The sequence below is a fragment of the Eriocheir sinensis genome, chromosome 25 (assembly GCF_024679095.1).
Source record: "Eriocheir sinensis breed Jianghai 21 chromosome 25, ASM2467909v1, whole genome shotgun sequence".
NCBI lineage: Eukaryota > Metazoa > Arthropoda > Malacostraca > Decapoda > Varunidae > Eriocheir > Eriocheir sinensis.
Window position 1 is genome coordinate 9990980 of NC_066533.1, and position 71637 is coordinate 10062616.

General features: G+C 41.1%; 4 protein-coding genes across 6 annotated transcripts in view; 3 read left to right on the forward strand and 1 right to left on the reverse strand.

Moving 5' to 3' along the window:
* Positions 1-18625: 18625 nt before the first annotated feature.
* LOC127003323 (set1/Ash2 histone methyltransferase complex subunit ASH2-like) lies at positions 18626-33654 on the forward strand. 3 transcript variants are annotated; one of them, XM_050869826.1, is made up of 13 exons: positions 18626-19234; positions 19471-19539; positions 20060-20149; positions 20439-20617; positions 20812-20987; positions 21137-21281; positions 28025-28211; positions 28602-28783; positions 29132-29276; positions 30328-30466; positions 31137-31243; positions 31400-31544; positions 33390-33654. In XM_050869826.1, exons 3-13 carry the CDS (start codon positions 20061-20063, stop codon positions 33489-33491), a joined length of 1596 nt encoding a protein of 531 aa, XP_050725783.1. In that variant the 5' UTR covers positions 18626-19234; positions 19471-19539; position 20060; the 3' UTR covers positions 33492-33654. The 3 variants fall into 3 exon arrangements, with proteins under 3 accessions (XP_050725783.1, XP_050725782.1, XP_050725780.1); XM_050869823.1 differs by having other exon boundaries at positions 18636-19234; positions 21137-21311; XM_050869825.1 differs by lacking the exon at positions 19471-19539 and having other exon boundaries at positions 18634-19234; positions 21137-21311.
* A 17218-nt stretch (positions 33655-50872) lies between these two features.
* LOC127003324 (TWiK family of potassium channels protein 7-like) lies at positions 50873-53386 on the reverse strand. The gene has a single exon (XM_050869827.1). It carries the CDS (start codon positions 52824-52826, stop codon positions 51684-51686), a length of 1143 nt encoding a protein of 380 aa, XP_050725784.1. The 5' UTR covers positions 52827-53386; the 3' UTR covers positions 50873-51683.
* Positions 53387-57903: 4517 nt separating this feature from the next.
* LOC127003325 (twinfilin-1-like) lies at positions 57904-70468 on the forward strand. The gene is made up of 9 exons (XM_050869828.1): positions 57904-57984; positions 59673-59750; positions 59903-60014; positions 61790-61952; positions 62101-62172; positions 62521-62686; positions 64176-64322; positions 65223-65344; positions 65625-70468. Exons 1-9 carry the CDS (start codon positions 57960-57962, stop codon positions 65775-65777), a joined length of 1038 nt encoding a protein of 345 aa, XP_050725785.1. The 5' UTR covers positions 57904-57959; the 3' UTR covers positions 65778-70468.
* A 594-nt stretch (positions 70469-71062) lies between these two features.
* LOC127003326 (DNA replication complex GINS protein SLD5-like) overlaps positions 71063-71637 on the forward strand; it is a 3402-nt gene continuing 2827 nt past the window's right edge. Inside the window, exon 1 of the mRNA XM_050869829.1 lies at positions 71063-71229. Within this exon, the coding sequence (XP_050725786.1) occupies positions 71140-71229 (90 nt within the window). The 5' untranslated portion in view covers positions 71063-71139. The remainder of the gene's footprint in view (positions 71230-71637) is intronic.

Sequence of the window (71637 nt, forward strand, 5' to 3'; positions counted from 1 at the left end):
TCTCTCTCTCTCTCTCTCTCTCTCTCTCTCTCTCTCTCTCTCTCTCTCTCCCATCACGTTAATGCTACGATCAAAGTCTTTTTTTTAGTCCATCAAAGGTCGAAAGTAAACAAAACAAAACAAAGACAACAAAACAAAAACTGACGGAGCCGAAAAAGCAATCTGAAAGTAATTATTGACCGAGCTCCGAAAACAACACCCGGAAGAAAGAAAGAAAGAAAGAAAGAAAGAAAGAAAGAGGAAGGAAGGAAGGCAGGAAGAAAGAGAAAATGAAAGGAAGGAAGGTAATGTATAGAAAGAAAGAAGGATAGAAGGAAAAAGAAAGAAAGAAAGAAAGAAAGAAAGAAAGAGAAGAAGGAAGGAAGGAAGGTAGGAAGAAAGAGAGAATGAAAGGAAGGAAGGTAATGTATAGAAAGAAAGAAGGAAGGATAGAAGGAAAAAAAGAAAGAAAGGAAGAAAAAAAGAAAGAAAGAAAGGAAGGAAGGTTGTAGGAAAAAATAAAGAAAGAAGAAAGAAAGAAAAGAAGGGAGGAAGGAAGGAAAAAAAGAAAGAAAGAAAGAAAGAAAGGAAGGAAGATAGGAAGAAAGAAAGGGGAAAGAAAAGAAGGAAGGAAGGAAGGAAGGAAGGAAGGAAATAAATAGATAAATGAATATATAAAGTAAGAAAAAACAGTACAAGAGAGAGAGAGAGAGTGTGTGTGTTTCTCTGTGTGTGTGTGTGTGTGTGTGTGTGTGTGTGTGTGTGTGTGTGTGTGTGTGTGTGTGTGATTGAAAGGAAGGACAAAGCTTCAGAAGTGATCAAAGAGAGAGAGAGAGAGAGAGAGAGAGAGAGAGAGAGAGAGAGAGAGAGAGAGAGAGAGAGAGAGAGAGAGAGAGAGAGAGAGAGAGGTAGGGGACGGGGAGAACACGTTAATCACCACCTAACACACACACACACACACACACACACACACACACACACACACACACACACACACACACACACACACACACCTGTCACCCTTCCTCATTACATCTCACCTTGTTTAATTTCACCCACTGCTCCCCTTGATCTCCCTTTGTTATGCCACTCTAACTAATCTAACCTTTACCCTTTCACTCTTATCTCCCCTCTCCCCCTTTTACCTGTCTCTCGCTCCACCCTCTTCACCTGGCAGTATCTATCTCCCTCTCCCTCTCTCTCTCTCTCTCTCTCTCTCTCTCTCTCTCTCTCTCTCACCTGGCCAATCTTTCCCTACGAGAGGTGTGCAAACGGGGCTAATCAATATCCTCGTTATTAAAGTTCACAGGTGTCGGGTTTTCCCCTTCATCTGCCCGCCGTCTCATCATGTTAATCTGTATGCGTACCTTCCTCTCCACCGCCTGTTCTGTGCTGTTATATTACCAAGACCTAACCCAGCGGTTCCCAAAGTGTGGTGCGCGCACCCCTGGATGTGCGTGAGCTGATCACTAGGGGTGCGTAAGCAGAAAAAATAATGTAATGGCGGATTTTATGTCTACTTAAAATTTCAAGCACATCATTAACTGCCAATGTTTTAAAACTAACGTATGCTGTACGCTTCAGCGGAGTTGTCTGTTCTTTGTTTGAAACTTACCCAGACTCTGAACACATCCAACCACCCCGCATGTACATTTTTGTTCAGTTTTGATAGCCATCGCTCAGAGGCTCATACTTTGCGAGAACAAAATTCGTAAAAAATGAACAAAATTTCAGGAAATCGACGGAACCTTAGTACTGCTCGAATCTTAGGGTGCGTGGACTCGATCACAGCCTGGGAGCTGGTGCGTGGCCTGAAAAGTTTGAGAACCGCTGACCTAACCTGACCTACCTTGCCTTTCCACTAACCTACCTTACTAACTAACCTCTTCTATATTATATTTTTTCTTATAGGGGCAGTGATTAGAGGGATTTTTTCCCCCTGCGCTGCTGCCTTTACTGTAGGAAAACAAAAACTACCTTACCTTTCCACTAACCTTACCTAACCTAACCTCACCTCACCTCACCTAACTTACCTGTCTACCTATTTTGTCTTATTAGCTTTACCTCTACGTGTTCCTTCCTCTCGACCTACCTGTTGTGTGGTGTTATATTACCCTAACTAACCTAACCCCAACCTTTCCTGACCTAACCTAACCTTACCCAAGCTGACCTAGCCTCACCTCACCTTTATGCCTACCTGTTATCTTATTAGCTTAGCCTCTACGTGTACCTTCCTCTCCATCTACCTGTTGTGTGCTAATATCTTTCCTCTAAACTAACCTCACCTCACCTACCTGCCTACCTATTTATCTTTACGTTATATTCATTTACTCCTTACTGTTTTGCGTCGTCTGTACATTCTAACACAAGCTCGGTTCAAGCACCGGCAATTACCTCCACCAAATGCTCACTAACGATACAGACGAGTATAGGAAAGTAAATTAATGTAACTGACTAACTCTTGCCTCCTAAGTGCCGTGTAACCTCGTCTGTTCATTCTAACGATGCAGAGAATTAAGTATAGGAAAATAATTAGTTGTAACTGACTAACTCTCACCTCCTAAGCGCCGTGTAACCTCGTCTGTTCATTCTAACGATGCAGAGAATTAAGTATAGGAAAATAATTAGTTGTAACTGACTAACTCTCACCTCCTAAGTGCCGTGTAACCTCGTCTATTCATTCTAACGATACAGACGAGTATAGGAAAGTAAATTAATGTAACTAACTCTCGCCTCCTAAGTGCCGTGTAACCTCGTCTATTCATTCTAACGATACAGACGAGTATAGGAAAGTAAATTAATGTAACTAACTCTCGCCTCCCAAGTGCCGTGTAACCTCGTCTATTCATTCTAACGATGCAGACAAGTATAGGAAAGTAAATTAATGTAACTAACTCTCGCCTCCCAAGTGCCGTGTAACCTCGTCTATTCATTCTAACGATGCAGACAAGTACTATAGGAAAGTAAATCAATATAACTAACTAACTCTCCCCTCCTAAGTGCCTCGTCTATTCATTTTAACGCAAATTCGATTCACCCACGACCACATCCTCTTACAAGACACACATTAAGATGCAAAGAGGTATAGAGAATAAATTAATGCAACACTTATATACTCTCATCTCCTAAGTAAAATGAACATCGTCTATACTCTAACTCAACACCAATTCAAGCACCAGCACTTCGCCTTATCAAGTACTCGTTAACATACAGAAAAAGGTAGAAGGTAAAATTAATGTAACTACTCACTCTCAGATCCTAAAGTCCAGTGTTACAGCGTCTACTTATTCCAGTGACAACTCGATTTCAGCTCCACCAAATACTCGTTAGCCCGGTAGCAGCGACGGGTCAAATTTGTGGCTTTACCGTGTACCAGCGACGGGTCAAATTTGTGGCTTTACCGTGTACCAGCGACGGGACAAATTTGTGGCTTTACCGTGTACCAGCGACGGGTCAAATTTGTGGCTTTACCGTGTACCAGCGACGGGACAAATTTGTGGCTTTACCGTGTACCAGCGACGGGTCAAATTTGTGGCTTTACCGTGTACCAGCGACAGGCCAAATTTGTGGCTTTACCGTGTACCAGCGACAGGTCAAATTTGTGGCTTTACCGTGTACCAGCGACAGGTCAAATTTGTGGCTTTACCGTGTACCAGCGACGGGCCAAATTTGTGGCTTTACCGTGTACCAGCGACGGGTCAAATTTGTGGCTTTACCGTGTACCAGCGACGGGTCAAATTTGTGGCTTTACCGTGTACCAGCGACGGGACAAATTTGTGGCTTTACCGTGTACCAGCGACGGGACAAATTTGTGGCTTTACCGTGTACCAGCGACGGGACAAATTTGTGGCTTTACCATGTACCAGCGACGGGACAAATTTTTGCTATGATATAAACCCAAAAAAAATAGATGATGCATAAACTGATCCCAATGCGTTGATGTATATTATGAAATGGTTTGCGTGAGAGATGATATTTTCTCATTTTTCTCGCTTAGAGGGGCCTTTAAAAAATATGATCCCCGTAGTTAATACCGGGTTAATAAACTCTAAGGTACGGGAAACAGACTCACTCCCACCTTCTTAATTTGGCGGCTTTTCCGATGCCCTACGCCCATGTCCACCCAGCAGTGAATGGGTACCAGGTATTAATCAAGGGTTGTGTCCCGTCTCCTGGCATCTGTTCCCTTCTCCTATAATTCCTTCCCCCTCCTGTCTCTCTCCGGCACATGACCACAGATGTTGCGCCGACTAAACGAAACTTTCCAACTTTCCCACCTCCTTTGTTCAGTGTCAAACCCTTTAAACATCCCCACACAAACCCAGTTCAAGTATCACCGCATCGCCTCAACAGATAATCGTTCCAGCCCCCATTCAGCCAACGTTCCCGGGGCGGCTAAACGTTTGATGGCGCCTCACTTCACGGTTAAGGGCAGGCCAGACCACTTAGGGCGGGCCATGGCGATTCGTTGTTCTGTCCTCTTTGGGTATCGGTGTATTTGGAGGTATAGTTCACCCATCCCCTCCCTTCCCCTCACACACTTTCCCCTCTCTCCCTCTTCTCTTTCCCTCTCCTTCCCTCTATCCCTTCCTATCACAGTTTCTTTTCTCCCTCTCCTTCCTTCTCCCCCTCCTCTTCCCATACTCTTTTCAACTCCATCCTTCCTCTCTCCTTCCTTGATCCCTCTTCTTCCCACACTCATTTTCCCTCTTTCCCCTCCCCACTCTCCCTCCTTCTCTCTTTAAATTCCTCTCACTATCTCTATTTTCTCCCTTCCCCTTACTCTCCCTGTCCCCCTTCCTCTTACTCGTCCTATTTTTCCCTTTCTATATTCTCTCCCTCTTACTCTTCCTCCCACACTCTTGTCCCTTTCCCTCCTTCTCTCTCTCTCTCTCTTTTTCCTCCTCTCTCCCTTCCTCTTACACTACTTTTCCTCCTTCCCTTCTATCTCCCTCTCATTCCCTCCCTCTCACACCATCCTCTCCCCTCTTCTCCTCCACTTCCCCTCCCCCTCCCTATCACTACCTTTCTCTCCATTCCCATCTCTCTCTCCCCTTTCCTCCACCATACTCTCAGACTATATTTTTCCTCCTCCTCACCCTCTCTCTCTCTCTCCCTCTCCCTCTCCTTCCCTCTCCCTCCCTCTCTTTCTCTCACTCTCTCCCAAGTTTATCAATCTCTCCCCTTTCCATTCTCATCTATTTCCCTTTATTTATCTAGAGTCATTGCAATCTCTCTCTCTCTCTCTCTCTCTCTCTCTCTCTCTCTCTCTCTCTCTCTCTCTCTCTCTCTCTCTCTCTCTCTCTCTCTCTCTCTCCCCTTTCCCCTTAACAGTGTTCGTAAATCCCTTCCCCCTCTTTTTTTATTGCTGCTCCTCCTCCTCCTCCTCTTCCTCCTCCTCTTCCTCCTCCTCCTCCTCCTCCTCCTCCTCCTCCTCCCCTCTAATGGCGGCCAGTGGGTAAACAGTGCTATCCTCGCGTGTTTGTTTTCGCTAGATTTGTGTTTGTTTGTGTTTTTATCTGTTTGTTTTGTTTGTTCTTTGTCGCCTGATGAGCCTTTGTTATTTTCGTTCTTTTTCTTTCTTTTCTATTTTTTCTTTACTTTTTTGGAATGATTATTTTTTTCATTTTTTCATTTTTTTTTTCATTTTTTTCTGATGTGCTTGAGTATGATTGCCTCCCTCTGTGTGTGTGTGTGTGTGTGTGTGTGTGTGTTTCTAATTTACAACAAAGCAACATTTACGAAATTAAATCACGACGAGAGAGAGAGAGAGAGAGAGAGAGAGAGAGAGAGAGAGAGAGAGAGAGAGAGAGAGAGAGAGAGAGAATATAGCATCCAATTTACACGGAAACATAAAGTGTCGAATTTCTTTCTCTTAGATTAATTTCCTCCTCCTCCTCCTCCTCCTCCTCCTCCTCCTCCTCCTCTTCCTCCTCCTCCTCCTCTTCATCAACATTCTTCTAATTACCTCGCCCTTTTTTTCTCTCTCCTCTGTCTTGTCTCGTTTCATCAATCACTTTTTTTTTTACTTTTTTTATCAACTGACACCAAAACAGCCAGGGAAGAGAGAGAGAGAGAGAGAGAGAGAGAGAGAGAGAGAGAGAGAGAGAGAGAGAGAGAGGTGAGTGACAGGTAAATGAGATATCTGGAATAGATCACTCTGGCCTGTGGCGGAAGAGGACGAGAAGGAGGAGGAGGAGGAGGAGGAGGAGGAGGATACAAAAGAAATCATATGCCTACACATGCAAAAATAATTCACAAAAATAAGCAGAAAAAAAGACTACCAACTCCATCACTACTGTCACCACCATCATCACCACTACCACCATCTCCACTATCACCCCACCATCATCAAGAACAACAACAACAACAACAACAACACTAAAACATAACATACAAGTCGATATTGTCAGACGCTTTCCCCTCTCACTTTAACTATTTTCAACGGCCGAAGAGGAGAGTCATCGGGTTTTCATAAGTAATTTCTATTTTTACGTTCGTGGTATACAAAAGTCTCGTCATACTACCATCATCAGGGTCATACGATTACCCATAGATGTACGTACTCATAACCTCTATGAAAGCCTTATCAGAAGTGGTCAAACTTTCTTTAGGCTCATGAAACTACCAATGGAAATGCCCACAACTTCTACGAAAGTCTAAGCAGATGTGGGCAAACTGTCACCAGGGTCATAAAACAATCCCTGGAAAGACCCACAACATCTACGAACACTTTATCAGATGTGGTCAAACTATCACTAGTCTCAAAATTACCCATGAAAAGACCCACAACCTTTCCTAAAACCTAATCAGATGTGGACAAACTATCACAAGGCTCATAAAACTACCCATGGAAATACCCAAAACCTCTCCTAAAACCTAATCAGATATGGTCAAAACTATCACTAGGCTCATAAAACTACCCATGGAATGACCCCACAACCTATACGACAGCCATATCAGATGCAGTCAAACCATCACTAGCCTCATAAAACTATACCAATGGAAAGACCCACAACATCCACGAACACTTTATCAGATGCCACGTTATCACCAGGCACCACGGCCATAAACCTACCCCTGAAAATGCCCACAACTCCTAAAAAAGCCTTGTCAAAAAAGCTTGTGTGTGCTTGGGCGCCGAAACGTTTAAAAATATGGCCTATAAACACAGGAATAGGCCTATAAACACACAAACCCTTTCCGCAGAGACATGCAGAATCAGACTCCACTTCCATCAGTCACAGGCTTGAAACTCTGGTGCTTGCAGATTCCAACCCCATGTTCCCGTGCAGGCTACAAATCACGGTCCACAGGTTAATTGCTCCCCTAATTACACCTATATACCACCTGTCTCACCTCCTCCACCCCTTTTACGCCCCCCTTTACCTCGCTGCCCCCCCCCCTTCCCCTCCCTCCCTATCTTTCCACCTTTTTCAGCTCCGTATAAAAAAGTTTCCCTGTATATTTAAAGGTCGTGTATGTATTTTGTATTTATATATGTGCGTCTCTATAGTTTTTGGCTACGTCTCATTGTGTGTCTGTTTGTAAGTCTGTCTGTCTGTCTTTCTGTCCGTCTGTCTGTGTCTCTGTCTGTCTGTCTTTCTGGGTATATGTATGTATGTATTTATCTGCATCTATGAACGTATGTATAAATCAGTCTATTCATCTCTTATAAATTTATCTCATTACCTATTTAACTATGTATAAATCTTTCAACTTAGGCCTACTTACCTATCTATCCATCTATCGACCTATCTACTTACCACCTAACAAACCCATCCAGTCATTTGCTTCTCTGTCTATCTTCTTTATCTACTCCCTGTCTCTACCTACTCCATCTATCTGTCTACCTCATTGTCTACCTCGGCCGGTGTTGGGTCAGGCTACAGCGGATGGGCGGGGCATGGAGATGGGCGTTTTAGGCATTACACACGTGACATGGCTGGGCTCATTTGGTAGGCTAATACTGACTCCTCTTTTGTTTTTTGTTTTTTCTTTTTTGTTAATGAAGAGGAGGAGGAGGAGGAGGAGAAGGTGGTTTTTTTCAAAGTTCTTTTTATTCTCTCTCTCTCTCTCTCTCTCTCTCTCTCTCTCTCTCTCTCTCTCTCTCTCTCTCTCTCTCTCTCTCTCTCTCACGACGTAGTAGAATGAGGAGCAAGTGTATGGAATTAGGCAGACCTTCAAGTGTCTCTCTCTCTCTCTCTCTCTCTCTCTCTCTCTCTCTCTCTCTCTCTCTCTCTCTCTCTCTCTCTCTCTCTCTCTCTGTAGCCTATTATTCACTTCTTTTTTCCCTCTTCCTCGTTCTCCTAATCGTCCTCCTTTTCCTCCTCCTCCTCCTCCTCCTCCTCCTCCATCTATCTGACACCTTTTTTCCTCCTCCTCCTCCTCCTCTTCTCCTCCTTCTCTTCTCCTCCTTCTCTTCTCTCACATTCGTCTCCTCACGCACATTACGCCTACACGTCAATACATACATACGTACATAAATACATACAACATACATACATACTCACATACCTGCATACAAATTACCCGCAATGAAGTAGATATGTTGTAAATAAAGATATGTAAATAGAGATTGCGCGTATTATATCAACTATTTTATGAGGTGTTTATATGAATCTCTCTCTCTCTCTCTCTCTCTCTCTCTCTCTCTCTCTCTCTCTCTCTCTCTCTCTCTCTCTCTCTCTCTCTCTCTCATAGTGGGAATTGGAATGCATAGTATGTGAAATGAGGTGTTGAGAGAGAGAGAGAGAACAAGCTGGCACGGTGATGAAGCCTTCCTTGGCACAGAAGTGAAAACGTGATTTTTTTTTCATTTTTTTTTTATTCACACAGACCCGCGGCTTAAAAGGGACACACACACACACACACACACACACACACACACACACACACATAAGCACGCACACACACGCATATGCACGCGCTCTCTCTCTCTCTCTCTCTCTCTCTCTCTCTCTCTCTCTCTCTCTTTAACTCAAAACCGTAAAAGAAAATCAAGGACACCCAAACACACATAAGAGAGAGAGAGAGAGAGAGAGAGAGAGAGAGAGAGAGAGAGAGAGAGAGAGAGAGAAAACTGAGCAAGTGCCTCCCTCTATATATACGTGCAAGGCGACACACACTCACACACACACACACACACACAAACACACACACACACCATGAGGCTGGTAGGATTTACATACTTCTGGCACTCCTGGCGATGACGCAAGCGATAAATGTACACACACACACACACACACACACACACACACACACACACACACACACACACACACACACAGAATGAGGAAGATAAAAACTCAGCAGAGCAAAAGGAGGATTAAGAAGAAAAAGAAATAGAAGAATAAGAATTAGAACAAAATAAGAAATAATAGAGAGCTCTAAGTATCAAATCATAGTAAGTATTTTCTCTCGTGCTTATATTCACACTCTTAATAAACATCCATTAACAAAGAAAATTATATTGATCACACACTCGTTAAAACCAGTTCTCTCTCTCTCTCTCTCTCTCTCTCTCTCTCTCTCTCTCTCTCTCTCTCTCTCTCTCTCTCTCTCTCTTTTGAGCCGTGTAAGCTTAAGCGTGCAAGGTTTTCAGTTAATCAGCGAAAGTGGAACAAACTTTTTAACTTAAGCGGTGGTAGCAGTAGTAGTAGTAGTAGTAGCAGTAGTAGTAGTAGTAGTAGTAGTAGTAGTAGTAGTAGTAGTAGTAGTAGTAGTAGTAGTAGTAGTAGTAGTAGCATCGGTATCAACACCATTAGAAGAGACAGCGTAAAATGTAATAATAAAGGAAAGAAATGCAAATGTAAATGTAAATAATAAAAGAAGATAAGGATAAGAATAAGATGAAGAATAAGAATAACCCTCTACACACACACACACACACACACACACACACACACACACACACACACACACACACACACACACACACACACACACACACACACTTCCTGGCATTGCGTTGTGCCTTAGGACCGGGCCATAAATTCCCCGGGCCACTTAGGACGTTATTTACATCCTATAAATATAAGACTTCCTGAAACACACACACACACACACACACACACACACACACACACACACACACACACACACACACACACACACACACACACACACACAGTAAATAAACAAATAAATAAATAACTGACTGATTAACTGACAAACTTCTTTACTAACTAACTTATCAACTAAAGTGTTATGGATGGATGTTCTTGTTTCTTGATAATACAAAAAGGATCATATATACTCTCTCTCTCTCTCTCTCTCTCTCTCTCTCTCTCTCTCTCTCTCTCTCTCTCTCTCTCTCTCTCTCTCTCTCTCTCTCTCTCTCTCTCTCTTTTAACCCCTTTGTGGATGCCAAGTGACAGGTGCATATGAGGGCAGGTGCTAAATTAATGAAGTCACGTGCTTGGATTACTGGTGCCTCTCTCTCTCTCTCTCTCTCTCTCTCTCTCTCTCTCTCTCTCTCTCTCTCTCTCTCTCTCTCTCTCTCTCTCTCTCTGAAACACACAAAAAAACGAGGAGAAAGAAAAAAAGAAAAGCTAAAGGAGAACAAAAGGAAGATTAAAAACAAGAAAAAGAAAAACAAGGACAAGAAAAAGACCAAGAAAACACGATAAGAAATAAGAAGTAAAAGATAAAACAAGAACAAGAACAAAAACAAGAACTCTCTCTCTCTCTCTCTCTCTCTCTCTCTCTCTCTCTCTCTCTCTCTCTCTCTCTCTCTCTCCTTCGTACTCAGCGTATCCGGTACACACAAACTTTTTTTCTTCCCCCGCACATCTGCACAGCCTCACACTGACACAACTTTCCCGTATCGTTCTCGTTTTTCCTTCCCGCCTTCCCCGCCTGTCACCCCAAAAGTTCACCCCTGCCCTTGCACCTGCTTCACACCTTTACCGGCTGACCTTCTTCTCTTCTTTCCCTTCCCTGCATTTGCTCCACTCGTTCCTTCGCTCATGCCTTTTTTTATTCATTCTTTCTATCCTTTAACTTTCCCTCTTCCTCCCTTTACAGACTGATCTTCTTCTCTTCTTTCCCTTCCCTGTTTACTTTACTTACTTTTCTCTCGTTGCTTTATTTCACGCGTTGTTGTTTTTTTTCTTTCACTCTATTCTTTAACTTTCCTTCTTCCTCCCTTCTTTCGTTTTACACCTTTTCAGACTGACCTTTTTCTCTTCTTTCCTCTTCCTGCATTTTTTTTTCTCTCTCTCGTTCCTTCGCTTCACTGTGGGTTTTTTTTTCTTCGTTCTATTCTTTCACTTTCCTTTTTTCCTACTTTTTCGCTTCACTCTTTTTACAGACTGACCTTCTCTTCTTTCCCTTTCCTGCATTTTCTTCTCTCTCATTCCTTCATTTCACTGTTTTTTTTCCTTCTTTCCTTCTTTCCCTTCGCTCTTTCCTTCTTTTTATCTTCATTCTTTTTACAGACTGACCTTCTCTTCTCTCCCTTTCCTGCATTTTCTTCTCTCTCGTTCCTTTATTCCACGGCTTTTTTTCTTCTTTCCTTCTTTCACTTTCCTCTTTCCTTCTTTTCCGTTTCACACATTTACAGACTGACCTTGTTGCCTTGCCCTTCCTTCCCTTTCTTCATTTCTTTCTCCCTCCGTTTCACACATCTTTACAACCTTGACCTTCTCCTTCTTCCCTGCACTCAATTACCATCCATGCCTTTCCTCCTTCTCTCGTTTCACACCTTTAACAGATTTGTCCTTATTCTCTTCCTTCTCTCCCTTCTTTCCTTTCCCTCCTTCTTTCGTTTCAAATTTTCATAAACTGACTTTCTTCCATTCCTTTCCCTTCCCTCCTTTTACATCCTTCATTCTTATCTTTCCTTATCTTCTTTCCTTCTTATCACTTCCCTCCTTTGTTATCCCTTTGCTCCCCCTTCGCACCTTTACAAATCAATCTAACCTTTTTTTTTTTTTCTTCTTTCACCTCTCTTCCTTCTCCTTTTGCACCTGCCATCTTCCCATCCTTCAACTCCCTAACTCATTCAATCCCTTCTCTTCATATATTCCTTCCTTCCCTCTCTCTTTGCCTTCTTCTCTTTCTTCTTCCCATCTTCTACTCTCTAATTACTTCTCTTCGTAACTTCTTTCGCAATTTTCCTCTCTCTTTCCGCCTTTCCTTCTACTCTCCTTTCCATTTTTCCCTCTTTCTACCTCAATCCCTTCCTTATTTTCATACCCTCCTTCCCTTCCTCTTTCTCTCCTCCCCTCCCTCCTTTCCTCTCCCCCTTTCTTCTTCCCACACACCATTCATCCTTCTACTCCATCATCCCCTTTCCTTCTCTTCGTATCTTCACACCTTCGCTCTCTCTTTCCTCTTCTCTCCGTTCATCCTTCTCCCCTTCCATTCTCCTTCCTGATATTCCCATTTTTTTCTACTCCCTCCTTTCCACCCCCTCGTTCCTTCCTTCCCTCCTCTCCTCCTCTCCTCTTTCCGTCCTTCTCTTTCCCTTTCTCCATCCTGATATTCCATTTTTTCCTATTCCTTCCTTACCTCCTCTCTCCTCTCCTTCCCTCACACCTGGCAGCCAAACACATCACGCTCCTACCAGCAAGCATTTCAAGGCCTCGTAAAACACACAAAACTTGTACTCAGGGAAGAAGAAAGGGCAATAGACATGAACCCAGACGAGAAAAATGGTTACGTTATGTGCGGCGCGAAGACCAATAAGGCGGCGCTGTTTACCTGTTAAGGGGGTCGTTTTTCTGTGTTTGCTTGTGTTTTTTTTTGTTGTTGTTGTTGGTTGTTGTTGTAGTTTTCTTTAGGAGTGTTGGCAGGAGTTAATAGTTGGTAATGACCCCCCTTAAGAGAACACCGTGGAAGTAAATTATGCGAGGGTTTTTATTGTTTTTGCTGTTGTCGTTTTTGTTGTTGTTGTTTTTGTCTAGCCTTTGATCTGATTCCTTGTACCGTGAAAGAAGAAGAAGAAGAAGAAGAAGATGAAGAAGAAGAGGAAGGTGAGCATGAAGGTCAAGGTGAGGTTGCAGAAAAATAAGGTAAAGTGAAGAAGAGATGAAGATGAAGAATGTGCCTGAGAAAAAAGTGAAGATGAAGAACAGATGAAAAGGTGAAGGAAAAAAAGAGAAGAAATTAAAAACGTGTACAAGGTGAAAACTGAGAGCAGGAACAAGAAATAACACAAAAAAAAACAGGAAAAGAAGAACAAGAAATGAACAAAACAACGACGTGAACCAGATGAATGACGCGTGAACTGCCTACAAAGAAAGAACAAGAACAAGAAGAACACGAACAAGAAAGTTAGCCAGAGGAGCTGAACGCGAGAAAGTTCAAACCAATCATGTTCATAATTTATCTACACATAGGCTAGGAAGAGGTCTGATTGCGTCCTAGACATTCAGCTTGGTAGGACAAACGGAGAGAAAGAAAGAAAGAAAGAAAGAAAGAAAGAAAGAAAGAGAAAGAGAAAGATAGACAGACAGATAGAGTTAGATAGAGATAAATAGATTGACAAAAAGAGAGATAAAATTTAAGATTCAGAGATAAATAGACAAAAAGAGAGATACAATTTAAGATTCAGAGATAATTAGACAAAAAGAGAGATACAGTTTAAGATTCAGAGATAGAGAGACAAAAAGAGACATACAGTTTAAGATTCAGAGATCGATAGACTGATAAACACACAATCAAACATATAGATACAACCAGATAGAAACTTACATACACAGACGGACAGACCAATGGATAGGTAGTTATAAATAAAGCTACCGTAGTTCATGGACCGTAGGACAAACTAAACAAGACAGATAAACTAATAAAATTAAATACCATGACCCAGAATAATAGCAAGCAACCTTTCTGTATTTTCCGACAAGTGATGAACAATAAACGAAAAAAAACAAAAACAAGACAGATAAGCTAATAAAATGAAATGCCATGACCCAGAATAATAGCAAGCAACCTTGAGCCAGACTTATCTATCCATCAGCTGTGAATTGATCCGCTTGCGCCACGAACAGCCTTCAACTCAGCGGCCATGAAATGTACACGCATGACCCTGATTCCTGGTTTCCGATACGACGGTGAAAAATAACCCCAAAGCCGAGCATATGTAGCGCGAGGTATTGTTCGTTTTCTTCGGCTAGGCATTGATCAGGCTCCCGCGTAACCTTTAGCTCTGCGGGAGAATCACACACCGCTGACCTTTGTGACTTCTTTCAATTAAAAACATGACCATGAGAGCTGTACGCGCCTAAGTGGTGTAGCGGTTAGCACGCCTATCGCTACAAAACCGTGGGCCCGGGTTAGAATCACCAAGCAATATGAGAGCTCCAGCGCCTCCTTGGTGAAGTGGTTAAAACGCCTAGCTGCAAATCCGAGTTCGAATCCCTCCCAGAACAGTCGGCGTATAACCCATCCTGCTGTTCATCCTCCCTTCTGGGCTGTGCAATAAATGGATACCTGGGGAAAAATTGTGATGATTGGGGCGTTCTGTTCTTGGCGCCGCAGCTACAGGTTCATACGGCGCCGAGGAAAAAATTGTGATGATTGGGGCGTTCTGTTCTTGGCGCCGCAGCTACAGGTTCATACGGCGCCGAGGAAAAACTTGTGATGATTGGGGCGTTCTGTTCTTGGCGCCACAGCTACAGGTTCATACGGCGCCGAGGAAAAACTTGTGATGATTGGGGCGTTCTGTTCTTGGCGCCACAGCTACAGGTTCATACGGCGCCGAGGAAAAAATTGTGATGATTGGGGCGTTCTGTTCTTGGCGCCACGGCTACAGGTTCATACGGCGCCGAGGAAAAAATTGTGATGATTGGGGCGTTCTGTTCTTGGCGCCGCAGCTGCAGGTTCATACGGCGCCGAGGAAAAAATTGTGATGGTTGGGGCGTTCTGTTCTTGGCGCCGCAGCTGCAGGTTCATACGGCGCCGAGGAAAAAATTGTGATGGTTGGGGCGTTCTGTTCTTGGCGCCGAAATTGCAGGGTCATACGGCGCCGAGGAAATAATTGTGGTAACACGGATGTCACTCTAGCTACAAATCCGTGGGTCCGAGTTCGAGTCCCGGCCAGGTCAATCGGCGCACAACCAACTGTTCATCCTCCTTTCCGGGCTGTTCAGTAAAATGGATAATTTGCGAAAACCTGTATATTGTGGTAACACGGATGTCACCCTAGTCCTGTGTACCGGGGAATGAGTTCTTGCCCACCGAAGAGACGGAGATGAGCACCGGCGCAACGCTCAGTTTAACATGCGCACCCAACTTTACTTTTTAACCCGTACAGCAAAGAGCGTGGAAATCCTGTAACCCAAACCTGATTTTACGAGATGAACGCAGGAGTCAAACAGCCTTCTTATATTTCTACGTCATACCACATTTCACCAATAATATTATAACCCAGTGCAAGAAAGACCAAATGGCGATCCTACTAAAAATAAACCTTAATTATTTGTTCCGATCCTTTTCTGCTGTGTTCATCTGTACGTTAAACCAAATCTCATCAGTAATATTATAACCCGATGCAACACAGATCAAATGGCGATCCTAAACTCAGATTATTCATGATCCTTTTGTTATTTCAATTATATACGTATATCTTTTGAACCGAATATCATGATTTTGTTTTTCTTTTTTTTATAATCTAATGCAACAAAGACCATACGGGGATTCTATAAACTAGATATTTTTCACAAATCCACATAAGATCCAATTCGATGTGTCTGAAATATAAGAGCATGGATTCATTTCAAGTTAAACACTCTAAGCCTTAATCCCTCGCACTAACACACGATAAAAGTCATCCTGCGCTAAACTCACAATAATCACGTTTTTACGGTAAGGGGAAACAAGAGATAAACAAAAATATAATAGTAATAATAATAATAATAATAATAATAATAATAATAATAATAATAATAATAATAATAATAATAATAATAAATGCTCAAGTAGGCTGCTAAAAAGTGTCTTGTTTGGTATCATCCATTATTATTTTTTATCAAGTTTGTAGAATTTATTTTGTTAATATTTGTGTGTGTTTAACCTTTACTCTTTAATTTTTTCCTTTACCGTAGAAGAAGAAGAAGAAGAAGAAGAAGAAGAAGAAGAAAAAAAAAAGATGATGATGATGATGATGATGATAAAGGAGTAAGAGGGAGAGAGAAAAGAGCGATGAAACAGAACCATTGATTAAGAGGAAGATAAAAAAAAATGGAGTTGGGAAGAAAAATGTTAAGAAGAAAGAAGATCCTTAGAAGTAAAGGAAGAAGAGGAGAGGAGGAGGAGGAGGAGGAGGAACTCTGTAATTAGCTGATTGGTTTCTTTCCCGCAAGTCGAACACACAAATTAAGAGCAGGACACAGACTCGAATTAAAAGGCTGAAAACACGGACTCCGAACTAATACAGATTAATTCCGTGTATAATAACTTCAGCGAGAGAGAGAGAGAGAGAGAGAGAGAGAGAGAGAGAGAGAGAGAGAGAGAGAGAGAGAGAGAGAAAATATTTTAGTCACTACAACCACAGTCGGACGTAAGGTTAATAATAGTAGACTAGGCTAGTGTATCAAATCTTTACCTTTATTTTCCCTCTTTATTCCGGCTATTTTCACGCTATTACCCTTGTCACTTCCTAGTTTCCTTTCCGTTTATCCACAAAAATCTACCCTGGGAAACAAAACCTTCAGAAAAAAAGAAGTGCAAACGAGAAACACCACATTTTGGGAAGCTGGCGGTGTGTGTGTGTGTGTGTGTGTGTGTAAATTTTAAACCCGAGGGAGAGAGAGAACAAGCACTAAAATAATTCCTTGGACACAGAACCCACGCTGGCTACTCCTAATAAAACTTCACGTAGCTATAAGTGAACGTGGGGAGAGAGAGAGGTTAGGTGCCTACACACACACACACACACACACACACACACAGCATATTCTCACAGTACGCCTTTAAATTAACGCTGAAGGACGCTAGAGAAGGGAGAAGAAAAACTAGACGAAATTGACAACACACGGTAGCCCTGCCAGATTCTACGGACGTGAAATGCAGGAAATGGAACCCTAACCTGCCAAGAACGATTTATAGGTCATCCAACACTACTGGCATACCTGAGAGGTCTCCTGGATGGCCGGAACAATCCCAAGAGCATAAAATCACAGCAAATTGATAAATAGGAGAAAGAGAAAATGGGAACGGGAAGAAAAAGGGCAAGAGTGGTCACGTCAGCTGATCCAGGGGTCCAGAGGGCGGGTACGTGAAGTCCTGAATTTAGCGTTTTAATCCCCATACTCGTTTTAGATGCCTAGAAACATATACTTTAGCACTCAATTCAACACACCCCTTCCCCGGAGCAGCCCCGTGGCACTGAAAACTGAAAGCGCAAAGGACAGTGCCACACAGCCGCTGAAGGCCGGTTGGGTGGCAGTGCCTTGGCGCGGGAGGGAAGGTAGTGAAGCAAACCTCTTTAAAACAGCCCCAGCCACTTACCAGGATTCTGCCCGTCGTGGTCTGGCCCGAGATGAGCTCCCCCGCCCAGTCCTTGGCCTCCGTGACGAAGTTTCCCTCCATCAGGTTCTTGGGCTTGGGCTGGCCGACTGACTGGGCCTGACCCTGCTGCGCGAGGAGTTTGTCTTTTTCTTGCTGTTTTTGATACTCGCTGGGATCCTTGTTCCGGCAGCAGAGGAAGGAGAAGGCCCGCCATATCAGAACTATGAAGATCCCTGCTAGGAACGTGAAGATACTCGACAGCAAGAAGCACCACCATTTTCGATCTTTTAGACAGTCAACCTGCAAGGGGTGGCTGCTGGAGCCCGGATCGTCGGACATCGTTAACACTTCATGTCACTCCGCCTCGCAGTCAGATAATGCAAGAGTTGCATTAAAGCAGAAAGTGTGTATTGTCTATCACATCGTCAGGTAAATGAAGGGGTGAGTGCCTCGCAGGACAGGCAACGTAACTGCCAGACCCATGGCACGGCGTCAACTCGCCCTCGTTCGGGTTGCTGAGAGCCAAATCAATATATAGTCCGCCGGCCAATGGCAGGGCCCGGTGCCTGTGGCGTCACACTGGTGTCACCGTGACGTCATCGTTGCGCACCCAATGGGGACCTTGTATTTGGTTGGCACTGGCACCGCGCGAGCCAATGGTGGCGGCTTACAACAGTGACGTTGCGCAGTGCTCGCGAATCACAGACTGAGCTTGTGTAAATAACAATCCATCAAGATCTTGGATTGAGAACGGTTTTCCAATATATCATAATTGTCAGCAGTTGTTATCTCATTTCTATATATCATTGACTTGAAGATTTATAGTGCATTTTTTTGATGGATCTGTTCACTGCAGAATAACATTTTTGTTTCTACCTAAAATGTGATGCCTACAAGAGTTTTCTTCTCGGTTATCTCCCCTTAGTTTCGTATTTCCATATACTTTCTCTTGCTTCCCACATTTGGTAAAAAAAAATCCTTGTTTGGGTGTGGATCGTTTTCGATCTGGGCCAACAAATTATACTTTTTTCATACTCGACTTGAGGTTAAAGATGGCGTCTTCGTGGCATCAAAAGCAGCGCCTCTATGACAAAAAGAGAAAAAGAGTAAACCGAAAAACAATAAAGAAAAATTATAGTGCGATAATGTATTTAAGGTGAAGAAAGTTAAATAATATAATCCCATTCAAAACCAAAGTGTGTGAATAAGCAGAAGAGAAGACCGAGAGGAGGAGGAGCGACCTACAAGCGATACAAAGCGATACAGGTCAAAAGACGAAGAATTAGGAAAGAAATTAAATTGTATGTAAACAAAGGAAATTCAAGAAAACCGAGACCACGACAAGAGGAAACACAACACACCAAGAAAGTGTCGTTACAGAGGAAAAGGAAGACCGTCCCGTGGCTGAGACGCGTGCAGGCAGAGGCAAAGGTGCCAGATCGTTTTCCTTAACCTTTCATATTTACCGATTTCCGACCCCAAAACTGTCTCCTGCACCACAATAACGAGATTCATTTATAGTTATCGTTACAATTGTTAGTTCCTGGTGTGTTTTAGCAATTGTTAGGGGTCAAAAATCGAAAAATACGATGCTTTGAGTACGATAATCTGGTGGGCAGAGGCAGTGTTGTGGCCGCCAAGACAACAACAACAACGCCTCCGAAGAATTATTTTGGCCACAGTTCAAACACCCAAAACGCCTCGAGGTGCAACCCATCGGTATTTTTTTCGTCAGACACTCGCCATCTCACCTGTCCACACCTGCCGCCAAACGCTGTGTCCTTAGCTTCCCAAGGTTTGTTTCCCTTCCCTCGTATTTCAATTTCCTGGTGCAATCCATTTCCAAGTTTGTATGAAGTTATATCTATTTAATGTATGAATTGGTAATGATTGGTATTCTTAACGCACCGATATCTCGTTTCCTACGTAACCAAATGGCTTTGTGTTACGCGTGTGCTGGACCACTGAAAGATATGCATAGCTGTGTAGTTGTTTGCTTTGTTTTGGTCACTTAAATATCTGTATGTGCAGGGGTCCAGGGAGGGAGGAGGGAGTCTACACACACTGCCCACACGCCAGGACACCCTCCCCACCAGACAGGTAAGCTGGGCCAGGGCTGGAGGCATAACTCAAAAGTAGACATTTGCAACGGAAATGAGGTACTACAAAATCATGCAATTCACTACATTTATCACCAGAAAAACATGAACCACGTAAGAAAATCGTTGGTTGGGTGAAACTGTAAATTGTCCAACCATAATATGAAGATGGACATGGTTAGAAATTGACCTAACCAGATAGCCCATGCCAGCGTCGTCAATACACAGGAAACAGACAGGGCAACAGCTGCAGTCCGGGGTGCAGCAGTTAGGTTCAGTTTTGTTAGGTTTACATAGGTGAGGATAGTTTCTAACCATTTGCACATTCATGTTATAGTTAAAGGACGTTTATTTTTGCTAGAAAGTGCCAAACACCAAAGTGAGACAGCTTTCTGTGATAAAACTGAATAAGAGTGGTCAAGATTCTGTATGCATACTACCAAATTCTAAACAAACCAAATCTACTTTCCTTTTGCTCTCAGAAATGGATGAGGGAGCTCAGTATTACAATATTTTTTCAGGATGGATTATGATTCTGACGACAATGAAATGCTTGAGTCAGGAGTGGTGGATGTGGGAGAGAAGGGAGGACTCTCATCATGTGGATACTGGTGAGATATGTCAATCATCTAATCCCCTTTATGGTTTATGCTTTTATTGCTTTGTGAAAACGTAAAGAAAAATCTCAAATACACAAGACAAAATAATTGCATGCAATGTATTTTTTAACTAATAAGAGTTTCATGTTAATATACAGCACAGAGAAAAAATATATATATGTTTTGATTTCCTCTTTTTTTCATTGACATTAGAGTTGTGAAACTAAAGTGTGCTTGGCATAGTCTGTTGAAGTTCAAAAACATGTTTGTATATAAAAAATAAATTGATTGAATATTTCAGTGGAAAGCTACGGAACCTGAACTCTGTGGAGCTCATGTGTTGGCAGTGTGGCTCTTGGTTCCATGAGTCCTGTATCAGTTACCAGCTTGGCAAGTTGGTGCCCTTCATGCTCAACTACTCCTTCACCTGCAAGAACTGTTCACCAACGAGCATTGAGCTCTTCCGCAAGACTCAGGCCCGTAAGGAACCTCTTCACACTGTTTTGGTGTTATTTGTGTTTCTAGTTTGCACCTTAGGGGCCCAGGTTCAAATTTGAAGTGGATTGATAGAAAAAATCCTGAATATATAAATTTCTCATGTGCTATGAAAATAGAAGAAAAAAAAACATGAAACCTATTTGTTGGCCATCACCCCTCACTCTCCTACCCTCCAGAGCTGCGAGACATGTGCATCACCGCCCTGGCCAACCTCCAACACAGCAGCCAGAAGGACAACCGGGCCGGCTCCACCATGTTCAGTCTGCAGCGTGATGTCATCCCCTTCCTGGAGCAGAACTGGGAGGCACTGACCACTGCTGCTCGGCGCTCCACACAGTCCTGGCACACCACGGTGAGGCTCCATACTCATTTGCTCCCCTTCCTCTTCTACCCTCCAGAGCTTGGCAATGCTAATTATTTTATAAAAGTGATTATGAGTTAGTTACATTGTTTTGGCAAAGTTACAGAGACTTCATAAACACGACCACCTTTCCCCCACAGCTGCAGAGAATACTGATGAAGGAAGTGGACGCATACTTCAGCGTGGAGGAGACTGGGGAGAGCGGGGAGCCGACGCAGCACCACCCATACTTTGGCCTCATCACCACCGACCTCACCCTCATCCGGCCTCTCGTGGACGCCCCTGGTGGGTGGCGGTCACCCCTCGCCGGCTCCTGTACGTATCCCCTCACCCACCACCCCCCTCACACCCCATAATGTGCCACCACTGCAAGTCAAGAGATAATAACAACCCTAACAGACAGCAGCTAGTGTGTTGCGTGCCCACATTACACACACACACACATACACACATAGAGCTGCCCTTTGGCAAGGCCACCTGCCACTAATTGCTGCTTGTACTTGCCATATTGTTGGATCCAGGGATTAACAAAACTGATGAATTATCTCTGTCACTCGTACTTTGCTCACTTTTTTCCATCTTGTTTGACATAAATCACAGTGCCAAACAATAATTAATTTGATGTTTCCATAACATCTTTATCAATAAACATTTCCCTCTCAGTTTCAATGATCCATGCAGGAAGTGATTTTTTTATTAAGTTATTTTTTTTTGTTTTTTTCCTTGTTTTCAAAAGCTTACTAGTTTTATCAATGAGTGATACAGTTTCTTGAAAACACTTTACTGCAGTATAAAGTAGTGGATGATTTTCTTTATAATTTTCACATGCACCTTTTATTTTACATGTTTGTACATCTTTCACAATTGAATATGAAGCCTGAGTGCCAGATTTAACACTCAAACCAGTCTGGATAGTAGATACATGTTTTCATCTCTCATCTTTGCAAATCCTATTTCATCATCACAAGAGGCAAACCAGAATCACATGTTATGTTATTGGGATTGCATCAGGACTTGTCAAACCTGCCTGCATACAAAAAAATATTTTGTTGTCCCATACATAGAAACTTCAAATTTCAATTCAATTTCATAACAATAGCCCATCCATGTTTTTAACCAAATGTGTTTTGCTGATTATTTCACATTTCAAATTATAGGAATTGGTAATACCATGAATTTCAAAATATACAGTTCTGAATGCTGTCTTGACACATATTTTCATAACATGGGCTGCAAATTTTAGGAAATTGGTTTCTCTACCAGTTTGAAATGTAAAGTATATGAAATATGAAAGTAGACCTCACTGCCATGGTGTCGATATCAGAATTTACTTGCAAAGGGAGTTGACTGACATGGTGGGCGCAGACACCCACTATACTGTTGTTGATATGCTCGACTCGGTATCAAGTACATTATATTGAAGTTTTTATAATACAATCAATAATTCCTGTGAACTTATCGCAAGAATAATAAATATTGAATGGTTTAAGTACTTCACCAGACTGCAATTTCTACACACTTGAGGCATGCTTATACTTCATCAGCAAAAGGTCGCAAAATAACAACCTCTGCATTTTCATCACAGTTACTATTCCCTTGATTTTTTTAAGACAACTATAACACAAGAAAACTGCATTTCTGAGACACAGTCAAGAGCCATGTTTGTGCACTTCATTCACAGCACTGCCAGCAAAAGTGATTTACATCTGTTCAGCATTACATCTATATATTTAGTATTTACAATTCTTCTTAGTCTCTCTCCATGTGTATGGATCTTATATTTATGTAATATTTATATAAGATATTAGTTCAGAATGAAAGTTATTTAATTGACCTCAGAGATAACTGATAGGACCACTTCAATTTGCTTCCTGCATATGAGCATTGAACATTAAAAGGTAACATAAAAAAAAGAAAAATGACATGAATTATCAGTTTTCTTTTTGATAGCCAGTTTGCACAATGCTTTGTCAGAGAACCACTTAGAAAAGCTGGGTCAATGAACTTGGATCCAGCACGCACAAAACTTGTTTGTCGGTTTTACTTTGCTCGCTAGACATCACTCAACAAAACACACAGCTGTTGTTAGGAAGTGCTGTAAAGCTGTCAGTGGCTTGCCTCATGATGCATGTGCAGATGTACAAAGTGCTGATGAGTTAAAAGTTTGTGTGGATAAAGTATCTATAAAGAGTGCTAGTCCAGAGAGATGCAGTGCAAGTATGATTAACCATATTACTCCCATAATAACTGCATTATGACCATTTCCTTCTCGCAGTCTCATCATTACACTTATGACATTATACTCGTTCATGTACTGGAGTGATTACATGTGATTGTCAATGGTGGGTGATGTTCTAGCCAATGTTGATTATTTTGCCACTTTGCTTTCCTTCACTTTACAAGCAAGAATGGACACTACTCATCTCCTGCTATTCTCTTTAACCCTTGAGAGGTTTGGGTACCTTGCATTGGCTCTTAACACCACACTGGAGAGCAGGTGCATCTTTTGTATATACAATGCTACATAACTCACCTCACAAGCATGAGCCAGTGTCAGATGTCATTCACTAACATCATCCTTCTGTTTCTATGATTGTTTTATTCTGTTGTCATTGTATTGAACGTTTTGTTTGAATTCACACTTTTTTTCTCTTATTTTGAAACCACTTGATCACTATAGTCCGTTTCATTCCGTCTGTCCACTCGCGAACGTAGATGTGTCACCTGCGCATAGTTATTTCATGATTGCGTGAAGATCAACTTTATATTCTCAGTGATATATTTGAATGTTTGTGTATACAAAAATCATCAAGTCTTTTTATATGAACCACAAACGTGCCGATTTGCATCAATATTCTACCATATAAGCACACCAAAGAACAGCTAGTATATCAAACAGTATAGTCTGATCATACTCGAACGATTCATAGCCTTTCATATACTCACATTTCATCTCATTCAGGTACATAAAGTGACATCCGACTCAGCAAGTGTCCATACAAAAGGAATTTTGATGTGCTGCATGTAAATAACATGGGTAGCCTAATATTCGAAATAGGCTAGCATCGCATTCAACAGTTATTATACTATTTCATGTTATTTCCATTATTAATCGTTATTTACATGCAGTAAATTATTATGATACCCTTTATTTGCATTTGCAGAGCCAGATGTCTTTTAATATACCTGAAATGAGCTATTAATCAATGAATTTGAAAAACCATAGATCGTTCGAGCATGATGTGACTATGTTGTTTGATACAAGCTTGTCTTGTCGTATGCTTTTGTGTTTGATGATGCAAATGACTGATTTGTTTTTTGTATGCATAAACATTCAAATATATTATTGAAAAATAAACTTGAATGTCTATCACAACAGTAGATTTTCACGTATTCACGAACTAGACATGCGCAGGTGCAACAGCCATCAAAATTCCCGCTTTGTTGGTGGACAGATGAAATGAAACAGACTATAGACACCTTTGTCTTTTAGAGAGAATATTCCCAAATTTTATTATTGATACAGCAACCATTTCTTTGAACAGTTATCAGATTACAATGCAAAGTGTTTTTATAAGATCTTATTTGATGCACTGCGTTTACTGGAAAGAATAACCTAAACATGCTGTTATAATGTCTATGGTTCAACATTTAAATGTTGTTTTGTGACATTTTTTGTCATGCCTGTCCTAGTTCAAGAAAGGAAAAGGATATAAATTGCAGCAGCCTCAACTTAAACAAACATCTTTCATTTATGTGGCAAGTCTGAGTTCCTAAGATTCACAAACAAGAAGGGATGCTTGTATTCCAGCACTCAAAGTATTACCACCCAAGGAAACAAAATGACAACAGAACTCCTTCACATCTAATGAGCTGTCACATTAAAGGGAACCCGAGACTCATTTAGGCCATCTCAGTACCCCAGTGTGTGGTCTCAGTGAAGTGTATATGTGGTGTGTGAGCTGGTGAGGGGGAAGCAGGAGTCGGTAAGGTGCTTGTTCTTGTCCATGCAGAGTCCGTACCTCTAGTCCTCGCCTGTCACTGTCGTAGCTAATTGGTCTGTTACCTGCCTCTACCTAGGAATGTTTCCCTACTCCATAGAGTGGATATAAAAGTTTTGCATATATAGTTTCATCAAGATACAAGTTGTTACAGATACTTTACTCAAAGTACAGGATGGTGCATCCCTTCATATCACTTGGTCTTAACTTGTATGCAATGCAGTTATACCATCTTTCATAGTGACAAAGTATTTGTGTCTGCTTGGTATCTCATAGTTAGTAAGCATTCAGTAGTGTTAAGGTTTCATAGATAGATATTTGATAAAAGATATAAAGGGATAGGTTTTGTCAAGTCATTCATGTCATGAATGTGCAGTCTCTTATTGAATAATCTGCAAAATATTTTATCACTATTGGTCTACCTAAATCAAATAATCAGATTGTTTTTATTTAATAAGATAATTTGCCATAATTTGCAAAATATAATTACCATAAATCACCTAATTCACAATTACTATATTACTTAAAGGTAACAGTTTATTAAATTAAGGTTTAATATTTAATCTACCCTAAGGTTAGATATAAGATATTGAAATCTACCATAAGACATTGCACCCACAGCATTAGCTTCTGCACAGTAGCTGTAGAGATGGATTTTTGTTCAAGTGGTGTGATTTAGCTTGTGTGTGTGTATGTATGTTTAAGTGCGTGCGTGATGCGTGTGTGTATTCATGTGTGTGTTTGTGCGTGTGTGCCATGTGGGGGGGATGCAGGCATTTTCATTTTCACTCACAAATAAGTTGAAGAGCAAGCATCCATTACACATTTGTTAGTCGGTCACGGAGTTTCCTGTGGGTGTTGGCTGGCCCTCTCTGAACTCCCTCTCCATCATGCTGGGTGTGCTGCCAGTATCCTCTCTTCAACTTCTTACTCTGCAGATGTGTTGGTAGTGTGTTCAGACTGTAAATTGATGTTGGTCATCATGCAGGTAATAAAATTTGATGTCATCTAATATTCTACTGAGACAAAGGACAAGAAGATGCTTCTTGAAATTAAACTTTGCATCATAATGCAGCGTAACATCTGTAATATCTGTGGTGTGCATTGCTTTTTACAGGCCCGGTTCTGGGCAAGGAACCGGTTGGGGCCCCTTTGTCTGTAGAGGCCCAAAAATATTTGGTGCTTCAAATAACTTATGAATATATATGATACTGAATTTGAATGGCCGATATATAGGCTGAGGCACACTTGGGGGCCCCACATAACTCCACCTCCGGCCCCCAGAAGACTATAATCAGCACTGGCTGTTCCTCACTATTCATTGTCTCATCAAATGGTCACTTGTCACTCATTGTTCATAATCACATTATATATATGCTTGAAATGCATGAATGCATAATACCATTGAAAATGCACAAAATATATTTTTTCACCATGTCCTCCAAATGCAATGATAGGAAGGTGCCATTGCACATGTTTGTTTGCCAAGTAAGCAGCAGCTTCAGGTCAGCATGTCAAGGATGGCGATGAGAGTAATAACAGGCAGAAACTGTTTTGTCTGGAAGAAAAGTTTATGCCAGGTGCCACAATGCCTGTTCCCACAAACATCCTTGTGTTAAGACCACTCTGCTGACATTTGGCTTTCCACTAACACAATGACAAGAGAGAAAGCTGTCATATTCTAGCATACTTTCATGTAATCACCAAAAATTTCTCGATATATATTATTTCTTGAACTGAAATTTTATAACCAAGTGATGATTCTGTGATAGGTTATTGTATCAGCTAACAGGTAAGTTTATTTTTAGGGATACAGTTGTTAAGTATAAGGCTTCCTAGCTCCAAACAGCTGTAACTATATTTGCTAGTATCAACAAATTAATACAAGTGTTATTTGAGATAACAATTTGAGGTTCTGGAGTAGCATCTTAGTACCCTACCGGATCCCTGCACCTCCACTGTACTTTAGCTCTTTTGTGGGATAAGATAAAAGCAGAGTAGACTAATTGTGTGGGAGACATTTACTGATATTTTATCAAGGACAGGACTGAGAGTGTGCCTGTGTGTGTGTGTGTGTGTGCTTATAGCATGGTGTGTGGTTTGCTCACTGTGTTGTGTACTTAGTGCCGCTTCAGCTCTGCCAGTGTCCATGCAAACAGTAAATGTGTCTTGTGTATGTAATGTTTCCGGGAATGTCACAACGAGGTGTATATATTTTGAGTTAATTATACTTCATTTCAGAGTAAATAACAAGTTGATCTGCTTAAAAAGTGTACAGTATTTGCGTTATGAAATGCAGTGATTCCATTGGGTATGTCTCAAAGAAAAGCAAGTTTTATAAGTCATTTCCATAAAGTCATAACTGAAAGTAATGTTTGCATAATTTTATTGAGAATACTCGACATTTAAAAACCTTGTTCATTGACTTGAAGAAGTAGAGCAGTTCTTCCACACACTTATGTTTATGGGTAATTTAATTATTGTCATTCTGAAGAAATTAGTAGAACACAAGCATATGAATTTCTTAGATGAGTCAGAAATAATGACAGATTAACCCACAGTGAAAAATGTTTAAGCACCGGCATCATGCTTACCGCTGGATATATAATGTCTTTACAGCTGTTTTGTGTTTTCCCTCAGTGACATATTCAGTACTTCTTTTTTCATTTGACAGTTTTCAGGTAATTACAAAGAAATACAGTATGCAGTAGTACATCTGCATGATAGCATGTCTGTGAAAATAGAAACCAATATTTATTTCAAGACTATTGGTGTTTAAATTTTAAGCCATGCTTTTATCTGGTTGGCTGTTAGTCTTAAGGAGTCTCTTAATTAATTTTGCTAATTTTGAATTACTTTAATTATAGATTGTGATGAAGAATATCTTTTCCTAGTCACTATCATAATGTTACTTTGATATAAATAAGTTTCATAGATCAGCTTACATTAGTTCTGCTGCACAGTTGCCTCTGTTTTGTGTGAGCTTAACATTGGAGGTGTATGTGTGTGTGTGTGTGTCATGCACAGCCCAGCACCAGCAGTCCGGGAAGGGCCGGGGAGCCAAGAGGAAGGTCCCTGACACCACCGCCGGGAACAAGAAGGCCCGAGGGGACATGCCGGCCCCAAAGCTGCACGGCTACCCCGTGGACCATCCCTTCAACAAAGATGGCTACAGGTACATCTTGGCCGAGCCCGACCCGCACGCCCCCTTCAGGTGAGGAAACATAGAGGACCAAGTGTAGCAAAGCAAACTGGAGTCAGTAGTGGAAACAGGGAAATGCATGATGTAATTCTGAATTAGATAATGCAGTGTTTTAAGTTGTGGATAAGTGTTCAGATATCTAGGTGCTTTTAATATAGCTGGAATGAATGCTGTAATGAAGTTCCGATGAAAGTCGTGGTCATTGGAATGCGTGTGGGCCCTCTCTTATTACTCAATTATCACAGAGAAACTGGAGGGGCATGAAGTCTGGACCCCACTGTCACTATGTCCATGTGCTATCCTCTTTTTGAAACGTATATTGCACCCTTGCTGGATAAGAAAACATAATGACCACGATTTCTTTGTAATTCTGTCATATCGTTTTATATGTCATCTCTTCAGGCAGGAATTTGATGACAGCAATGACTGGGCCGGCAAGCCAATCCCCGGGTGGCTGTACCGTGCACTCAGCCCGGGCGCTGTGCTGCTGGCCCTGCACGACAGAGCCCCACAGCTGCGCACTGCTGATGACCGCCTGGCTGTCACAGGGGACAAGGGATATTGCCTCATACGAGCCACTCACAGTCAGTTGGAAATACATCTTGTGATGAGTTACACATATTTACAATTACTTTACTCCTCTACTCTAATTGCTATCTTCTCCTCAAATAGGGTTTTTCACTATAGTGTATATTCACTTAGTCAGTCATCTGATCTTCATTCATTAGTAGGAAATGTGAAGGATCTTCCATACACTCTTTAGATTGTGTATTAAGTGTACATAATTTTTTTTTTATATGGAAATATAAAAATTTATGAGGTGGTTCTATTTTATCCTATTGAATCTGTTCATAAATTTTCATCTGATTCATCTTATTGATTTTGCATATGGCTCAATCCCATGCCACTTACCTCCCCTGGTGCGCTGGCAGGTGTGAGCCGTGGCGCCTGGTACTGGGAGTGCACCATCGACGACCAGCCCGAGGGGTCACACACACGCATCGGATGGTGTCAGCAGCTGGCCAACCTGCAGGCCCCCCTCGGCTATGACAAGTTTGGCTACTCATGGAGGTCAAGGTGAGAGGAGCAACAGTATTGAATATTTAGAGCATCATTTAAGTGGACGAGGACCAAAGGAAGTTGGCAGGTGAGAGATCGACTGTGTGGAGAGGGAGTGGCGGAAACAGGAAAAATTGATGACTTTTTCTGTGGCCAAGCCTTGAGGGAAGTAACCTTGAGAGGACAGGGCATTGGACATATGGACAGATGGATCATGAAGAGGGTAGATGGTCTTGTAAGCTACTGGGGGGAACTTGAACGCAGGATGTCACTTTCACCACTTCTATACCCCTTCTATTATAACACACTAACATTATCATTGTGTATGTGTATACTTTAACCCGTCTGCTACGATTGGCATGGATTTGGCTTTCATTGGCAGCCTGGTAACATACACTCCCAGGTCTTTCTCTGCCTCTGTGTTGGATAGTGGAGTGTTTCCCATGTGGTATCGGTGTGCTGGATATCCCCTCCCAAGGTGCAGGACTTTACATTTTTCTTCATTGAATTGTAGCAGCCACTTTTTGTTCCATTCCTGTACCTTGGTGATATCTTGTAGGAAATCTGCAGTCAAGGGGTTAATGAAGAAAGAAAGATAGTCTAGTAAGCAACTGTGACAGGACTTAATCTTAGCACTCCACCTTCGCCACTTCTCAACATTTTCTCACTATCACCATCATCATCATCATCATCACCACCACAACCACTACTCTGCTATTACCAAACTTCTTAATACATTCTCACTATCATCAACATTATCATCACCACAACCACTAATCTGCTACCACAAACCTTCTCATTATTTTCTCATTCTATCACCATTACTATCACCACCACAGCCACAAGCATGATCTCATATCATCACCAATGCCATCACCATCCAATCCATACTTCACTCCTAGCCTCTGCTTATGTCGTGCAAGTTTCTGAGAAGTATTACAATTATGATTCATCCGTTGCTTAGGGGGCTCTTTTGTTTTCATTTATTTTTGCCTTGAGTTGCTTCCTTTACTGTAAGAAAAAGAGAGAGAGAGAGAGAAATAGTAATGCCGCATCACAACGCCTGCAGGAAGGGTACGGTTTTCCATGAGTCCCGGGGGAAGCATTACTTTGACGGCAGCTTCGGCGAGGGTGACGTGCTCGGCATCATGATAGACCTCCCAGAGAAGAACCCTGTGTCCCAGTTTCCGCCCACCTACAAAGACAAGGTATCGTGGCCCTCACATCCCATCTCTATCCTTTTTGCGCATGCTTGTTGTCTTTAGTGATAGCTCCATTCTGTTCAGTCTTTAGTGCACCCTCTATTCAAGCCTAGAATCCATATGTCATTCTGCACTGCTGTAACATACCCTATAAAGAATATGGAAGGTTTGGGGAGGCAGTGGTCAAGTGGTCAGCGTTTGGATGTGGTGATCCAAAGACCCAACTCCTGCTGCTGCCAGTTGACGATGTTTACCCATCGCCTAGTGGCCGAAGACACCCCACCTGCTGTCCTGATTACCATCTGTCAACCTGACTGCCAGTAAAATTCCGTCAAGAGGATTGAAAGAAAGATTTAAGGGAAGCATCAGTCAAACAAGAAATATCACTGTATCATTATGAATAGAAACTTACCCGTGTGAGTCCGTGTCACTAGCGGGCTGGGGCCAACCATCTGGTTCCCTTCAAGAAAAGCCCACTGGTGCATTGGGCCACACAACTGCTCACAAAAAATAGCTCCTGATGAGAGGTGTTCTCTTTCTCGAATAATGAGAGGAATAATGGAGGTATTTAGGTCATGCCATTCTGCTTGTGACCAGCCAGGAATTAAATATTTGTTTCCGTTATCACCATAAAGGTTGTCATCACTTGTTAAGCTCCTTTCCTTGTGTGCCACAGCCCCTTGTGAAGTTCCGGTCTCACCTGTACTATGAGGACAAAGATGACGTGCCGGAGTCCCTCAAGAATCTGAAGCCTCTCCCCAGCAGCAAAATAACCTTCTTTAAGTGAGTGTGTGACCCATTTGTCTTGAGTCAGGACACCCAATCCTTCTGTGTTATGAGAATAGAACTGTTGATGGCAGCATTGGAAGCGAAGTTTTTGTGATGACCATCATAATTCTTTACTGATATTATGATGTTTAATTAAAGCTATGGTTACAGAAATGGCAAATGCTGTGGGGTAGCTTTCCAGGAGATCTATGGGGGCAGCTACTACCCTGCTGTGTCCCTCTACCGCAACATTACTGTTTCCGTGAACTTTGGGCCTGACTTCAAACACCCACCCACCACACATGACTACAGAGGGGTAAGTCGACCTTGCTGTCAGACAAACATTGTGAAAACTGAATGAGCATATGTTAGAGTGGAAAATGGATGCTGGTTTGTAAGAAGTTAGTAGGACAGAATGATATGGGATTGTAACCCTTTTTCCTGGAAGGTAAGTAGCTGCCTTAGATTTTTGATGGACTACAGGATGCATTGCCAATATAGTCTTAGGTAATGCCAGGATTCGGGCAAAAGAAAATGTTAGGTTGTGCTGCTCACTGCACTGACCAGCCTTTCTTCCTCTGACTATTTTCTGCTTGAAGTTCTTTCACCTAATCTTTTTATGCATGAATATATGAGTCATCAAGGATGCTTGTTGCTATTCAGTATTTATTTAGCTTGTCCTCCACTCATTGGCATCTTATGAAACTGAATATATAAAGCTTTATTATAAAGTTTCCAGACTGCATTCTTTTTCACTTATTAAAAAAAATATTGTGTATTTCCTCCATCACCTTGCCACGCCCTCTTGGTAATATGTCAACAGTCATTTCTTAGTATTATATTTACTCTTTTATTATAGTATTTATCGTGCCTCAACTCTGACCACCCAACATCCCTCTCAGTAGCACATTACCAAGCATCTTCACTGTACTTTCTACTCACTAGCAAGTTACCAAGCATTTATCTCAAGGTGTTGGGTCATGTCGGGGCATCAGCAAAGGCACCTTATGGTATAAATCAACAAAGAATGACCTAACTTAGTTGTATAGAAAGTCTCATTAGGAAAGAAGCATATATGAATTTTCTGAGTCAAGACCTATAGTAACTGTTTGGGGTTTTGTTAGGTTAGGTTAAGTTTAGGGTATTTTCTAACATGATAGCCAGCACCTTATAGTATAAATCAACAAAGAATTACCTCACTTAGTCATATAGGAAGTCTCATTAGTAAAGAAGCATAAATTAATTTTCCAAGTCAAGACCTATGGTTACTGTTTTGTTTTGGTTAGGTTATGTTAGGTTAAGTTTAGGGTATCTTCAAACACATGATAGCCAGCACCTTATGGTATAAATCAACAAAGAATGACCTTGCTTAGTTGTATAGAAAGTCTCATTAGTAAGGAAGCATATATGAATTTTCTGAGTCAAGATATATAATAACTGTTTGGGGTTTGGTTAGGTTATGTTAGGTTAAGTTTAGGGTATCTTCAAACACATGATATCCAGCACCTTATGGTATAAATCAACAAAGAATGACCTCACTTTGTTGTGCAGAAAGTCTCATTAGTAAGGAGGCATTTATGAATTTTCTGAGTCAAGACCTATAGTAACTGTTTGTAGTTTTGTTATGTTAAGTTTAGGGTATTTTGAAACACATGATAGCCAGCACTTTATAGTATAAATCAACAAAGAATGACCTCACTTTGTTGTATAGAAAGTCTCATTAGTAAGGAAGCATATATGAATTTTCTGAGTCATGACCTATAGTAACTGTTTGGGGTTTTGTTAGGTTAAGTTTAGGGTATCTTCAAACACATGATAGCCAGCACTTTATAGTATAAATCAACAAAGAATGACCTCACTTTGTTGTATAGAAAGTCTCAATAGTAAGGCAGTATATATGAATTTTCTGAGTCAAGAATGTTTGTTTTGTTTTCGTTAGGCTATGTTAGGTTAAGTTTCAGATATCTTCAAACACGTGATAGCTAGCACCTTATGGTATAAATCATGTTGTGGGTGCCAATACCATAGATACATTCAAGAAGAGGTTGTATAAATTCATATAGTGAGGTTAGGCTTACAGGAGCTGCCTTGTATAGGCCAACCGTCCTCTTGCAGACTCCTTACGTTCTTATGTTCTTATTTCCACCTCACTCTCCTCCAGATGCATGAGCGGTGTGCGGAGTCCATGGTAGAGAGGACTCTGGCGGACATGACCTACCTGGTGGAGAATGAGGGCAAGCTGAGGCTGGACGTCTTCACCTGAGCCTTGGGAGGGAAGCTGGACACGACTCGCAGTGAATAATAATTGATGGCTGTGTTCTCCTTCTCTTTTAATTAATTCTGCAAGTGGATTTTAGTGTACCATTATGTTTTTTCATATTTTGTTGTTATTAAATTTGATGTCTACTCAGGCTGTCCATTTTTTATCTTGTTCTTTTATTAACCTTGTCTAGTTTGCCAAATTTTTCTTGTTTATATGCTTTTTGAGGTGACAGTGAGAGAGAGAGAGAGAGAGAGAGAGAGAGAGAGAGAGAGAGAGAGAGATGAAAAGACACTGATTTCTGCCCACCAGTTAATTTCAAAGCCATTAAAAGCACATTAACTCATTAAAAAAGAAAGCCCATTTTCCGGAGAGATGTCCAGAGCCAAGACCTTTAACTATACCCTGATCTGTTACTTGGCAGGCAAAGAGTAAGCATCCCAATCATTTGTTCCCTCAAGAGTAAAAAGAGTTCCTCCCATGTGCGTCTCCAGAGTCTCGCAGATGATGAGTGCTCGGCTGTTTTCATTGTTTTCATTATGGGGCCAAGAATACCCGTGTTAGTGGTGTTTGTGTGGCGGGGCGAGGGTGCTGTTGTATCCCCTCGGTGGCGGCCCGGCTGCTCATTAACCTATTAGTGTTCAAGGTGAAGGAGGGGATGCTGCTAGTGGTGGGGTTGTAGCTTCCGTTTTGAATTATTAACAACCGAGAGCTTCAAACACTCACATTGTGCCGTTGTTGACGTTGCCACCTTAAATTATTGAACAACAACCTCAGTCACTCAAATAATGGTGCTTTTGTTGTTGCCACCTTGAATTACTGACAACGGCATCCTCAAATATTCAAATCCTGTTACTGTTGCTTTTGCCATCATGAATTACTAACATATAATAACCTCAAGCACTCAAATAATGCTGTTGTTGTTGTTGTTGCCACCTTGAATTATTGACAAACGGCATCCTCAAATATTCAAATCCTGTTAGCCTACTGTTGCTCTTGCTATCTTGAATTATTAACATACAATAACCTCAAGCACTCAAATCATTCTGCTGTTCTAGTTGTTGTTGTCACCTTTAATTAAATTATTGACAAACGACAGCTTCAAACACAAGCAAGGGGAACTCCTATATCTTAAATTGTCTCGTTGTCTCATTTTATATTTACTACGCCATTAACACAGCTGTAAATCTTCGGGAAAGTTTTATGGTGGAAATAATCTTGAGTAGAAATATTTGCATGTGAGGAGAGAGTTAAGAAGACGTGAGGAATTTCTGGGCTTCGTTCATTGTCTCGCTGCTTCTTTATACCGACGCAAACGTGAATCTTAGGCAAGCTTTTCTTATGGAAGGAAATAAGTGATCTATAAAGTAAAGAGCGGGACAAGACGTGAGAACGGAAAGCTGGGAAGTTATAGCCTACTTTAAAACTTCAGGCTCCAGGGCTTCGTTTCATTGTCTCGCTGCTGCTTTACTATTTCAACACACAACTGTGAATCTTAGGAAAACTTTTATGGAGGGAAATAAGTTATCTATATTACAGCACAGAGCTAGAAAAGACGTAAGAAGGAGAAGCTAGGTAGGTAGGTGCTTGGGTCGTGTTACCAAAAAGTTGTTTCCACGTCGTAGTCAGCCATCAACGGCCACCTTGCTCCATAATCCGCCTCAGTTACCCCGCGGGGAATATCATCTTTCAGAAACAGTACGCCTATAATAAATGCGTAAAACTAATGAATACGAAATTAAGAAAGCATTTAAAATACCCACCCACAATGCCCTCGTCTGAGTGGAAAAACCGTGAGACTACTTGGCAACACGACCCGTAAATAAAAAGTTTCATTTGTCTCCATTCTAGAGTCGCTTCCTCATCGGTCTCGCTCGACGCAGTTATTGGCTTATTGCCCCGCGGAAAGGGACTCAAACCACCTATAATAGGCTACTTACATTATAGTGAGAGAAGATTAGTAAAGTAACTCAAGTGAAAAGCAAAGTTAGTGATTAAGCAGACGAGAGGATAAAAAAAGGAGGACCGGGTACTGAGCGATATTGGTCGAAAGAAGAAGAACAAGAACATGAAGCCTCCACAACCCCGCGACTCCACATCCATCACCAGACAGTGACTACAATAAAAATAAAAATAAATAGCATACATACAATTCAGAAAGACAGCCTTGAGTGGAAAAGGAAGTAACATCACCAGAGGCAACACTCTCACCCCAGAAAGGTTTGTAGCCCAGACTCCCGCCACGTACGTCTCTGGGAAACTACCTACAACTGCTTCGATCTCGTGTTCACTTGTTGGCGTTGTTTTAGCCATTCACTCAAGCAAGCCATTATACCTATCTAGTCCACCTCATACATTCCTTCCCACATTTCATTCAGTTTGTTAGAGGGGAGTCCATTGGTATTTTTGATGGTATATTTTGAATTTGTTGATCATTTAAACGGTATGGCGGTATGTCACACTCAGTAGATTTAGTCATGTTTTGAATTTAGAGAGAGAGAGAGAGAGAGAGAGAGAGAGAGAGAGAGAGAGAGAACTTTTTTTTTTACAGTAGGCTAAAGGAAGTAGCTCAAGGGCAAAGATGAATAAATAAATAAATAAAAATTCCGCTAATCACGTACTGCTCCTACAAAGAAAGTAGAGATGAGTGGCCTATTGCTAGTTACGTTCTGATTAGGCTACATTCCAATAGTTACTAGGGATACAAAGAAAGTAGAGATGAGTGGCCTATTGCTAGTTACGTTCTGATTAGGCTACATTCCAATAGTTACTAAGGATACAAAAAGAAAGTAGAGATGAGTGGCCTATTGCTAGTTACGTTCTGATTAGGCTACATTCCATTAGTCACAAGAGATAAAAGCTAAAATCCTTCACGTACGGCCGTTAAAAGAAGTAAAACAAGAGTCGCTGAGACACGCCTTATGTTTACGTCTGGCGGCACAAAAAACGAAGACACGCGAGATATTTTTAGTTTGGGGGAGAGTCGCAATATTTAAGACACCGTATGGGTGCCAGGCTGCGTGGAGAGAGAGAGAGAGAGAGAGAGAGAGTGGTCATAATCCATTCATGTCAACGATTACCCGCCTTGCTAATTATTTTCCGCTCTCTCTCTCTCTCTCTCTCTCTCTCTCTCACACACACACACACACACACACACACACACACACACACAGAGAGAGAGAGAGAGAGAGAGATTAAATATACGTGTTCTCTTTACCGGTCTATCATATATTAGCTTATGCGTTTCATTCCTCTTTCAACTTTCATTACTTTTTCACAACTTTTCATTACCAGGTTTCTTCAGGGTGAGAGAAAAGTATTATAACGTTACTTTATTATCAAACTAGGCTAGATTTGGTATAACGATTCATCTTGTTTTTAATCTGTATTCAACTAATTATATTCATAGGAGCAGTGATTAACGAGATTTTTTTATTTCCATTTATTTTTGCCCGTGAGATGTTTCCTTTAATGTAAAAAAAAAAAAAAGGAGTTTGTTTGAAAATTAATAACACGGTGCTAAGTTTCAAGGTAGACGCTGCTGCTTTACCTTGCGTGTATAATATTGGTGAGGAAAACGTGAAAAAAATGCGAGTCTTGTGTGGAGGGAGGGATTTGGGTGCTCCCTCCGCTTCCCTCTCCTCTATGTTTATATTGAGTAGACCCTGCTGCTACTTCTACTACTACCTCTCTCTCTCTCTCTCTCTCTCTCTGGGGGGCTCCAACTTCCCATCTTCCCTTCAGTGACTCACGGTTTTCACACATAGCATAGTAGCCTACTCTCTCTCTCTCTCTCTCTCTCTCTCTCTCTCTCTCTCTCTCTCTCTCTCTCTCTCTCTCTCTCTCTCTCTCTCTCTCTCTCTCTCTCTCTTTCTCATAATACGTGTAAAAGAGAGGGTGAAGGCTAGACAAGGGAACAAGAGAGAGGGAGGGTAAGAGAGTGTTGTGTTGCCCTTGTGTTGTGTTGGCACCGTTGGCAACATCCCGAGGGTTTACGACTACTGTCATAAATCCATCCGCCGCCAGGACCACGGAAACACTCTTATGGACCTTGAGGAGCCTAGATCTTCAGATTATCGTACTCAGAGCATAGTATTTACCGGTTTCTGACGCCTAACTATTGCCAAGAAACATCAGGGCCTAACTATAAATATAAATGAGTTTCGTTATTGGAGCCCTGAAGACAGTTTTTGGGTAGGAAGTCGGGAAACATAAGCGGCTGAGTACGGCAATCTGGCGCCGTTGGATCACGACCTCCATAGCCCAGTCAGCGATTCTCCTTAAAACAGTAAATATAGTACTTTTTCTCCTAAAGTGGTGTTGTTTTTTATTCTCTCTTCGAATGGATCGCGAAGGTAGTGTCTGTCATCTGATGTAAAGTATGTGAAATATCTGTAAATTGTATAATAGAGGGATTTCTTTGTTTCTGTTTTACTTCATCAAAGAAGGATTATGATAGAGAAGTACAAAATAGCTTACGGATCCCAGAAAAGTTGTAGATGGAAAAGAGTAACGAGATGAGATTAAAATAAGTAAACAAATAAGTAAACAAAACAATGCAGACATAGCGAACATTTTTCTGTATCCCCTCCACTTTTCTTTGCCTTTGAGCTGCTTCCTGCACTGAAAAAAAAGTAACTCAAATTATAACAGTGGAAGCAAGAACGATGATAAGATAATAAGAAAACAGGGCATGCGATTCTTTTCTTTGCTCTTTCCTGTTTTTGTATTCTTCTATATTCGTGATTTTCTTTCTCTTTAACTTTTTATTGTTTTTTGCCTTTTTCTTGATTTTTTGCACTTCTATATTCGTGATTTTCTTCTTTCTTGCCTTTGTTACTATCTTATCTTTGCTTTTTCCTGGTTTCTACTCTTCTATATTCGTATTTTTTTCATTTCCTGCTTTTTGACACATATATTCGTGATTCTCTTCTTTCTTAACTTTTATTACTGTCTTATCTTTGCTTTCTCCTGGTTTCTACTCTTCTATATTCGTGTTTTTTCTTTTATTTCTCCTTCGGCTGACAGTCCAACCCTCGGCTACTGATATATCGCGCCTCATACTGTTACGTTCTATCGCTGACGTCTTCGCGGTGAATCAGCCTCATTAGGAGCTAAGTGCTGGGTGGTCGTGTTTCGTTGCGCCCTTCCCCTCCCATCAGCGGTGCCGTAAATCACGTATTGCGTCATGTACAGCGAAGAGGGGAGGCCTGTGAGTATACTGAGGCTGGCCAACTGTGTAATAAACTTCATAGCAATATTATCAATCATTTCGGGCCATACACACCCACATTTGTTAAGGCTTTCGTAGAGGTTGTGTTAGTATTTCCATGGGTAGTTTTATGAGCCAGGTGATAGTTATATAAGGCTTCTCTACCAGTGCTGCCAGATTTCCGCCCCTAGCCTTTTAAATTTACCTATTTCTAACCCAAAAAATGTCTCCTGCACCTCAATAACTAGATTAATTAATAGTTCTCGTTAAAATAGTTAGTTCTTGATGTCCTTTTGTGGTAGTTATCCGTCAGAAGGGTAAAAAAATACGGATAATGCAGTGGGGTGGACAGGGTGGTGAGCTGGCACGCTGTTCTGTACTACCATGAATGTGGAAAACACGCATGACAACCCGACTAGCCTATGTGGACTATGGAATTACATGTTGTGAGAGCCGAAAGCGTCTGAGGATATGGACCCAAGTCTTTGCATCCCCTTTACCGATTTTGGTAATACATAATTATGGGCCATATTACTAAACATGTCGTCGCCAAAGTTCACATATTTGACACGGCTTTCGTAAGAGTTTGGGGCATTTCCAGAAGTACTTTTATGACCCTGGTGGTAGTTTGATTCCTCCTCTGTACCGCGAACCTAAACACTCATTAGAACCCGACTGGCTCTCTCTTTGACCTTTAGATATTGTTGATGTGAGAAGCTAAAGTGTCTTATAATACCAAACTAATTAGGGTCATATTATAAGACATTTCGCCGCCCAAGAGGAGTGCTGATGGAGAGGAGGGAGGGGGGTGAGGGAAAATGTTTATGGATACAGGAGAGTGATGGTAAGAGGCTTTCGAAGGAGTTGTGGGCATTTCCAGCAGTAGTTTTATGACCCTGATGGTAGTTTGATTCCTCCTCTGTACCGCGAACCTCAACACTCATTAGAACCCGACTGACCCCCTCTTTGACCTTTATAAATAGTTGATGTGAGAAGCGAAATTGTCTTATAATACCAACCATTTTCTCCACAAAAGTCAAGGGCTCGGGGGAGTTTAATGTCGAAGTCCACGGATCATGTACGCCCTCTTTTTTTTATATATATTCCTCTTTCTCGGCACCCCAAATGGAATCTCTCTGGTATTTGTTTACTTATTTTTCTTCCTCGTTGAAGAGGAAGACCACAGGGGAGGTTCAAGAGGGATGTAAAGATGTATGTAAAGATGTATCAAGTAAATATTTATACCAGGCTTGCTCTCCTTCTTTGTTGTATATGAGGCCACTATAAATTGTTAGGTTCCGAGATTCAAATTGTCTGGGGGTTCTCAGAGAGCGAGGCCAAAGTGAGTCTCCCCGCATATATAGCTACGCATATATAGCTACCTAAGCAGTGAAATGGTGGCATGAACGCCCTCCTCTTATATTATTTGCTTCAGAGCAGCTATATATATAGACTGTTTCGTTCACTCTATATTTTGTAGCGCTGTTTTAACCCCTTGACTGCGGATTTCCTACCAGAATACATCACCAAGCTACAGGAATAGAACAATAAGTGGCTGCTACAATTCAATGAAGAAAAATGTAAAGTCCTGCACCTTGGGAGGGGTATCCAGCATACCAATACCACATGGGAAACACTCCACTATCCACCACAGAGGCAGAGAAAGAACAGGGAGTACATGTTACCAGGCTACGAGTGAAAGCCAAATCCATGCCAATAGCAGCGGACCGGTTAAATATGAGAGTGCTTTGTACACTCATTGTTAGCCCTCGTATACTGTATAACTTTCAGCGAGATGCATGCTAGGTACGAACGAGCCCTGAGGGATAAGTTTTCGTTCGGCACAGTTCAACGAGTAGTTCATAAATGTGTCAAAGACCCTTTCATCGCTGACGAGCCCTATGGCAGTTGACTGTTAACATTTGGCGGCGTTGTTAGGTCCTCAGCGGGGCGTTTGGCGAGCGGGGATATATAACAGGTGTGGCGGGTACGGGGAGGGAGGTACAGATTGGGAGGGGGAGGAGGCAGGCAAGAGGAGTGCTGATGGAGAGGAGGAAGGGGGGTGAGGGAAAATGTTTATGGATACAGGAGAGTGCTGGTAGGGAGGGGGCGGAGAAGAGGAGGGAAGCATTCATGTGTGAAGAGCAAGAAGCGTAGATTATAATTATTACCCTCGTGATCTCTCTCTCTCTCTCTCTCTCTCTCTCTCTCTCTCTCTCTCTCTCTCTCTCTCTCTCTCTCTCTCTCTCTCTCTCTCTCTCTCTCTCTCTCTCTCTCTCTCTCTCTTTCTTCTGTTTCTGGATATTTTTTTTTTTTTACTTGTCTGTCAATAGTGTAATCAATGTTGTCTTGTTCCCTTTCTTTTGCTTTTAGTCTTTTCTTCCTCCTTATTACCTTATTCTTCTCCCTGTTCCTCTCTTGCTCTCTTCTTTCTCTTGTTTCTCTACATTTTTCTTCTTGTTATTCTTGTTCTTGCTTTTGTTTTCATTCTACCTGTTTCTCCTTTTCTTCTTTTGCTTCATCATTATCATCGTTATCAACTTTTTTTGTTTTGTTTCTCTCTTCGCTTTCCTCCTCCTCCTCCTCCTCCTCCTCCAGGCATCCTATGGTAACCACGGCGCAATCGGTTGTTAAGAATCCTTCCCTCCATCTTTTCTCTCCTTCTCTCCACCGCTCCATAACTACCTCCCTCCCTCCCTCCCTCCCTCCCCGTGTCCCTTTTCTTCTCTCCTTTGTCCTTTCTATCCTTGCCTTACCTCCTTCCTTCCTCTCCTCATTTCTCTTCTTCCCTTCTTCCTTTTCTCTCCTACTTCTAATACTACCTCTACCCTTCTTCCTCTTTTATTCCTCTCCTTCTCTCCCTCTCTCCTTCCATTCTTTTCTGTTCTCTGTTCCTTCTACTCCTTCTCTCCTTTCCTCTTTCCTCTACTTCTTAATACTGAGTTTCGTGAGTAGTAAATGGCTTCCTTGGCACTGAATCCACGTGAGTTCCCATTTTTCCTCAGCCTCTCAAAGACCCGCCCGTGTTTACTAAGAAATCACGAAAGCAAGAACTAGATAAATAAGCTGCCTGATGCGGCGGAGGCGATGGTTCTTATTTCCTTCGTGGAGAACATAAATTTGGTGGGTTTTTTTTCTCTAAGTCTTTTTTCGTTTGTTTGTTTCTTTTAGGTGAGTCATGAGAGTAGTAAGAGACGTGAGTACTTGGCACCAGTTCATAGCGTTCATCTTTTTTATTTTATTTTTTTTACTGGTACCTTTTCTTTCTTTTTTATTTATTTATTCATATTCTTATTCTATTTTATTTTCTCTTACTCATCCTCCTCTTCCTCCTTTTCCCTTTTTATTCTTTTTCTTTCTCTTTTTCGTTCTTTCCTTCTTTTTTCCTTCTTATTCTAATTATTTTTTTCTTTTTCTCCTCCTCCTTCTCCCTTTCTTTTTTTCATTCTTTCTTTCATTCTTTCTTTTTTCTTTTCTTTCTTTCTTTCTTTTTATTCTTATTCTAATTCATTTTTCTTCTCCTCCTCCTTCTCCTTCTCCCTCTCTTTCTTTTATATCTTTATCCTTCCTTTTTTCTCTTTCTTTCTTTTTTTCTCTCTTTCTTTCTTTCTTTCTTCTTACTCTTAGTCTAATTAATTTTTCTTATCCTCCTTTTCCTCCTTCCACCTTGCTTTCTTTTTTCTTTCTTTCTTTCTTTCTTTCTTTCTTTCTTTCTTTCTTCTTAATCTTATTCTTATCCTCCTCCTCCACCTCCTCCTCCTCCTCCTCCTCCTTCTCCACTTTCTCCTCCTCCTCCCCTTCCTCCTCCTCTTCCTCCTCCTCCTCCTCTTCCTTCGTTAATTTATCCGACACAGCGTGCAATATAAACCTTAACTTAAGCAGAAGGAAGTAAGAGGAAAGAGGAAAAGAAAACGTCCAACGCGCTTGTTTTTCTACCTCGGCTTAAAAATAAAAGATACACAGAAAAATAAAATAAAAATCTACCTGCCTGCCTGAGGAGGTTAGGGGAAAGAAACCAGGACATAAAAAATACATTAACCCGCGTAACTTACATTTTTTTAGATAAGATTGATGGTGATGGTGTTGGTGAAAATATAAGTTCAGAAAGTGCGTATATATATTTTTTCTTTACTTCCTCCTCCTTTTCCTTTTCTTCTTCCTTGATTTAATACGTCTACTTCATATCCTTTTCCTTTTAGTTCCTCCCCCTTTCTTCTTTTTCTTCCTCTTTTACATCCTCCTCCTCCTCCTCGTCTTCCTTCTCTTTCTTTATCCTCCTCGATTACATAATGATATACAATGCAAAAGGCAACGGTGAGGGAGAGAGAAATAAATCGAGGTTGTGGCCAAGTTTTACACAAATAAAAGAAATGATCGGTTTTATGAGCCGTGACGGAGGTGACAATTTACTAGTCAAGCTGTCAGGTGGGTTTTTTTTTATTCAAATTTCTCGAATGCACAGAATTATATGCCTTGTTGTAGCTAGTGATGGAGTTAAGAATAAGCTGAGGTTGTGATGATTTGCTGAGCTCGGAAAGGCTAGTAGTATAGACATCATCATCATCATCATCATCATCATCTTTTTCGTGTTGTTGTTGTTGTTGTTGTTGTTGTTGTTGTTGTTCTTTCCTTGTTCTTCTTCTTTATCTTCCTTATCTTCTTCTTCTTCTTCTTCTTCTTCTTCTTCTTCTTCTTCTTCTTCTTCTTCTTCTTCTTCTTCTTCTTCTTCCTCCACCTTCTTCCCCTCCTCCTCTTCCATCTTCACCACCACCATAATCACCACAGAACACTCGTTTGTCTTTCACGGTAAGTGCGTCCCTCCCTCTATTTACGAGTCTCCACCACGGCTGAGCATTTCCGCGACCCATATATCGTGAGGCCCAGCTGTCCCCGAGGAGGCAAAAGGACTTAGCTATGATTTGGCGCGGTGACAGCAGCGGCCGAGGCGACGAGCACCCTCCACCCGCGGCCCTTGGAAGCAGCTGACGCCCTCTCTGCCGCCCGCCTCCCACACTCCCGTCCTCTCTCTCCCGCTGACTCGCTTCTTCCGGCCACCTCACCTCCTCCATCTTGTTCTTTACGTCCCTTGAGCGCTGTGACGGTCGCCGATACGCTTGGTTGAGTGAGTTTCAGGACGTTGTAACCAAGGATAGGAAGTGTAAAAAGGAGGATGAAGAGGATGTAAAAGAAGAAGTAAAAGGAGGAGGAGTAGGAAGTAAGAGAAGAAGAAAAGGGAAAGGAACAAGTAAAATAAAAATAGAAGAAAAAAAGAAGAAAGACGAAGAGAAATAAAAGTTGAGGAGGAGGATGACGTATGAGAGGAAAAAAAGGGGAAGAAAAAGAAATTATGATGATGATGAGGAATAGGAGGAAGAAGAAGATGATGATGATGTAAGAGGAGGAGGAAGTGTATGGGTAAAGTAGTTAGGGTGAAGTTTTTGGTTTCTGGGACAAATTATCGAGGATTAAGCAAAAAGTCTAATAATGTAAACGTGGATTCGGTTATCCGTAGAGTTTTTTTTTTGCCCCGTTATAAAATGCATAGATAAGAATAAAGAAATAAGTTCCTCTAATTTTGTGAAGTATTTTGTATTTTTATTGTTGCTATTATCCTCACCGTTATTATTATTATTATTATTATTATTATTATTATTATTATTATTATTATTATTATTATTATTATTATTATTATTATTGAAAAGTGATAATATTCCCCATGTGAGTGGGTACACGGGTTTTGGCGCACGTGAACACACACACACACACACACACACACACACACACACACACACACACACACACACACACACACACACACACACACACACACACACACACACACTTTGCTGCACTGGGTTGTCACATGGAGGAAAATAGCACAATGAAAGCTCTAAACAGAATGAATGAAGTGGCAAAGGATCACAACAATCAACAACTTATCGAAAAAATATGAAAATGCAAATAATTATGTATCTCCTGTTTTCTGGTGCTATCGATCCTTATCATAAACAACCAAATAATCTTGTAGCACACCGTCAAATATTCAATGCGACAGGAGCCTAATTTTTTTTTCTTACAACAAAGGAGACAGCTCAAGGGCACAAAAAAAGGAAACAATAATTAAAAAAAAAGGCCGCTACTCGCTGCTCCTAAAAAGAATCCAAAGAGGTGGCCGAAAGAGGAGTCAATTTCGGGAGGAGAAGTGTCCTGATACCTGAATAAACCAAAAGACATGCAAAATAAAAAGCATAAAGTAGATAGATCATAACAAGAGCAAGAGAGTCCCGTGGAAATGCCCTAATTGTGGAGAGAAGAAATATACGAGGCGAAAATTGCTGACTTCTTAAGTTAAAACGATGATGAAAATGACAATAATAATAATAATAATAATAATAATAATAATAATAATAATAATAATAATAATAATAATAATAATAATATGGGAAGTCTCCAAAACCATAATTCATTCCCTTGCTTTATCAGGAAAAAAATATTGATGATCTGGCTAAATATACTACCCATTAGTCGAGAGAGAGAGAGAGAGAGAGAGAGAGAGAGAGAGAGAGAGAGAGAGAGAGAGAGAGAGAGAGAGAACTTTATTTTAATCATTAGTTTTGTTCGCAAGTAAGTAAATAGTTGGGTACATTAATGATGAGCGTGTGTTCTTATGCTTTTTATTTTCTTATGTTCCTGTCTTCGCCAATCCGTTTTCTTTCACTGTTTTGTTAGGTAAAAACTTTATTTTAATTATTAGGTTTGTTCGTAAGTGTATAAATAGTTGGGTACATTAATGATATGCGCGTTTTCTTATGCTCTTTATTTTCTTATGTTCCTGTCTTCGCCAACCCGTTTTCTTTCACTGTTTTGTTAGGTAAGAACTTTATTTTAATCATTAGTTTTGTTCGTAAGTATATAAATAGTTGGGTACATTAATGATAGGCGGGTGTTCTTATGCTTTTTATTTTCCTATGTTCCTGTCTGCGCCAACTCGTTTTCTTTCACTGTATGTTAGGTAAGAAGTTTATTTTAGTCATGAGTTTTATCCGTAAGTATATAAATAGCAGGGTACATTAATGGTTAGCTGATTTTTCCTATGCTATCTGTTTTCTTATGTTCCTGTCTTTGCCGGCTCGTTTTCTTTCACTGTCGTTAGGGAAGAAGTTTATTTTAATCATTAGTTTTGCTCATAAGTATATAAATAGCTGGGTATATATTAATGATAGCCGGGTTTTTTATCCTATTTGTTTTCTTATGTTCCTGACTTCACCAATTTGGGGTCTTTCACTGTTTTGTTAGATAAGAACTTTGTTTTAATCACTAGTTATATTTGTAGGTACACAAATAATTGGGGACATTAGGGATAAGTGAGCTTCTTATGCTATATGTGTATTTATGTTCCTGCCTGCCTTACTGTTATAAGATCTCGCAATTTATGTTCGGTTAGAAAGCATATTTTAATCGTTGTTTTAGTTCGAAAAAAAAAATAGTTCGTAAAAGCACTAAAAGCAGAATATTTTAGTGATAAGTCGGTTTTCTTATTTTACTTCTGTTGCGTTGCTTCATAATATATTTCACTTTATGTTTGGTAAGAAATATTCCAGTCACAAAACACAAATAATTGGATGGATAAATACTCATGTTTATTAATGATTTCCAAATATCACTCTCCCTTTCTACGCTACAAGTCCATTACCGTAGTATCCGTTGACCAAATAAGCATCTATGATATGTTGAAACTTAATGTGACAGGAACCAGAGGAAAGGAAGAAATTAATGTTAAAAAATCGTATATATATTGACTCATTCTAATTTTTCATATGTTAAATAACGTTGCGTAAATATAATGACATTTTAAATTCAGTAGGTATTCAGGGCTACCGCAACACCTGTCATAATGAGGTCACCTGCCAGGGCCGTGTGTGTGTGTGTGTGTGTGTGTGTGTGTGTGTGTGTGTGTGTGTGTGTGTGTGTGTGTGTGTGTGTGTGTGTGTGTGTGTGTGTGTGTGTGTGTGTGTGTGTGTGTGTGTGTGTGTGTGTGTGTGTGTGTGTGTGTGTGTGTGTGTGTGTGTGTGTGTGTGTGTGTGTGTGTGTGTGTGTGTGTGTGTGTGTGTGTGTGTGTGTGTGTGTGTGTGTGTGTAAATTCCAGAGATACCTACTTTGCAAATCGATCATGGGACCATCTCTCTCTCTCTCTCTCTCTCTCTCTCTCTCTCTCTCTCTCTCTCTCTCTCTCTCTCTCTCTCTCTCTCTCTCTCTCTCTCTCTCTCTCTCTCTCTCTCTCTCTCTCTCTCTCCATAAATTGAATGAGTCAGGAGATAATGGAAGAGAGAGAGAGAGAGAGAGAGAGAGAGAGAGAGAGAGAGAGAGAGTAAACACAACACATTTTCCTCTCCCCTCTCGTCTAATTCATCTCCCTGCCTCGATAACTTTAAATATACAGAGAGAGAGAGAGAGAGAGAGAGAGAGAGAGAGGAGACGATGACAAGGAATAATTCAAGCGCTTAAGTCACTCATGAGAGAGACAAAAAGCGCATCAAGCGAAGACTGAAGTATACTTAATTGACATCCCTTTAAATACATGCTGCGTCATCTCTCTCTCTCTCTCTCTCTCTCTCTCTCTCTCTCAAACCGATTAAGTCCCTCTATGCTAAGACCACCGTATTCTTGACTGACTCTATATACAATCGAAGTCTGTATGTTTGTTTATGTTCTTATCGCGAAAGGGGAGTATGGAAGTCAAGCAGTCCCTTTGTTTATGTTTACAGTGCTCTTAGTTATCTTCAGATCCGCCAGGTGGCCTCCCATGCATTCCCGAAGGTGTGTATGTGTGTGTGTGTGTGTGTGTGTGTGTGTTCCCTCCCGCCCGTCTGTATGTTTTGAAGAGTCATGGAGCAGCTGGGTTTGGCATCTTACGAACGTGGTCTCTTTCCTTTCCTTTCCTCTTGCCCTTGTGCGTGTGTGTGTGCTGGTGTGTTTGTGTGTGCAGGGAAAGGTTTTGCTTGCCTCCCTGCCTGCCTGCCTCTTTGACTCCTTGCTTCATTGCTTGTTTGTGTCCTGTTTCATGTGTTTTGGTTTCCCTTTCCTGCATTTCTTTTCATCTTTGAAGGAATTATAACTACTGGCTACTCCGGTTTTTTTTCCTTGTTTCCTTTTCTTCCTCTTTTCCTATTTGTTTCCTTTTCCTGCATTTCTTTTCGTCTTTGAAGGAATTATAACTCTACTAGCTACTCCGTTTCTTCCTTATGTTCCCTTTACTTCCTCTTTTCCTATTTGTTTCCCTTTTCTGCATTTCTTTTCGTCTTTGAAGGAATTATAACTCTACTAGCTACTCCGTTTCTTCCTTATGTTCCCTTTTCTTCCTCTTTTCCTATTTGTTTCCCTTTTCTCCATTTCTTTTCGTTTCTGAAGGAATTATAACTCTACTAGCTACTCTGTTTCTTCCTTATGTTCCCTTTTCTTCCTCTTTTCCTATTTGTTTCCCTTTTCTGCATTTCTTTTCGTCTTTGAAGGAATTATAACTCTACTAGCTACTCCGGTTCTTTTCCTTGTTTCCTTTACTTCCTCTTTTCCTATTTGTTTCCCTTTCCTGCATTTCTTTTCGTCTTTGAAGGAATTATAACTCTACTAGCTACTCCGTTTCTTTATGTTCCCTTTTCTTCCTCTTTTCCTATTTGTTTCCTTTTTCTGCATTTCTTTTCGTTTCTGAAGGAATTATAACTCTACTAGCTACTCCGTTTCTTCCTTATGTTCCCTTTTCTTCCTCTTTTCCTATTTGTTTCCCTTTCCTGCATTTCTTTTCATCTTTGAAGGAATTATAACTACTGGCTTCTCCGGTTCTTTTCCTTGTTCCCTTTCTTCCTCTTTTCCTCTTTGATTCCTCTCTCCACTTTCCTTACTTTCCCTTCCCTCCACTTTTTATCGCCTCTGAAATAATAATAATGCTACTAACTACACTTCCATTGCCTCTTCCCTTTCTTATGCTCCCTTTTCTTCCTCTTTTCCTATTTGATTCCTCTCTCCACTTTCCTTACTTTCCCTTCCCTCCACTTTTTATCGCCTCTGAAATAATAATAATGCAACTAACTTCACTTGCATTGCCTCTTCCCTTTCTTATTTTCCCTTTCTTCCTACTTCTTTCATATTCACCACTTTCTTTAGTTTCCCTTCCCATTATTTTTTTTTACCGTATTTTTTAAGGGGGAGAGAAAACTACACACCATTTTCCTTACAACTTCCTTCCCTTCTTCCTTCCCTTTCCCTTCCTCCTTTATTTTCTTTCTCATACTCCAGTTCTTCCTTTTTTCCTCCCTGCTACCTCCTCTATTACCGCCACATTCTTCAGTTCTCTTTCCTCTTTTATTTCCCTTTTGTTTCATTCTACCACTGCCACACTGCTTTCATTAACATTTCTTTCCCTTCTTCCTTCCCTTTCCCTTCTTCTGTTTTCTTCCTTTTTTCCTCCTTACAACCTCCTCTTCTACCATCACATTCTTCAGTTTCTCTTCCCTCTATTCTTTTCCTTTTGTTTCATTCTACCACTACTGCTTTCATTAACATTTCTTTCCCTTCTTCCTTCCCTTTCCCTTCTTCTATTATCTTCCTTTTTTCCTCCTTACTACCTCCTCTTCTACCACCATATTCTTCAGTTTCTCTTCCCTCTATTCTTTTCCTTTTGTTTCATTCTACCACTACTGCTTTCATTAACATTTCTTTCCCTTCTTCCTTCCCTTTCCCTTCTTCTATTATCTTCCTTTTTTCCTCCTTACTACCTCCTCTTCTACCACCACATTCTTCAGTTTCTCTTCCCTCTATTCTTTCCCTTTTGTTTCATTCTACCACTACCTACTACTGCTTTCATTAACATTTCTTTCCCTTCTTCCTTCCCTTTCCCTTCTTCTATTATCTTCCTTTTTTCCTCCTTACTACCTCCTCTTCTACCACCACATTCTTCAGTTTCTCTTCCCTCTATTCTTTCCCTTTTGTTTCATTCTACCACTACCTACTACTGCTTTCATTAACATTTCTTTCCCTTCTCCCTTCCCTTTCCCTTCCTCCTCTATTATCTTCCTCTTTTCCTCGCTATTACCTCCTCTTCTACCATCACATTCTTCAGTTTCTCTTCCCTCAATTATTTCCCTTTTGTTTCATTCTACGACTACCTACTACTGCTTTCATTAACATTTCTTTCCCTTCTCCCTTCCCTTTCCCTTCCTCCTCTATTATCTTCCTCTTTTCCTCCTTACAACCTCCTCTTCTACCTCCATATTCTTCAGTTTCTCTTCCCTCTATTCTTTCCCTTTTATTTCATTCTACTACTGCCACACTGCTTTCATTTTAACTTCCTTCCCTTCTTCCTTCCCTTTCCCTTCCTCCTTTATTATCTTCCTCTTTTCCTCCCTACTACCTCCTCTTCTACCACCATATTCTTCAGTTTCTCTTCCCTCTATTCTTTTCCTTTTGTTTCATTCTACCACTACTGCTTTCATTACCACTTCTTTCCCTTCTTCCTTCCCTTCCCTTACCACCACCACCACCACTGCCCGACCTTCACCTCCACCTTTATATAATTTGGCCTCACCATCATGCTTTGTTCAGGAGTATTTTCGCCTCTTGCGTTTTCTTTATCTGGCCGACGCTCAACTTTATGTCCACCGGAGGGAGAACAGAAAAAAAATACCTCGTTGTGGTGTTTCTGAGTTGTTTATTGCTTCATTATTTTGTTGACATGCAGCGTCGTCTCCTAAGTCACACTAGTTAATTCCGTAGACACGACATCAAGGAAGGTAGACACAAAGCTTTAATTAAGGATGCGGCTTTGTTACCTGGACATATCGTTACCTGTATGAATAGCCTCTCACATGCACTTCATTCACGTTTGCAAAGGTGAGTGTTGTGTTTTGTTTTGTTTCCTTTCAGATCCCTAACTTGCGTGTGAGGAGTCCAACAGTCAAACATTACACACACACACACACACACACACACACACACACACACACACACACACACACCTGCTTCGCGACTCCCATCCGTCACAGGCAGACCCGAGTTCATTTTAGTTCATTGATGAGTTCGGTTCATTTATGTTCAGTTGGAGGCTCTCAGAAATAACACCTACAAGTTCCCTCTCTTCCCCTCTTTCTAATTGTATATTCCTGTGTTGTTGTTGTTGTTGTTTTCTGTCTGTGTTTCTTCTTTTCCACAACTCAAGAATAATATTCCACTTTCTCCTTGATCGTTGACTAAATGAAAAGTACCTCCGTTGTCTAGTTATTTTTTTGTGTGGTTATTGAGAAAAGACCCGACTTATGTTTCTGTGTCACTAATCAAAAGACGGTATATAATAAAGAGCTCCAACTGTTCCTCTTCACTGTATCTTTTCTTTAGTCATTTAGTTACTGAGTCATAGAGAAGTAGGCATCACTTCTGTAAATAGGTGGTCACTGGATTTATTTCTTTTTCTTTTAATACAGACCTCTAAATGTTCGTCTTCACTGCATTTAGTCATTGGGTGTTACTTTTGGATCTAGAGGTATCACTGTTTGTTGTCGTAAACAGGCGGTTCTTTATTTTCGTCCCACGCGGGAGTTGGCACCTGGAGGAAGCGCGGGAGGTAACACTGCTTGGTACACAGCGTCGGCATCGTGTGCAGGGCGCGAGCCAACACACGAGGCACAGGCGGCCCAGACCAACACTCAAGTTACCTCTCAACGGCACTTTTCGGCAGGGGCACTCAGGGGGGAGGAACTTGGCACCGCCGTGGCCTGAGGGTGCCTGCGGCTGCGGTAACGCTCCCTCTCCCCCCCTGACACCGCCCTGCATGGTCCCTCTTCCGGCTGGTGCGTCACGTGCCCACACACGGGTCACGAAACACAACGGTCACGGTTTGGTCAACACTAACTGCGTCACGTAAGGTCCGACATGGCAGGACGTGTCACCACCACCGCCATTTTAACCATCGTTCATCACTACCATCACCACCACCACTATCGTCGACGCACGGACTTACGCACGGACCTGGACCGGTGGTGGTGGAGCGGCGGGCGTGGGTCCGGGTACTCCTGCTCCTCCTCGTACAGACCCAGCTTGAGGCCGCAGATGAAGAGCTTCTCCTTGATGTCCTGCTCGAGGGCGCGCAGCTTGAGCATGATCTCCTCCTTCATGAGCGTGTAGCACATGGCGATGATGCCCATGCCGATCAGCAGGTACATGAAGTTGATGATCAGCTTGGTCTTGCTGTCGTTGCTCGAGGCTTTGCCGGAGCCGCCGCCGCCGCCGAAGCCTGGCACGAAGTCCCCGATGCCGATCTTGGCGAGGGAGGTGAAGGAGAAGTAGCAGGAGTCGAGGTAGGACCACTGCTCCCACTCCGCGAACATGATGGTGCCGGTGGTCATGTAGAAGATCATGACCCAGATGCAGGCGGTGGAGGGCACGATGATGACCTCGTTCCCCTCGTCGTCCATCTCCATCTCGCCGCCGCCCTTGCTGCGCCCATGGTTGAGGCAGCGGTACATGAGGCGGTACAGAAACTTGAACGACTTGGCGAACACGCGGCCCATGTTCATGAAGTAGACGATGTAGAGGGGAATGCCGAACACCGCGTAGATGATGGTGGCGATCTTGCCCCAGTCCGTCTTGGGCTTCATGTGGCCGTAGCCGATCATGGAGAACACGCTGAGGCAGAACATTAGGGACGCGGGGAAGTTCCACACCTCCTCCACCTCCCTGTCGTCGTATCCTTCCTCCTTCACCGCCTTGGCGATCCGGTTCTGGAAGTCGTAGAGCGTCTGGTTGACGTCCGCGTACCACTGGTCCTTGTTGAGCACGTTGAGGTGCTCCGTCACGTTCCAGAGCGTGCGGATCGTGTTGTCGTGGATGGGCAGCGTCTGGTTGGTCTGCCACAGCTCTTCCTTGCCCTCGATGGCCTCGAAGGCGAGCGCTCCCAAGATGGCGTACGACACCACCAGGCCGCCCACGCCCACCTGCGTACACATGAACGACACGAACTTTCGGCAGCAGTTTTTACACCTAGTCCTTGAGCCGTGCGACGAGGAGGAGGACGTCCCGTAGGAGCGCTGCGACACCATCCCATGCGAACGCTGGGAGGCGCGTCCCCGCTCCACGCCCATGTCGACGGTCTGCGTATGCGACGCGTGAGGGGAGCGAGAGGGGCGGCACACGGCCTCGACACACCCGGTCCGCGCCCTGCTTCACGTGGCGCCCACCGCGGCCCCGCTCACCTCACCCACAGGCTCCTCTGTGCCCGGCGGGAGGCTCCAGCGGTAGGGGCGTGGGTACCTGGGGCCTCATGTTCACGCTGGTGGGGGAGTTGGTGTGGCGGGGCAGACAAGCGTGGGCGTAAATGTACCTCCAACCAGGGCACGAGCGACACTGCGACACCCGCCAGACCCGCCCCGCCCCCTCTCCGCCCTCTCCACGCCCGCCAGCAGCCCTCGCCGCCCCTCGCCGCCCCTGTCTCCCTCCACTCTCTTCCCTCCGGTCCTCGCTCTTGGCTCCTCCCCTGGGCACACACACCTGCACGGAGATTAATGCAACCACCTAAGTTCCTCGATTAGGGACGAATTAAGGCCTCGCCTGGCGGCCGCCCTGAAGAAGCTTACCTCCCCGCGACTGTTTATTGGGCACAACTCATGCTCTCCCCTCCCCCCTTACCCCCCATGACTAACCCCCCCCCCTCCGTTAGCCACCCACCCTCATTCCTCTAACATGCTGGCACCCGACCAAACCTCCTGGCGGGCATGCCTCACACACACACACACACACGCACACATGAACGTACTCACAAACGTCTCACAACATCCTCTAGGCGTATGTGCGAGTATGTGTATATCTTTGTGCACTGAGTCTTGGTGTATGTATGTATGTATGCGTGTATGTATGTTATTGTTTATTTAATGGCCCAAGACTCTTTCGCTTAAGTCTTCCCCTCACATCCTTCCATTTCCCCTTCTTGCATTCCTTTCCTCCTCTCCCCTTCTCCTTCCTTCCTATTACATGTCGCCCTTAACCTCTCTCTCTCTCTCTCTCTCTCTCTCTCTCTCTCTCTCTCTCTCTCTCTCCCCTACCCTTTCCCCCTCTCCCCCGCTTCCTGTATCTCCCTTGTCACACTCTCATTGCTCTTCAACCCCCTTTTCTTTCCCTTTTTCATCTCTATCTTTCTTCTCCCATCATTAACCTTCTCAGCTCCCCTTCCCCTTCCCTTTTAACCCCTTCCTTTCTCTCCCCTTCCCCTTATAACCCGTCACCACATTTTATCTTGACTTTACTTACTTTAGACAATGTAAAAATGATCTTATGGGGGTTTCGGTGACAATATAGAGGTTTTAAGAGAGAGAGAGAGAGAGAGAGAGAGAGAGAGGGAGGGGGGGGGGCGAGAGGGACTTACGTACGCTCTTATGATATCATCTTTACGAATATTAACTAAGAAAGTCTGCGAATCTGACAAGACTGAGTAACTTGGCGCCTAAGTTCCCAAGACGAGACGAGGGTGAGGAAGGAAAAGCGACAGGAGAATGAGAGGAAGGAAGGAAGGAAGGGAGGAAGAGTGAAAGGATAGAAGTGAGGAAGGAAGAAGGGAGGGAAGGAAGGAAGGAAGGAAGAAAAGAAGGAAGGAAGGGAAGGAATAAGGGAGGGAAAGGATGAAAAAAATAATGAAGGAAAGAACGAACTACTCAAGAAAGAAATGAGGAAAAGATGAAAAGAAAAAGTAATATGAAAAAATGAGTGAATGAAAGAACGAGGATTTGCTACTGTAGAAAGAAGGAGGAGCAAAACAAGAAAGATAGCAAGGATGAAAAGGAAGGAAGAAAGTGAGGCGATAACTAAATGAAAAAATGAAGGAAGGGAGGAAGTAGAAAAGAAAGGAAGGAGGTACTTAAGGAAGCAGGGAAGAAAGGAAGAAAGAAGATAAGTAAGGAGGCATGGAGAAAGGGAGCAGATAAGATAAGAGGAATTGAAGAAAGAAAAAAAGTTAAGAAAAGAAGAATGGAAGAGAGGGAGAAGCTAAGAAAAGAAGGTGGGAAGAGAGAAAGGTAGGAAAGAAAAAAAATACAATAGCGAATGTAAGCATAGAAGAATCAGAAGAGAAGGGAGAGAGAGAGAAGGGATGAGGGAGAGGAGGGAAGAAGGGAAAGACCAGGGAAGAGGGACGAAGATAGAAATAGCACAATGGAGAGTTAGGGGAGAGAAAAAGTATGGTGAGGAGGAAGAGGAGGGGGAAGGGTGGAGGGAGGAGGAGGCCATTTGTAGTAACCTAAGGAGTGAGTATACAAATGGGAGAAGGGAAGAACAGAGGAAAAATAATAAAAAGGAGGAAGGGGGAAGAAAAAGAGAGAGAGATAGAGAGGGAGAGAGAGTGTGTAGTCTAGGCATCAAGGTGAGACAAAAGATACGAGAAAAAAAAATAAAGGGAAAAAACATTGATTGTATATAAGTTTGACGCATAAACAAACATTCTCGCCGTTGGTAAGGGTGTTGGATTCTTTGATCGCGTTTTTCTTTTGTTTTTTTGTTTTTTTTATGTGGTTAAGTATAAGTAAATAGCACCATAGTATGAGGCTATTACTCTGAATGATAAATTGGCATGCCCGTAACAGAGAGAGAGAGAGAGAGAGAGAGAGAGAGAGAGAGAGAGAGAGAGAGAGAGAGAGAGAGAGAGATTCCAACCATTCATTCTTTCTACTCTCCTTTTTTGTCCATCGAAAATAAATCAACGGAAAACGAGACAGACTATATTTATTTATTTATTTATTTATTTATTTATTCATATTTTTCCTTATATCTCTACCTATCTATCTAGCTATATATCTGTCAGTCTATTTATCTGTCTATCTATCAATCTATTTATTTAGCTATATGTCTATCTATCTACCTATTCCTAGTTATCTATCTATCTATCTAATTATTTGTTTTATCTTTCGTTCATTCATTCATTTATTCTTTCGTTCATTCATTCATCCTTTTATTTATTCGTTCATTCATTCATTTATTTGTTCGTTCGTTCGTTCGTTCATTCGCTGACTCATTCTTTCATTTTCCTTTTTTCCTTTTTTTTTACTTGTTGACCGAGTGTGATCTGTTTTGGCATCTTCCTCGCCCACGCTTGATTTCCTGAGTGATGTCACTTTCTCCGCCTCCCCCTCTTCCTCCTCCTCCTCTTCTTCCTTGTCACTCATTATTTTTCCTTATCTCCGCCTACGCTCCTCCTCCTCCCCCTCCTCCTCCTCGTCGTAATGATGTTCCTAGTGAACTTGGGAAACATCACCACCACACTAGACAGAGCTGTCATCTTCTCCTTTGCTGACGACACTGGCTATCATCAGCCAGAGCATCAGCACTCCAGAGGACGTGGACAGCCTACAACAAGACCTCGACAACGTGTACACATGGGCCACACAGAACAACATGGATTTCAACCAAGAAAAATTCGAGCTAATGAGGTGTGGCCCAAACCAGAATATCAAAGATGCAACCAAGTTGTACACAGAGGGAGGACACGAAATTGTCCCTAAGTCACACGTCAAATGCCTTGGAGTGCATCTCAGTATAGTGACACCACCTTCACCCATCACATCACAACCACGGTGAAGAAGGCCAAGGCCATGGCAGGCTGGGTACTCAGAACGTTCAGCTCCAGCGAACCGCTAGTCATGCTCACACTCTGGAAGCTGTGGTCTCCCCACAAGAAAGGAGACATTCAGCTATTGGAAGCAGTACAGAGATCATACACCAGACAGATTAGTGGCATGAAGGAGCTGAACTACTGGCACCGGCTTCTCAAGCTAGGCTTGCTCTCCCAGCAAAGGAGGAGGGACAGATGCAGGGCCATTTACACATGGAAAATCCTGGAGGGTACTGTCTCTGACCCCACACCGGGAATGCTGACGGCCCACAGCTCTGGAAGAAATGGACGAATGTGTTCAAGATACGCCCAGCCGACAAGAGCGCCGGGGAAAATTAGAACACAGCTGGCGGCCAGCCTAGCCCACGACGGTCCAAGAATCTTCAACGCACTACCAAAAGAGGTGCGGGAAATTACAGGCTGCTCAGTGGACAGATTCAAAGTTGCACTGGACAGGTTCCTCAGGGCAGTGCCCGATGAACCGCCAGTACCAGGCTACACAGCAGTCTGCAGAGCAGCCTCAAATTCCATACCGGACCAAGTGCGGCTGAAGAGACAAGACGCCAGCAACTTCCTGAACAGCGGTGGACCACCACGACTGTGAGGCACATGACCTCTAGACACAACTAAGCAACTTAGTAAGTAAATAATAATAATAATAATAGCTAATAATAATAATAATGATAATAATAATAATAATAATAATAATAATAATAATAATAATAATAATAATAATAATCCCTCTGGCTCCATATCTATCTGTTACGCTTGTGTTCTCTCATGTTCAAGTGTTTTATTAATCCTGTTCCTCCCTCCCCCCCCTCTCTCTCTCTCTCTCTCTCTCTCTCTCAGACTGCACTATTTTTTTCTTCACCAACGTCGTAGCGAGAGAATGGAATAACCTCACGATTGACTCATTTAAAAACAAGCTCGACCGAACACTTCCTTTAACTTCATATTCACTAGAAGAAATGCAAAGACTGGGTGGCATTTGACATATTACCATTTCACTGAAGTTTAAGGACAGACAATTAACCTATATAATCTGGACCATATATATAATAGGGTCTGTGTGGTCTGAATATCTGTGTAAATCTATGTAAATCTCTCTCGCAGGATGCTATGTAACTTGCTGGCTTTCACATTCTTCGGTAAGGCTTAGTTCGTAATATGCGAGACATGTTAAACCATGTGTGTGTGTGTGTGTGTGTGTGTGTGTGTGTGTGTGTGTATTTTCAGAACACCGGAGTTATGCTGTTATCACGTCCATCATCATCATCATCATCATCAGCGTATTAAAGTATTAGAAATGATCCCAAACAGCTTATTCACCCCCATTACATAATCTTTACCACTTTTATGAGTCTATCAGAATTATTAACTGTGAAAAAGTGGGTAAAATCTTGATGGTATTCGTTAAAAATGTTATCTGCCGATCCGAAATGGTCGTCGTGATGCACATATTAAAGCCTCTACTATTTTTACGACCCTCTCAGCATTATTGACTGTGAAGAGTGTAATAAAGACTTGTTTATTGTGTGTTAAATGCTAGTACTTGACCCGAAATAGAGGTGATGGTCGCCGAGACGGTCTGCGACGAAACCTTCAGGGCGAGCAAAACATGTCACATCAAACAGGGATAACAGGTAATTTCCGCTTTACTCTTGATAATAGTGACCATTATGACTTAAATACAACCAGGTGAATCTTTTGGGCTCTGTATAGTTCATTGTGAGTGTTTATGGGCGTGAGGAAGGGTGGGGAGAGGCTGTGGGGTGGGCTGAGGCGGAGTGGGCGGGCCGAGGGCGTTTCCGTGCCTCCTGCCCGGCTGGTACACGCCCACGGTGCCCCGGGGAAGGCCTCTCAGTTGTATATTTTTAGCTTTTACGATGATTATAAAGTATTGAATTGCTGGTGTGGTTTCAGAGTTTTTGTTTCATTGTTTCCTTTGTGAGCCGTGCACCCGAGGGGGACTTTCTCTGACCTGCATCCCACCCGGCGAGGCAGGGTCAGGTCGCGACAGCTTCCGGGGAGGCCACGGGGTTGACGAACAGCTTTTCACGCCAAATTATACAGTTCCACATTAAAGGCTCTTGGTAATTCTTGGATGTACATCATTTTGGAACATTTTTTGTAGGGTTGCATTTTCTCCCGCAAGGATGTTCAAGCCTCCCCAACTTTCTCTTCTACTCAAAATCAACCTCTTTTCAAGGGTGCCATCTTCCCCCTGTCATGGAGCCCTCTGGATAAATCCTAACACAGGAACTCACTCCCTCCATCTACGGATATGTTTTTTTTACATTTCCACTTCAGAAGATATGACCCAGAGAATGAAAAGTTGCCAAAACAAGTATTGTGTATACATGGCCCAAATCAACCTAGAAGTACAGACATTTTCCATGTGTATACAGTGTTTAAGGTGAATAGGAAGTATTCCTGTAGCACTGCAGGAGTTATGTGGCTAGTTTAGTGTCATGCAGTACAGAGCTGATCAGCAAATTCAATTTCAGTTAATTTTGTCCTCCCTACATTTATTTAATTTCTAGGCTTTGTGCTGCACAACACATTAAACTAGCCATGTTTGTGAGGTCTGCAGGGCTCAAGAGATATTTCTTAATCTACTCAGTGTCACTATGCACTCAAAGGCTTATAACTCCAGGATTGAGCTGAGCATTGCATGCATAGTAGCTGTTCTGGTAATATTAGTCCTATACATACACTGATTCTTGAGGAATGGTGATTATCTGTGATGGACTTATGTGGCTAGTGTTTGGTAGTACTTTAACAGTATTTTTTCTGCCTCTATTAATTGTTGACTGATGTACAAAATTAAGAAAAATATGTTTTATACATTTACTTCCATGTAATAAATTCATATACATGTTGAATTAGTACATATTTATACTTTATATATATATATATATATATATATATATATATATATATATATATATATATATATATATATATATATATATATATATATATATATATATATATATTATTTAATTCTGTTATACATATCTTTTGAGACCATTTGAATTTTCAATCTTGGCATGCATCAAAACATCTAGTACAGATACATGGACATCAAGGCAGCCATAGCTGTGCCTCCCATCAGTACAACAACTCTTTCACACCAGTTGTAATCAGTGTAATTACTCAACTAATTCCACCATTGTGTGAGGAAAATTTGATCAGATTTGACAAAATAACTTTACAGATTAATACTATGTTGTCTTTTATTTCTCCTTAGCACTGAAAAATAGGTAATATTTACTTGTATATTTTAAATGGATTAGATATTAATTTATTTTTATTTTTCACCTTTCAGCAAATGAAGAGTTGCTGAGTTTCTTCAGTAACTGTCGCAATGGGAACGTCCGAGCCTTTGGAATCACAATTGACAATGGTAGTTCTGGTTCTTGATTTTCCTACCATACTATGAAACACATTGGGTCATACTTACATAAAAAAAATATTGTACATATATCTTTGTTGTTAAAGTTTTCATAAGATTTAAGTTACTATTACAATAACAATGTTTTTTTTTCTGCAACACAGAGGCTCTTACTCTTGGAACTTGGAAGCCTCCTCACAAGTCATGGGAACAGGATTATGACACAGTGGTGCTGCCAATGCTGAAGCCCAAGCAGCCTTCATATATCCTTTATAGGTGAGTTGGTGCATCTCTATCCTGGTCAGTATCACTTCAAAAATCTGGGTATGGTGGTCTGTTCCAGGTATTAAATATTACTTTTATTATTGTAGAGTAGTCTTAAGGGGAGCGTCCACCATGTCTTTAATTATTAGCGTATTATCTGATTATATTCATGTGAAATGTATGCTTATAGTGAAGTAATATACTCTTACTTTCAGATCTATAAGTCGATACATAATAGCAGGAAAAAATAAAATGTATTTTTTTTATTTTTTAACAAAACTCAACTAAAAATTTATCTCATCTAATGACCTATGCTGCTGAAACAATTACCAAAGAAACTTAAAGCAGAATCCAAAAGATTCATCATGGAAAATTTTTCAATTTTGCTTTTGTTAAATGATGAGAATTTTTTTCAATTTTGTTCGTGTATCTAACGATATCAATTTTTTCCGACAATTGTCCCTTAATTGAAAAGAAAACTTATGATGAAAAATTCCCGTTTTCTAAAAAGAAGAGTTAACCCATACAGCGTTTTGGTATTTTATATTTTCTCCCCACCCCAGTGTCGTAGGATTTTTTATTTTATTTTATTTTTTTCATAAAACAGCTTAAAACCATGAAAAATTAAGAAATGTAACATCTTTTAGCTTACTGTTGCCTAGAAGTCGGTGTTATGGGCCATTTCTATCGAGTCGGGAAGCGAAATGGTCGTATTGATTTCCGTAGACTTTCTTGGATTTGAGGGTGCGTATCCGAGTAAATCGTTTTCTCGACATATTTAGCACAGATTTGTCTATATTGTTAAAGAGTAACTCATTTTGAGCTTTTTGATAGTTCAACTCAATGTACCCACAAGAGTGTTCGCTCACGCAATTACAATTTATGGAGGGTTCATAATTGTTGAGTTTGTGGTATGTTTTTGGCATTATTACGAACAATATATGATGTTTTTGTTTCGTATTGTCATTGTGAATCTATTTACAAACATTATTTGTGCCTTTTAGCTGCACTTGCACTCCCGCACCCTCCAACAACCATCTCCTCACACCCACCCTTTCAGGACCTCACACCTAGCCCGCGGCCCATTTTGTACAGAAATTGCCGGTGTAATATTGCTGTGTGTGACCGTCAGCACCTCAAGCAGCTGTCATCCAACTTCTCTCTGACCCCACCACCACCATCCTGGCCACCATCCAACACCCATTTCATTACCACCCACCCATTACATGCCCCCTCCTTATCAAAATTGCCAGTTCTGAACGTCAGTGTACCCAATATACCTCACTCACAACACTGTCAAACCACTTTTCAACCACCAACCACTTCAATTTCCACATCTCAATCTCCAAAACTACCTCCAACATCCATACAAATAAAAAAAGTGTACCCAGAATAATGGCTGCCATGCTTGCGAGTTATGGCAATAAATGAAACATATTGGGTGTTCAGTATTCCCAAAGGATTAGTCTACTAGGGCACCACCACAGAAATCATCCTCAGCCATAACTCTGTCAGTTTTGCTTATTTCTTTATAATATTTTGCAAGCTAGCCTAGGCGTGTACAAAGACATGAATTTTTTTTTTTTTTTTATTTATTTATTTATTTTTTTTAATCCACGGCAGATGCTCTCCTTAAGTTTGGTTAAGAGATTTTGGAGCTTGAAATAAGTTGACATTGAAGAAAAGCTAATACTTTTTATAGGCAAATGATTAATAAAGGTTCATCTTACAAATGTTGATCAGTGGAAGGGAAATTGCATGTGAATAAACTCCTTCCATGATGTCAGGTTGGACAGTCAGGCCCATGGAGGGTACGAGTGGGTTCTCATCACCTGGTCCCCGGACGACTCTCCGGTGCGTGAGAAGATGCTGTATGCCTCCACCAAGGCCACCCTCAGGAAGGAGTTTGGTGCAGCTCAGATCAAGGATGAGATTTTTGGCACAGTAGAGGTTGTCAAGATTTCAAATTTTTACAGTATTTTGGGGAAATTATATACAATAATCCAAATTGTATGAAATATATAAAAAATAAATTATTTGCTTGTTTGTGAAATCATAATTTTATTGCTATATATAACTTAAGAATTATGATTTCTAGGACGATGTGAGTCTAGATGGCCTGCACCGCCACCGCAAGGCTGCTGCAGCCCCAGTGCCTCTGACAGCAAGGGTGAGTGTTCCATTGCTGAACTACTATTGCTTTAGTAACAGATGAGTTAAGAGGATGAATGCTATCCTGTGTTGCAGTTGTATGTTTCATAGGAGCCATGTCCCTTGTACTCACTTCTAACAACATGCAGTGAATATTGAAAGATAAAATTATTAGTCCACATCAATATTTTTCCTGATGTAAAAAATACACCGGCCTGCACGACATATCACCCATCCAGCTAGATTTTTTTAAACAAAATTACTTCATGTAAGGTAGTTTTTAAGGTCTTTTATTTTTAGAAAAAGTTGTGTTTTTATGCCAAAAGATCGGTCATATCTAATTATTTTGTTCCGGTTTTCACACCAGGAGGAGGAGATCAATGAAATCAAAAAGCAGGAGGTGGGCGTGGACATCAGTGTGGACACCAAACACCAAACAATGGCTGGCATAACCTTCCCTATGGTCCCTGATGCCCTTGAAGCCGTCAAAAGCTTCACCTCAGGGGAGCTGCAGTATGTCCAGCTCAAGATAGGTGGGTTGTAGTGGTGTTGGCAATTGTATATATATAGGTGGATGCACTGGTTCAGGGGCTAGAAAGACATGCAAAAATTAATTGTTGTTAAATTTTTTTGAATTAAGGCTCCATCCTTAGCATAGACATTAATTATTTGCCCTTATCATTAGGCTTTCATTTTTATAGAGCAATACTGTGATTGCTTGTTCTAATTTTCCACCTTTATTCTTGCTCTTATATTCTTTTTAACAGAAGTTCAAGCACATTAACCCTCTCGTGCACCGTAAGTTTCAATACATTTTCTTTTATGTGCTCATTTGTAAAATCCGGTATCTTGTCGGCTCAAGTCAGTTTTTACCACGCATTTATAACAGCAGAATTTTATCAGGATTCTTATGCTTCCTTCAAATTTTCAATAAGACAATTAGCACCATGAAGTATTTGCGGGTAATTGAAGAAAGTGCCTTTTTCATTTGTTTTTGCCTTTCTTTCATTAGAAATTTATGATAACTCAACTTTTTTAGCTTATATTATAAAGCAGAAATCAACAAAATATCACACATTTTTTTTTTTCAATATGTCTTACAGTTTTCTTGTGGTTGAATTTAGAAGTAGACTAGGCTACGCCCGAGGAGAAATGAGATAATTTTAATTTATCACCTTCTTTCTTGCATATTTGCAAATATCAATGTTTATAGGAATGTGAGATATAGAGGAGGGAGCTCCTGCCTGTGAGTGGATCAGGTGAGTAGAGGAGGAGGGACCGGGTGTGGAAATAAGACTCCTGTCCTCCCACCTGTCCCATGTTGTGCCTTCACCTCCCTCGGAATCTTCGTCTCGTTCACTGGCATCACTTTTTCCCACAAAGTGGGGAATGCTTTCTTCTTCACTCTCACTGCTACTTTCATCGTCTGTGAACAGGCATGAGTAATATACCTCATGCTTCAAGGGCCTCTGTGCCATTACGTAGTTAAAAAAATATATGTTATTGCCTGTAAAAAGAATAAAATAAAAATGACTCCATCAAATCACTGTACTGCACTATATAACACTATTATGTTGTCGGCCATATACGGCTGCGTCCTAGACCACAAAAGGTTTAAAGCCCACAGTAGCAAGACGTATGATCTGACTGATGAGTGAGGGAGGCAAAATTTGCCTTTGTTTATGCCTCGCGCTCAAAGCCACACCAATGGAGAGGGTTGCTAATTAGTTAATTTGGGAGAGAGTGAGGAAACTTACGCTCAACCAAAAAATGACGCCATTGGCTTGAATATAACTATTTAAAAATAATATTTTTGTTCACTTGGACGCCAGTGGCATGAAAGTGCACTTTGACCCTAAAAATATATACACACCATTGGCGTCCAAGTGCGCGAGAGGGTTAAAGTAGTCTCCCAGCCGTGCTGTCTGCATCATTCACTTCTGTCATCTGAGGGTTGGAAAATATTAAATGCAGCTGGTCGTTATGCCACTGAAATCGTGATGAAATCCCCTTCACCAACAGATATGACTGCTGAGGAGATCCAGCTGGAGAGTGTTGCCGCATCCCTGGCCGTGGGGGACTTGCCAAAGCGTGTTCCAGAGTCAGCCGCCCGCTACCATCTATATCGCTTTGATCACAATTATGAAGGAGACTTTTACCATAGCGTGTGTGAGTGTTTTATAATTTACCTTCTAAAGCTAAGCTAATCTTATGGATACAGTCTATCTTATGCTGATTGCCTTGTAAATCTCTCTGCTCCACTTGAATTTTGACACGTTCATGTTAGATTAATACATTCCTTAATTTTGGTGGTTGCATTAAGTCAGTAATTCCCAACATTTTTTCAGGCAACCCCAATCATGCACCTCTGGACATGACTGCGACCCCACTAGTTTAGTTTTATATGTGTTATTATAACATAATAACACAATGTTTGATATTTTGAGGTCTTGGCGACCCCAGGAAAAGCACTTGGCGATCCCACTCGGGGTCGCGACCCCAGGGTTGGGAAAGGGGGCATTAAGTTAACACTATTGACTTAGTTGACTCTGAGACTTCATCATGTTTACTGTGTTTAAACACATTAAAGTTATGGTGAAGTCTTGACTGCAGTTTTAACATGATGATGTTTGTTCGTAATATGTTTTGGGATGTTTTAGCAGCTGTTTATTTATTTACTTATCTGTTTTTATTTCAACAGTGACAGTGTATTATTTAAACATCAACCATAAAACAAGTAGATATTGTTTTGTTTGTAAGTGGCAAACCATCCATCAACAGCAGCCTCAGTTTATCCTACCACTGTAGGACAAAGGCTTCTCCCAGACATGATTAGTTGCTGTTTTGTGCTTCTATTTTGCATTTTCAGTGTAGATTTCCATAGACTATAATTTCATTTAACCATTTGTTGAACAGGCTTCCAGTGGCAAGCAAGTTAATTCTAAATATGAGGAAATTCTATAAGTAGTATATGTATTTCTTGTCAGAGCTTTACATTTGATGTGCAAATCAACATTATGTAAAGAATCACTTTAAGAAATTAGTTTTTCACAAATTCCTGTGTTTCAGTGTTCATCTACTCCATGCCCGGGTATGCCTGTCCCATCAAAGAGAGAATGTTGTACTCCAGCAGCAAAAACCCCGTCACAGACCTCCTGGAGAATGGATTTAACTTGTTCATTGCAAAAAAAGTAGGAAATTGTGTTATTTTAATGTCAAGTATGTTTTATATCACACAAATCTGACTCTGTTAGCTGATGAATTTTTGTATTCCATACTTTAAGTAAATGAGACTTACATTCCTGACTACCTAATAATGATAATGACAAGATATGGAAAATGTAATAAGATTTCAAAGTTTTCTAATTAAAAATTATTTGAATTCTTGTTCATTAAGAGAACTTAAAACTAGTGTAGCATTATGTACGAATTTTATATTTAATGTTTTGATTTTCCATTTTTCAAATCCAGCTTGAAATTGGAGAAGGCTCTGAGTTGACAGAGGAATACTTGCTTGACGAGATTCACCCCAAACAAAACCTTCATCGCCCCAAGTTTGCCAAGCCCAAGGGCCCGGCCAACCGTGGGGCCAAAAGGCTGACCAAGGCACCCAAGGACGAGTGAGAGAAGCCTCGGTGAGGGGCGCACCAGCCAGGGTGAGGATCTGTAGGCTTCCAGTGACAGGAGAAGGATAAGCTGGCTTGATTTTAACCTATAATTTTTGTTTGCTATAATTCATGATGAGTTTTCAATGTTATTTATTTGATAATATTTGGCTGAAGTGGTAGTCCAGCTATTTTCATCCACACAGTTTTGAAAATGATTATTCATACTGATAACCTGTAGGTGATAGATATGATACATTGCAAAAGAAGGATTATGTTGTTCCTAAAAGATATATCTATTAAAAAAATCAGACAACTTAAAGACAGATACATATACATGTATTATCACTGTTGTTATTGTTAATGTTACAAATTATTATAATTATTATTATTATTATTATTATTATTATTATTATTATTATTATTATTATTATTATATAATTATCATTATTGTTATCATCTGCATTATTTCTGTATCATATATTATATTACTTTCCCATTTAACTTTCTTATAAAGGCTAATATACCAAACATTTGAGAGACAGACAGCAAAAGGTGTGAAAATGTAGGCATTTCTTAACCTAATTTCTAGCAGCTCTCAAAATGATATATATATATATATATATATATATATATATATATATATATATATATATATATATATATATATATATATATATATATATATATATATATATATATATATATATATATATATATATATATATATATATATATATATATATATATATATATATATATATATATATGCACTCAACATTTTCAGCAGAGGTGAGAGTAAAGGGATAACTGCAACACTTATGTAATACCTCAACTGGAGGAGAAATGTGATTAAGAGATTTTTTATCAATGCAACTAGGGCAACAAACTACATAACTGATGCCTCACTACTTGATTTAAGTAAATAGATTCTTTCCTCCTCCAGTACAATTAATTCAGTTCCCCAGATTAAGGAGAGCTTTTTATTTCTTCTTTTTTTTCACTTGTTGAAAATCCATCCTTTCCTCTGGATATCCAGTAATGCCAAAACAACAAAGAAACAATACAAGTGACAAAGTAGTACAGTAACACAATGCATTCACATTGTAAACACAATAAAAATAAAGATCGGGTGATAATTAGTATTAGTAAATCAGTGATGAATAGTTTTGGGGTAATGTTGCAGTGAAACTCACATGAAGTTGGGGGGGGCCTTGTTGTCATAATGGGTTACTACAGGGATGAGGCAGATCAGGTGTTGACTGTTTATTTTCTAATTCATTTTCTTTTCTGACATAAAAATGAAGAGTTTGGTCACAACAAATTTTGTAATGTATAATTGGGAAGCCAGGTATTGCAAACAGAGCATGAACTGTCTAACTAAAAGGTGCAGTTTATCCATATAATATGTTATAGTAAAGCTCTTCATCATAGTCATATGCAAACCAGGATACGAGGTTGAAGCCGGATGCAAGGAAATCATGATAGAAAAAATGTATGTCCATGGAAACAAAGCAAAAGTTAATTTAAAAAATACATTGATACACCATTGATTCTAATCTTAATCTAGATAATAAAAAAAAATCCAACTAGCATCTCCCTCTGTTACAATAGGAGCAGACTTGGCTGCACCCTGGAATGAGGTGAGGAAGCAGCATCCTGATAACATCAAGATGAAGTCAGATATTTACATCCCTATTAGCTTATGTGCCTGTTGGTCCAAGGCTTGTAATATTTGTTCACTCATCCTGGGTATGCAGACCCAGTAGTTATCATCCTGCCCTTCATGATGGGATACAGGCCCATAATACCTGTGGAGAGTAGGAGTACAGGTTGAGTAATTCATATCCATTGTTGACTTTATTACTCTTCATAATACCATGTACAGTTTTCTTACTTGAGAAAATTTAGTATAAGAGTTTATATATTTGCTACCAGAAAGTTTAGCATTTTTTTACAATGGCTTGTTAACCTTTTGCATCCATATCCAAATTCTTTTGTTTGAATCATTTCTGAAGTGATAAAAATCTGAATACTGGTTTTCTCATACACTATCAATGTAGCTCTCTTTTTATATAAACATGGACAATACTCTTGAGGAAAGTTAAACTTCATTTTGTTTAAGTTTTTCCCTTTATACATGTAACTGAGTCATCCAAGGGAAACAAGCTCCCAAATTCTCTTGATTTACATGCCAGAAATGGATGTCTTTGTTTTTCAAAATGTTTTATTTAAAGCTTTGTATTTCACAGCTGACTAGTCAGCCTTCTGTTTCATATTAATTTATTCATTTATTTAAATGATAGTTTTAGTGAGAAAACACTTTTTGTGAGTGACTGTGTATGCCATTTTTAGGGCTCAGAATACCTAAATATTCTTTGTGTTTTAATCAGTTGAACATGTATGTTATTACTTATCTGATTATTATACATTAGTGAGATAACATTACATCCAGCAACAGCTGCAGTCTGAGAATACAGTGTCAGTGAAATGGTACACTGTGACATTTTTTTGATGAGCAAGTTGTAGTAGTTGTAAGCACTGGATCAACCAGCTACCTACACCACATTCCTGGGACTCCAAAATAGTCCTTACCTGCATGGTCTATTGAATTTATTTGGTTGACTTTATATGACAAAAATTATACCTAACTCAAAAGCTTAATATGTGACAGTTTACTTCAGCTTCTCCACTCAGGTTGTTTTTTCATTATAATATATTCTGTTTTGATGTTTGAGAAGACATAATTGAATGACAGTATTGCTAGAGTTAGTTATCTGATCTCTTCAACATCAACTGACTCATCCAGATAAAAATGCTTCATATATATATATTTATCAACACAGTATATTTTATAATGGCGTAGAATGTAAAACTACTGGTGAGTTTTCTTGTTCCTTTTTGTAGTAGTTGATTCTTTGACATTGTGATTATTTGTCTATACAGGGTTCTCAATACCTTTCATGTGCACCTGCCATGGTTAAATTTACTCTTGGACAGAAAACCTGCCAAACTGAGTTGCAAAGCACTACAGCATAGATATAAATCCAAAGATATTTCAACATTTTCATAAATATCAAGTCAATCAGTGATGGTTTGATGATTATTTTTGCATGTGACTCAGGGCCAAGTATATCTGTTGTTACCTGTAATGTCTTATGTTTCATTTCCTTTAGCTGAGCCATACCTGAGATTAACTCAACTTTCCCCTTCACCTGGCAGGTGTCTCCCCCTTGCATGAGATGGAATGAATAGATAAAGTGAATTGCTGCTCTCTGTGCCACAAACCTGTCGTCTTCACAATAGCTTCAAGAACGCTTAAATGTATTGAAAAGATTTGGAGCTATTATTGTGATAAGTCTTTCATATGGACAAGGAGGTAGAAATCACATGTACCATCTTCAGAGGAAGCAGGTTGAATTGCCTCTTCAATACATGTATTATCTTGTCATGTTGATACAGGCAATATATTTTATAAGTAATTTTAAATCTTCATATATCAGACATAGGGTCTCTCAGAGCCTTGACAATCTGTGCTACCACATATATCTGTGTCCCTTCCTGTACCTATTTCCTGCTTTGTGTAGCACTTGAGTTGTAGTGCTTTGTGTGACGAGGTCATTGTGTGCATCCAGTTTTCCTAAACATGGCTATTTTGAGGCTGAAAACCCAACCAAAGTTCAGATGAAGTCTTACTCTAAGAGTTGCAGTATAATATTGATATTTGAAAAAAATACACATGAATTTGATTGTGATAATTATGAGGTGAATGTATATATTTATTCTTACCACTTTCATAATTTGTAAGTACAATCAATTTTTGTTACAATGATATAATAATATTTATTTAGAATACAAATTTTATCAGTGCGAGTTTAGTCATGTTGCCCTCCAGTTTATATTATGATGTATTGGAAGAGTACATAATTTTATGCTCAAGTTTTGCTTAAAGTAATTGTTTCACTAGTTTGGACTTTGTATGATGAAACCCACATGAGGTATAAGTGCATATTATTACAATATTTCAAAGAGCTTTTATAACCTAACTGTTGTACAGCCCATGACCAACGCTTAACCATGCATAACTTACAAAGAGTTGCTCAAGTGGGAGATGAGTACTGGTGCAGCAGCAGCAGCAGTGCCTGGTACCAGGCAGGGTAGTGTGGAGCTGCAGTGACTTGTGTATCAATGTAAAGCTGTTATTGCTTAAAGCTAATGTGGCTTGTCCAGCAGTGTGCAATGCTGAGTTGTTGTTTGAGTACGAAGCTGTTGAGTATTGTGGAGCAGTGCCGGGGGCATTGAGTTGTTACTGCTTAGAGCTGACGTGTCTTGTGAAGTAATTTGGCGCCGACTGTAAAACGCTGAGCCTTGCTGCACCATTGGTTTAGGGGGCTGGTGCCCTTACCACTGCCATGCTTGGGAGTAGTCAGCCAGGGTAAAGGCAAGGCTGTATACTTTATTAACAGGATTTGCCTTGGGCTCCCACATGCCAGTATTCTCTTACTGTGTAAGATTTGAGCTGGAAAAATGTATTGGTGGGTTTTCATGCTTTATACCTGAGAAAAAATTAGAAATGATGATTTTAAGGGATTCTTTGACTATTGTGACCTGTTGAGGGTGTTTTATATGATAGAGTTGTGTTTGCTGTGTGATGGAGTATGTAACCCTTGTGTGGTGATTATTTTTTATTGAATGAAATTCCTACTTTCACAGATGTGGTTTTATTCTCAAGGTTCCTTGTTTTCCCTGGGTGGCCTGTGTGACCCATGTTTCCTCCTGTCTGAAATGACTATGAAACTAAATTGATGGATGAACACTACTAAAACCCTGGCACTGCATCATATGGTTTCACAGCCCCTGTGCTGTATCAGTTCACACTCTTCTTGGATGACAAACAAGAACCCAACAGCCAACACAAATATGCGTGTTATGCACCTGAAAGGTGCCCTGCGCATTATTAATCCAGATCCAGATCCAGATGAAATGCAAAATATTTGGGGAAGTCCATATACCTTGATGTTCCAGGATAGGTTATAATGAAAGAGACATTATAATCTCCTTGGTTTTAATGCAACCCTTTCAGTAAACACAGAAAGTAGAAGAATCTAGGTGGTGGTAGGACTACACAAAATAGTTGTTGAATAGTAATACATCATGTATGGACTGAATATTGTATTTTACCCCCCATATCCAAAACATATGTAAATTCACGTTTTCTTTTTTTTAAAGAATCCCATAATAGGTCATTTTAATGTATGAAAACATCTATGGTATATTGTCCCTGAAAGACACAATTTGTCTCCCCGTTCCTAAAGTGAAAACTCGACGGACGACTTGGCGGCCGAAAAGACGCGGCGAGGCGCCCAACATTACCCGCCACCATGTCTGACGCGGACGAGGACCTGGTGGAGGCGTCCGACGAGGAGGGCGAGAACATAACAGCCTCGGAGGTGCTGCGGAGGCTGGAGGAGGTGCGTGTGGGGCGGGGCGGCGAGCAGTGACAGGGGGAGGGTTTTGGCGCGCACCCTGTCACTGCCTGGTCCACCTCGCACATCAACTATTTCCATTGGCAGAAAAGGAGATTAATCGGGTTTTCAGTTGTATTTTCTTCACGTTCATGACACAGAAGCATTGTCACATTACCAGTCTATCACCAGGCTCATTGAACTATCCCCCATGAAAATACATCTTCCACGAAAGCCTTGTTTAACATGTGTGTTTGGACGCCCAAATGTTTAAGAATATGACCCAGCCAGGCCTGCCCGCGGCAAGATATCGAAACAAGGCCGGGATAGCAGGCACGCCAACACTTGCTATGTGCAATTTCCAATACAAAAAAGTGAGGTACTGGTACTGGTTCTGCTAGAAAGTGAGAAGCA

Bases quoted from the DNA above. Each gene is read 5' to 3' on its own strand.
- LOC127003323 (XM_050869825.1), top strand. From the start codon at position 20,061: ATGGATTATGATTCTGACGACAATGAAATGCTTGAGTCAGGAGTGGTG. The intron at 20,618-20,811 runs GTAAGGAACCTC...CCTACCCTCCAG, and splicing joins CTTCCGCAAGACTCAGGCCC to AGCTGCGAGACATGTGCATC. The intron at 20,988-21,136 runs GTGAGGCTCCAT...TTTCCCCCACAG, and splicing joins CACAGTCCTGGCACACCACG to CTGCAGAGAATACTGATGAA.
- LOC127003325 (XM_050869828.1), top strand. From the start codon at position 57,960: ATGTCACATCAAACAGGGATAACAG. The intron at 62,173-62,520 runs GTGAGTGTTCCA...TTTTCACACCAG, and splicing joins CAGTGCCTCTGACAGCAAGG to GAGGAGGAGATCAATGAAAT. The intron at 64,323-65,222 runs GTGAGTGTTTTA...CCTGTGTTTCAG, and splicing joins AGACTTTTACCATAGCGTGT to TGTTCATCTACTCCATGCCC.
- LOC127003324 (XM_050869827.1), bottom strand. From the start codon at position 52,826: ATGGGCGTGGAGCGGGGACGCGCCTCCCAGCGTTCGCATGGGATGGTG.